Source organism: Haemorhous mexicanus, chromosome 5 (assembly GCF_027477595.1).
Source record: "Haemorhous mexicanus isolate bHaeMex1 chromosome 5, bHaeMex1.pri, whole genome shotgun sequence".
NCBI lineage: Eukaryota > Metazoa > Chordata > Aves > Passeriformes > Fringillidae > Haemorhous > Haemorhous mexicanus.
In genome coordinates this window covers 36,826,741-36,898,829 of record NC_082345.1, presented here as the reverse complement: position 1 = coordinate 36,898,829, position 72,089 = coordinate 36,826,741, and the positions used below count along the sequence as shown (strand labels likewise).

The following is a 72,089-nucleotide window of genomic DNA, read 5'->3' as shown; positions in this document are numbered from 1 at the left end:
CCCGGGCCCGTCGTCGTCCCCACTCACCCCCGCGACCTCCTGCCCCGGTCTTTGAGCTAGGAGAGGCTCAGTGCATCTCACCTTCTCCTCTCGCACCGAGGACTTGAACGCAGGGCTTGTCTACGGCAAAACTGATGGGGCTGTTGTACTAATGGGGCAGCAACTGGCTGTGGCAGGAGCCCGCTCCCTCTGGGGCTGGAGGGAGCTGTAGTTTCTTCCAAGGAAAGGTAACTCCCCTTGACTTCCTTGAGCCTGAGGGAGAAGGGAATGGGGTCCTTCAGAGAGGAGAGAGTTAAGCGACCGAAAGGGTTTGGGTGTGGGGGGGGTAACAGCATATGATGCCTTTCACTCAGTGATGTAAAAAAACACAGCCTCTCTGAGGATGGTGAAACGGAGCTGCTCACAGTCAGAGCGTTACGGTTTGTAATAGATTGTACCCCCGGGAAGGGACGACCACCAGGGATCAGCGCATTCTGCCCCTGGCACACACACAGGGCTCGCCGGACAGCCTGCACAAGTAAACAGGACAGTTCAACTCTACTCGCGCGCAGTCTCCCCGCCCACTTTATCCCTTGACTTATTCTTTGTTTCTGTTTTTTGGAAGGTCACAGTCGCGTTTCGGGAAGGTCTCCCCTTCCTGGCCATCTGGGGCACGGGTACACCGGTCTGAAGTGGAAGCTCTGGGTAGAGCCTGGCCCGAGAGCTGGCACTCCAGTGGGCCGTGCCTTCCTAACCACCCTCTCTGCGCCGCCGAGGCCAGCCGCGTTTTTAAACCAGTCATGTACTACCTCTAACTACTCTCTAACGAGATACTCCCTCGCAAGGACTAATTGCGGCGGGACAGTGTGGTGGGCACAGTGATGCAACAGTTTCCCCATGTTTTTTCCTCCTCTCAAATTAAACCCCATTGCCTCGGGGAGCCCTCGGACTCTTCAGAAAGCGGCGCGTCGGGGAGCGCGGGGCCCTGCGTGTCACCTCTGCGACCCGGCACGGGAGAGGAGACGGTGCAGCTCGCTTCTATGGCGAAGGCACTTGTCCAGAAAGAGAGTATTTCACACCGGGCTAGGAGCTCGTCGACTTCGTTCCTCATTTGTTTCAAACCCCGCTGAGTACTCGGGAAGGGCTGCACACAGTTCACACGGCGGTCCGAGCCCCGCGGGACCCGCTGCCCGCATCAGGGCAGGAGCCGTGCTGAGCCACCCCTCAAAGGCACAGTGTAGCGCCCACATCGGGACAGCCGACTGTCAGGTTTACCCGCAGCCGGGCAATCACCCCAAGAAGCCGCCCGGCAGGACCCCCACGGCAGCGTCTCTTCCAGCAGCAGGGTAACTTGAGCGATTGTTTGGAGTAAGTTTGCCTAAAGGAGAGTTTTTTCATTAAATAAAGAAAATACCTCCCGAAGAGACTCCCCGTGACCCCCGCGGCTGCAGCTGACATGCCGGGCTTCCCAGTGAAGGTCGTCAGTGTGTTTGCAATTAAAATGTTTGTGTTAGATATTAATAACGATAATCTTTACTTAAGTCCCCAGCCAAAGCAAACAGGGCCCTGGAATCACAAAATCAAAGGGCAATAACTGGGTAAAGACAAGAGGTTTGGGATTTAATGAAGTCCTTTTCCGGAGGGACCACGCACAAAGTCATCGAAGTTATTACGCAAATACAAGTGCCCCTACCGCTCCCTCCTCCCCTCTCCGGGCTGGAAATCCCATGCTTAACACAGTCCTCCTCGCCTCTACCTGCTGCCCTCCCCTGGGAAGCAAGCACCTGCTCGCTCCCTCAGGAGCGGAGGGATGCGGGGCTCCGCCGGCCCGCGGTGCGGGGTGCCCGGCCCGGCGTAGCACAGCTCCGCAGCCCGCCCGAGGTGCCTGCGGGGCCGGGAACGATGGGAAGAAGGCGGGGGAAGGGGGGAATGGGGTGTCTGTCGGCAGTGCTGCCGCGTAGACAGCTTTTCTCTGAAGAGATGCAACCGAAGGTTTAAAGCCTTGTTTTTAGTTTGAGATTTTTGGTTTTGTATTTTTGTTGGGTTTTTTCCCCCTTTTGTTTTGTTGGGGTTTTTTTTGGTTGGGTGGTTTTAGCTTTTATATTGTGCATTTTTATTTTCCTCGGTGAAACCGCCCGCAGTCCAGGGAGGGAAGTGGACAGCCAGCAGCAGGCTTAGTTCATCCTCTGAGGTCGGAGTCAAGGCAGTCAAGAGGAGACACAGCAACTATTTCGACGGGAAAATTCCTGCGTGGACCACTGCTGCTTTGTGGACCCCGCACGACTTTTCCACGGTTTCCGTCTTTCTGTGGAGAACGAGCTAGGGATGGGTGAAGGGGGCAGGGAGGGAGGAGGCTGAGTAATTGAACCATGTGCTCGCTGGGACGCCCCTCCGATAGCAGGAACTAGCAACTTTTCCCAGTCTTGAGGCTACTAAAAACCCCCTCGTGTCCCTTTGATCTCTCCTGGGAGTCCCGGGGAGCCATCAGAGGCCAATGCCTTCTTCAGCTGTCCTCTATACAACTCCCTCTGGCAGGTACAAATGTGTTTACTTAGGTGCGCACGGTTCCCAGCGCTGGGGGGAACCAAACGTTTCTCACACGGCTGGAAGGGCCCGGCCCCAGCAGCCCGACTGGGAAACAATTTTGTTGTCGGGGCATCACGGAGGAGCACTCGCTGCAGCAGGCAGCGCCCGCGGACGGCGGGAGCCGAGCGGAGCGGGGCGGAGCTGCTCGGGAAGATGAAGTTAGGCGCTCTCGCCGCCCTGCACGGGCCCGCGGCGGCGCTCCGGGAATGCCTGCCGGGCACAGCGCAAAGGCGCTCCGGAAGGCCGGGGCTGGGGGTGCGCTCGGGGGGACCGCAAACACCTCTCACCCCCTCAGTCCGGTGACTTATGGTTTCGGTCGGATTTTCTTCTCTTAAATAGAAAGGCGTGGGACTTGGGAAAAGATGGCACGCTCTGCAGAAAGTGCCCACATTGGATGGAATCCCTCCAGGAATAGGTGCGGCACGGCGATTCCTGAGGAGTGGGGAGGGCTGGGGTGAGGAAAACCATTTAAAGGGATCCTGACACGTTCACCACTTTCTCTCTAGCAGTCCACAGGAGCAGAGAGTGTCTGACGCTAAGGCTGTTCCCGCTTTCCAGACTTGAGCCTCCTGAAATGCAGCACTATCCTCCCCCTCCCCCCCACGCCGCCCTTCGCCGCAGCCTCATTAGCCGGCCTTGTAGTGCGCGTTTTCTCCCCCCTTTCTTTAGTTCCACTCGCCTACTGCATTTTTGCAAATTTGTTTTGAGATCGCTTTACCAGAGGAGCCGGGGGCTCCTTAAGGGATACTAATTACTGATTTTTTTTTTCTTCCTGAGTGACAAGCCCTTCCATGGTTTATTCAATTTCCCCAAAAATATTCAAGGAAACAGGAATGATTTTTTTTGTTTTCCAGCTCTTCAAATACTTTTGGGGAAAAGCACGTTTCTTAACGGTCCCAGTTCCTCTGAGTTAAGAGTCAAATCTGCGAGCTAAAGCCGTGCATGCCAGGAGAGCGGGATTGAGGGGCTTGGCATTGTGCACCGGGAGATCTACAGTGCGTGCTTGGAGAGAACCCAAGCATGCACCAACCCAGAAAGGTGATCGGAACTGCAACCGGCACTTTAAAGATCAAGTTTATTTGTGCACGAAGCATAAATATGTAAACAGGTCTATTTTAGCCAGCGCAAACGCAGTATATGAAATTGTGTGTGTGTGTTTGTGTATGTCTGTTTGTGTGCACGCCACAGCCCAGTGAAGAGTTCAAGTTACTGCTGAGCAGAGCCCCTCCTGACTGATGCTGTCTTAGGAAAACAGTAGGGAACTGTCCTGTTTCAGATGTGGGCCAACAAAACAGCAACCTGCACCTCAGAGCGGCAGAAGCCTGAAATTCTGAGCTTTCCCCTTCTGTAACTTTACTCCTTAATCAACTCCTTGCTTTTCATATAGTATTCATTTCAAAGGGGCTCCCCGTGTTTATGGCCCCAAATAAACCAAAGCAGTGCAGATGTAGCCTTCCTCAGCTTTTAGATAATTTTGCAGCCTTTCATAGGAAGAAATGTGTGTGCATGGTTGCTTTTTAGGAAAAAAATCAGTCTAAGAGTGGAAGTCCGCCTTTGGTGGCTCGGGGATGGTGGTAGTGGGGAAAAAAGGATGGGTTCCTTCCAGCCCCAGCACAGGCCGAGCTGCTTGCCTTTCTCCGCCTTGCCTGTGCGGATCGGAGAGCTTCCCGGCGGTGTGCGCTGCCACAGGGCATGTCTCTCAGGAGATACTTCCCTACCGGCCTTGCTCACTTGATCAGCGTTTCCCGGAGACAAGCGGCTCTCCGTGCCACTACATCACCCCTTCCTGAAGAGAGGCTAACTGAAGGCGCCTTTTTCCTGGGCACAAAACCCGCCTCCGTAGCGTTTGAACCGCTGCTGGGTCATTTGCTCTGCGTTTGAGTTAGCCTAGGTCGCATAATTTTATTCCCAGGTAGGGAAGGTTTCCATTGCCTTCTCATAATATTTTCCTCAGCTACAAAAGCCACCTGGATGAAAGCAAAGGATTCCTGCGCGTTAGCAAATGCCTGTTAAATGGCTTCATTACCACTCTAATGACCCTTGCACCGCTCCGCTCGGCTACTGCTGCGGCTGGGGCTCTGCAAGGCTTTTGTCCCCTTGTGTAAAGTTACTTAGGGATTGCGGGGTTAGAAATTTTACACTTCCAGGAGGGGTTTGTTGCACTGGCAGCTGGGACGCATCTGTAACGGTACAAGTTTGCCTGAAAGCAGAAAATTAGCAAGCCCAAGGCACTGCTTGACTGTTGCGTCCCTAGCAGCTCCAGGTCACAAGAGAAGGAGAAAGAATGGGAAGGGGATTTGTCTTGGAGCAAACACATACACTTTTATTTTGTGAGTACCTTTCCTTGTGATCCGATCCGGCAGCACTAAAGTCTGGTTTCCCTCCTCCTCGCCTGTCCTGACCACAAGTAGCTGTGCATTGCTGCCCCCCAAATTGTAAATTTGAGCGGTTGGTGGCACAACTTTAATTACTGGACAAAGTGCTCCTCGAGATAAATAAACACATCTTAGGTCTAAGAAGAAGGTTATAATTTTTCAGGTTATACCTGGATCACGGGCTGTGGGAAATGTAGATATGCAAGTAGACACTATAGGTGACCCTCCCGAGGAAACGTGTGATGGGAAACGGGAGATGTGAACACCGAGACGAGGAAGGGCTCTGTAGGAACCACTGACAAGTGGTTCGTGCGCGTCCACTGCCCCTGTTTCTCTTTCCATACCGAACTGCAAATTCACAGACGTGGCTGGAAATTCGGAGATGTCGCAACCAGTGCTTGGGAGGTCGTTCATTAGAAAAGTGCCCATCTCTCGGCGCTCCAAAGGAGCGGTGCGGAGCAAATTGTCTCCTGGGAACTGGAGGGGGCTTGCCCAGACAGCTCCCGGCAGGGGCTGTGGTGGGATATGCTAATAAAGACTGGCCTCTGCGGACCAGCCTCCCTTTCCATGTATATATAAGGGCCCCCCGCATCAGTCGAAGGACACTTGGTCTCGGGTCCCTAATTACGGAGGAAATTGCCCCAGCGCGCTGCGGAGCGCCTCGCCGACAGCCGGTGGCCGCCGTCCCGTACTGACGCCTCCGCAGCAGGGATGGAGGTGATGGACAGCTGCAAGTTCTCCCCGTCCGAGCTCTTCTATGACAGCTCCTGCCTCTCCTCCCCGGAGGGCGAGTTCCCCGAGGATTTTGAGCCCAGGGATCTGCCTCCTTTCAGCGCCCACGAGCCCCCCGAGCCCGCCTGCTCCGAGGAAGAGGAGCATGTCCGAGCCCCCACTGGCCACCACCAAGCTGGTCACTGCCTCATGTGGGCTTGCAAAGCCTGTAAAAGAAAATCCACCACAATGGACCGGCGGAAGGCAGCCACCATGAGGGAGAGGAGGAGGCTGAAGAAAGTGAACCAGGCTTTTGAGACCCTGAAGAGATGCACCACTGCCAACCCCAACCAAAGACTCCCCAAAGTAGAGATCCTGAGAAACGCCATCAAATACATCGAGAGCCTCCAGGAGCTCTTGAGGGAACAAGTTGAAAACTACTATCACCTGCCGGGACAGAGTTGCTCCGAACCGACCAGCCCCACTTCCAGCTGCTCCGATGGGATGGTAAGACAGAGGCAGGAGCCATAGGTTGTGGGGACCCCAGGATGGCCCGCGGGCAGGTCTCTCTCGGCCCAACGCCGTGGGACCAGTCCCATGGGTGTGGGACGGGCCGAAGGCATCGGGACATCAGGAAAAGGCGGGCGGTTTGCCCCAGAACAGGGCCCTTCCCAGGTTTTCCGCGGAGCACGCACGTGGGCTCTCCGGGGATGGTGGGGGCGCGGTAGCGCTGCCCGAGGGCACCCTGCAGGGCCCCGCTGCCGGCGTCCCCTCTGCTGTCCCCTTAGCGCGGCCTTAGAGGGGAAAGGCTGGGGGCTGGGGGAGGTGGGGAAGGCGCTGCCCGGGGCCAGCAGCCTGGCTGGGGGCGGCTGCTTCGCTCCCTCCCCGCCGGCCTTTATGGCCCTTTCCCTTCTCGGGGAGCGTCCCGCTGGCCCCTGGGCGGGGGCGGCACGGCCGGCACTCGCCCCTCGCTGTCTTGCAGGCCGACTGTGGCAGCCCCGTTTGGTCGGCGAGAGGCAGCAGCTTCGACGCCGTCTACTGCGCCGAGATGGCCCACGGTAAGCGCGACTCGACCCGGCGCGGCCTGGGGCTAGAGGCGGGGCCCGGGCACCCCCCGCGGCCCGAGGCGCTGGGGGAAGGCAGCGCGGCACCCGCGGTAACGCGCTGCCCTGTCCCCGTCCCTCCCCTCGGCGCAGGGTACGCCGCCGATCAGAGCAGCGCCCTGTCCAGCCTGGACTGCCTCTCCAGCATCGTGGACCGTCTCTCCCCGGCGGAGGAACCAGGGCTGTCCCTCCGCGACGCCGACTCCCTCTCGCCCAGCGCCAGCATCGACTCGGGGCCGGAGACCCCCGGGACGCCGCTGCCCCGACGGACCTACCAGGCGCTATGAGGGGCCGGAGGGCCGGCACCCCGAGCCTGCCGCCGGGGCCGCCTCCCGCGCCCGGCCGCCTCCTGCAAACGCTTCTCGGGCGAGAAGGGCAGCCTTGGAGCCCCTTGGGCCGCCGCTTCCCTCTGGGGCTGCAGGCAAAGCGCCGCGCCGGCCCCCGGCCTGGCATTTCCCGCACCCCGGCAGGGCGGGCAGGCCCCGGGGCTCGGGACACACGCTGCCCTGGAATCCCCGCTGCAAATAAAACGTGCTGTGAGAGAGCTGTCTAGCCGGCTGGTTCTTTAAGTGCATTCCCTGGCATGGGGAAGGGCAGCGAGACTCGGCTGCGGGGCGCCCGCCAGCATCCCTGTTGAGCCCCCACCCAACCTCGGTCGCCCCTGGGCTCCTGCCTGCGGGACACCCTCCCTCCCTGCTCCCATCTCGGCCGTCCCCAGCCGGGACGTGGAGTGTCTTGCCGGGCTGGGGCCTGGGAGCTTGTCTCTCCTTCCACCAGTGCATACTATTCTGAGACCACTCATGGAGCGACAAAAACGTGGACGTTTAAATTCTCACACTGTATGTCTTGTTACGGGCAGAGTTTCCTTTATTTTCTGCAAAAGTAAAAATATTCCACAGTCATATTTTTCTATCCTCTCCTCCCTGCCTTCCCTTCCTATCCACCCCTGCAAAGCTCAAGTTTCTTTCACAGGGTATGAAGATGGACTGTGTATTCAGAATTTGACCCTAAAATTGCGGGATGACTGCTCTTAAAACAGCTGTGTGATTAGCTCTGATGCTGTGCTGGGGAATTTTACTTGTTGCTCTGGCAGAGACAAATTTAGTCTTACTAACTTAGTAAAGTTAGTAAGAACAAACCACATTTATCTCTTTCATAAGCCGTGAGGTATATTCCACAATATTCAGAAAGCAATATAGATTTATTTGCTCCTAATTACTTTGATGTTTTGGTCCAGGGTGCAAATTCATTACTCTGCATTGCTCTAGAAATAACCAGGTCACATTTTCACATGTTTTCAGATTTAACAAGTATTTCTTTCCAGGCACTAAATTAGGTCTATCTACCATGAAAAATTTCCATTGTTTTGCACTCTTCTAGATATAATTCAAAACTTTCTTAGCCAGCCCTCCCCACCTCTCCCCAAAAAAAAAAGAAAAAAAAAAGTGAGATGGAGAGATGGGCTCTTTCAGTTCATCCAGAAATGTTTCATATGATAAATACTCTGAGTGGGAAGGGATATATACACCTCACTATTGTGGGATAAGGATGTATTTGCCATTTGTGTTTGTGTTGCTAGCACTCGGCAGCCAAGGGGCCTGGCAGTGGTATTTCACCTCTGATAAATCTTTCACTTGAACCCAGCCCAGCTGAGTCATGTCACCAAAAGTTATCATCTGACTGGCCTTTGGCAGCATCTCTGAACCAACGATAAAAGAAGCCTTTGCTTAGGGATGGCTCTGTCCCTGTAGCACACTGAGGGTCTCTGTCCCCCCACAAGGGGCCACAGAGAAAGTGAGGTGATGCCTGCCTTCCTGAGCCTGCAGCAGGGCAGCAGCAGGTGTTTGTCAGACACAGGGCAAAGCCAGCCCACCCTTTGTGCAAAGCCTCCCTCAAAATTACTTTCTGCCCTTGCCCATAGCCTTTAGGTAAGTGTTCTTGCAGAATATTTCAGGAGGAGCCTTGACCAGAACAGGCTTTCTGTGTATACAGATACATCTGAACTCACCATGGAGTAAAAGTGGTTTTAAACCCCTGAGTTGCAGTCGTGCAGAGGTACAAACAAGGTATTTTCACACTCCTGTCACTGCAGATGCTTCAGCAGTATGCAAATGCCTTAACACAGACATAGTCTTGGTTCTGGGGGATCACTTCCCAAGCCTTCTGTTCACAGGAATTCTTATGCAAGACTGTGAACATCGCTGGTTTTATTTCCTGGCTTCTCACACTCTTCTGCAGTGTTGCAGTGTTCGCTCCTCTCAATCAAACTACCATCCCAAGGATACTTCTTATGCCCAGGATTTAATAGAGTGCAGATGATTTGAAATGGTATTTTAAAGTGAGCTAAGCTAGAGAACTTTCAGCATTTCATTCTGCACAGTGCTGACCTTGGCAAGTGATCTCAGATGAAGTATGCAGAGTAACACTAGCAAATCACATGCTGGTAATGTACACCTCTCTTTGGCTGGCAGACATTTTAGGAGTCGCAAAAAGGTCAATACTTCTGAGAAGTAGATTTTCAGAGTGTGAGGAGAAGCATTCCGTCTGCGGGATGTTTGTCCGTAGACTCCTAAAGTCCTATTACAGTAGTTTACAACCTGTAGGTTTTGCTATATACATCTGGGAAACAAAAATTTCCACGACACCTATGAAAAAATCTCCCATGTGGCGAAAAGTGAAAAAATCCTTGTAAGGAATGGAAGTGAATGCCATGAAACTGCCTTTAGCCTGTGGATTGGGAAGAACAATAAGGTTGTTGGGAGATACACTGTCCTGGTCAGATTCTATACATTTCATAATAATTTTAATAAGTGGAACTGAAAAGAAGGATTTGTATTCTATATTGTGGGAACTCAGCACATCACTCCTGATGTCCAGAGCTACCGAGAGAACCCTTGGGGGGGGGCTCGGAAGTCTTGGAATGTTGCCAGAAGCACTTGGTGGCTTGATTTTGATCCATCTAGAGATGTGCCACCTGTGTATGAGGAAATGAAACCTATGAGAATCACTCAGGTGTGAATGGTGAAGGGAAGACACAATTATAGGGTGAAGCACAGATTTTGGGGTTTTGGTACAGGGGGGTTATGGAGACAAGATGGAGGAATCAGGGCGTGTCACAAGGTTCTTCTTTCTTCCTCTTGTCATCCATCTTCTGTGGTGATATTGGCACTTGTGGATTGGTCTGTGGTGGAGGCGCACTTGGTAATAAGGGTGATAGGTATTGGGAATGAAAGGTAAATATGATGTACGAAGTTTTTACTATAGAAAGACGCGACCGCCTCGTGGACGGTCAGAGTGCCTTTGGCTGCCTTGCTGGTCGGATCCAGGTCGGGCAGAGAAGGAACTTGGTAGATAAGAAATAATAAACAATTCTGAAGAACCAAAAAGCTGGAGTCCAGACTCGTCCTTTGATGCCCAGCGTGCAAAGAACCATCCTGAGCATGTGTGGGAGTAGAGACGGACAGCCGAACCCCATACTATATGAAACATGTTCATTTAAGGAAGGCTGTGCCCGGAAATAAATAAGAAGGTAATGGTCTAGAAAATCTGAGCTCCACCTATCCCAACTCCTACTGTGTGTCTGATTGCTTAAGGCTCTGGGGCAGCGTGTAGTGGCCTCACAGGCAGGTGCAGGGGTGCTTCATGGTGTCAGAATAATGAATATAACACAGAAGGTGTCTTACTGCAAGTTTTCTGACTACCACTCACTGCAAGGAAGGGCATAATTCTGTACACTTTTTAGAAACAATAATGTTGTATTTTACCTCTGAAAACCATGATTTTTTGTCTTAAATTATGATTAAGGGAGGCAGCTGAGCTTTGGTTTTTTTTGTGTGTGAAGTCTCTTGTATCTTTTGTTAATAAACCAAACAGAGATCTTTAGTGAAATAAATATTTTAAATTCAGATTAAAAGGGACATTTGTACATTGCAAAACTAACATATAAACCTGGAAGAGATCTCTTAAATATAACATCAAGACAAAAATCCTGCTTTCTTAATGTTCAAATTTCTTGAGCTGCTTGTGTGGAATACCACTCCCTTTGCCTGTAGGAAAAGATCAAGCTCTTCCTTTTCCTGTGGTAAGGCTCAAAAGTGATACGTTTTTAGTAATTAGTTCTTGGAGGATGGAGGGATCTTCATTTGTAGTGCTTGTCTAAATATGCCTAGGAACACCTCAAATTCACAGCTACATTTCAGTGGAAATTCAGCATCTCTTCTTTCCAGTTCACCCTGCTTATCGGAGCAGTCAGACTTCACCACAGCAGGCAGCTCACCTCTCCCCACCCTAAAGCTCCTCCCTCACTCCCTTCTTCCCTTCCTTTCCTCCTTCTTCTCCACGTTCTCCTCTGCAGAACTCTTGGCTCGCTCATCACTTCTCCCTGCTCCTCTCAGCTGGACCTTGGCGTGCTGGAGGACTCACAGCTGGCCGGCTGACTTCTGACCTTTGTCAGGTTCTGCATGGGGTATCAGCCTTACAGCTGGCCACAACTGCCCTGCTGGCAACTAAAGGCCTAATGAGCTTGGCTGGCTGGAGACTGGGCTGGAATCCTGCTGGCTGATTTGACCCTGTGTGCGGGATTGAGTGGTTCACCCCCAAATGGGGAGGGAGTGAGCAGCGCATCTGTCTATGTGCTGCTGCCCCATGGCATTAGAGCCAGGCTTCTCCTACAGCCAGTTGGATTACTGGGATGACTAGAAAAACAGACAGCAGAGGTGTTTTTTCTCATGTTTTTTTAATGGAGTTTGCTGTTGAGTATTAGGTTTCATTAGTGGCTATTCCCTCACTGCATCTTATGGTGTTCACTCCACAGAATCCAAGATACACCCATCCACCAGACCAGGGCTGGGCTGAGGGAGTTATTCCCCTTCCCAACACAGTGGGATATATTGTCCCTTTATCTAGCAGATACCCCACTTTCCTGTCTCCAGGAGGTTAAGCATCTTGGATACTTATAGATATCATGAAAAACAAAAAACATTGTACTGCCACTTTCTCAAAAGTCTCCTGCTTTCCACTCCCCTGACCAGCTGAAAGGCATCATTGATCCACAGAGTCTGTTTACTTCTTGAGCATTACTAACATTTATGAGCTGCCTGGCAATCTGCTGAAAAATGTTGCTGGCTATGATGCCAAAGGCATTGCTCATCTGTGCTTGAAAAAAGTGATACCATGATATATGAGGGTCAGCAGGCCCAGAGAGAGTTCAGAAAGGTGTTTCAGTATCTGCATTAAATCAGGTGAATTTGGGTCTGACACTCTCTGAGAGGCCCTCAGGCCTGGAGTAGCAGCAGAGGAAAAAATGTGCATTTTTCCCTCATTACTTCTCTCATCTTCTGTGAATAAATGCTTTTGAACTGATACTATTTTCTCTTTTAAAAATCCATATAACATGACTTGAAAAAGTAACTTTAAAAGCATTAAAACACCTTCCAGCTGGCTGCAGTAGAGTCAGTCAGTCATCTGGAGGTGGCTGCCTCTGCTCTGTCCTCACTGTCATGGTTCTGTCTCCTTTGGATAGTATCAAGCTGGTATTGGGAGCAGACACCACACTCCCTTCTCCTCTGGGTCCATGCCTACCAAGACTGTCATTCTGAGCCTAGGACTCCTACATTTCATTAATATTGTGTCTTGAGCAGCTCGGAGTCCTTCTGGCCTTTTTTTCTCAGGTTTCTGTGAATTCCCAGAGGGGAATAGTTTGGCTGTAAAACTTCTTCAAATTTATGAGCACCATCCTCTTGGGTGCCTGCAGTAGTGAAGACTTACACAGCCCCTAAATAGTAAGATTTGAGTTCATAATCCCTGCACGATTTAATGGGGACTTTTCTGGGCCTCATCCTGAGTTTAAGCATTCACTCTCCTCTTCCTTGCAAACTCTGTGCAACTGTTTACCTGCTCAGGTAGTGTGTGACCTCCGGTGAGGAGTTTGTTCCTGGTGTGCAACTGGCCAAGGAAGACACATGCCATGAAGGTGCTTCATGTGGTGGGAAAGCAGACACCCCACTAATCTGAAGCTCTTTGATTGCTGGAACTTTGGGTGAATTAACACCCAGTCTGGGAGAAAGTGCCTGTCTCATATTGGGAATTCCCTTTGGAAGATACACCTGGTGACAGAAAAAAGAGGATTCCTGCTGAAGCCAGGAAGGCCAGCACAGAAAGGGAGAGCAGTGGTTACACAGCTGTATATGCAGCTACTCAATATGGAGTAAAGGGATGGTGACTCTGGGCAACTAGGAAAAAGTTCAATAACTCCAAAATCCCTTATGCTGAGCATGAAGTAGAGGAGAAACCAAGTGAACAAGGGCTGAGGCAGCTGTATCCTACCAGTGCCTGAACCACAAATTTCTCACAGGGTTTCATAAATTTCTCACATGTTTATTTCCTGGGTGAAATACAAAAATGACTGAACTTTGAAACATGAAACTTGCCATTTCTAAACTTCGTAATAAATGGCACAGTGAAACCCTTTAGAAAAGTACTTATGAAATTGGACTTCTCAGGCAGAAGTGGTGTGCTCTAAGGAGTATCCTGACCATGTCTGCCTCCCACAACCCACATCCCCATCGCTTTCTTTTCTGTGTAAGATAAGGACTATAAGAAAAAAAGAAATATGTATTTTGCTGTATAGTCTTGCTTTCATACATTCTTTCAACAATACCATGATTACTTACATTCCTTTTTATAAAGAGAATAGTCCTAGTTTTTTACTGCTTTTTTTTATTGTTAATTTTTTTTCCATCTGTATAGAGTTTTATTGTTGATAAGCAATGTGATTTTTTACATGAGTAAGTCTGAGTCCCATTTGGGTTGATTATGTACAGAAGCATCTCTTTATCTTCATGTAAACTCTCTTTTAATCAGAAATAAGGTATTATAAAGTACAGCTAGACAACTAGGTTTATTCTTCCTGCAAGCCCACTGAAGCCCCTGGAGTTTCACCAGGAACAGATTTGGGCCAGAAGGCCTAGAGTATAGTTACAATATATTCATTTTCTCATGCTTCAAAAATGGACTGTTTATGTGCCAAGCTGTAAAGTGATATTCATGATGACTGAAGCCTGAACAACATTAAAATATCCAAATCCTCTGCTCCAAATCCTCTGGTATCTGAAACTGTTCCTTGGCTTTCAAAAGGAGGGGTTTATTGCTGCTGAGGGTAAACAAGGGCAGGGGCACAGCTTTGGTGCTCACGCTGAAATAAGGACTAGCCTAGCTGATATTGAAGCTTAGCTGTAGTGAGCCTATGTCTCAGAAGCTACCCCAGCCCCCACGTCTGCCCAGGGCCCTCTGCACCAGCCCAGCCTTCCAGCTCCTGTGGCAGAAGGTTTCTGTTGATCCTTTCAGCTCAGAACCCTTGTGAGACTTGCTGCCCCATTCCAAGAGGAGCCCCCTTTTCAGAGGAATTTTTCTTTAAATGAAAAGTACTGTGGAAAATTGCTTTTTATTGCGATTATAATGGATACAGTGGTTCACATAACTTGCAGTGTGCTTGAGAGCCAGAGCCCACACTCTGTTCACACACTGGCCTATCAAGTACAATCATGTTTTCTGTTTAACTTGGCCATGATATCTAGAAGTAGGAGGTTCAAATTGTGCTCACAATAACTGCAGTGTTGTTTTGATGGTCTTGAATGCCAATCAGGTCTTACTAAATAGTTAAGATAAGGTAGGTACCTCCTTACTTAGCACAGTAGTTATTGATAGGTAACTTTATTGATTGTAAGTGCAAGGAGCTCTTGAAGAACTCTTCCTCTAGAGCCTAATTATTTTAAAAAACCTTTGTCCATCTGTTTAGCTAGAAAGAAATCCAGAGAGAAAATGTTGCTGAACACATGATAAAACCCTCCACTTTTTAAAAACAAATTTCAGATCTGTTAAATCGGTATGTCTAAAATGTTAGAGTAAGATGCAACAAAGTTTATTTTCACATCCTTTTGAACCAGTAGATATACCTGTGCACAGATATACTTTATAAATGCAGGTTTTAGCAAGTTCAAAGCCTAACAAGGGAGTCCATTTGGAGGAAGGAAGAAAACCAATATGGCAGTATTACCAGATTCTTTACTTAAAATGACATAGGAGTATTTTTGGGGGGATTGGTCATGTGATGCTTGACTGAGTCTTCAGCCCCCATATCATTTTTATTATATGTAATCCTGGTGCGTTATATGTAGATATCTGTAGTGTCTCAGGCAAAGCCTTTGCCCATAGCTTTACCATCATACTGCTACAGGTGATTTTTTCAGAAAGCTCAGGGCCTTTAGAGATTTTAGAGGCCCCTGGAAAGCAGCAGTTCTGCAAGGGGGAGATTCTACATCTTTTAGCAACCTGAATAGCTCTGTTTGATTCTAATCTCAAAGGTCACTTGGTTAAAAGCTGTGAGCAACACCTACAACTGTTCTTCCTCTAATTACAGGAAGAAATGTGCCTGGCAAATATTTGGAGGTTTATGAATGCTTTTATGTTCCTATTTCCTGTTTCCAATTGAAAAGGAGAAAAGCAGTGTATAATCCAGTTGAAAATGTGGGTTATCTGAGAATTGCCTGTGCTGTAAGAATTAGAGCATTGTCCCAGTGTTAAACAATCCTCAAAATTTTCTGATGATGTGCATCCTCAGGCAGGATTTGGCAGGTCAGAGCTGACATTGGTGCTGTTTGGCATGGCAGAGACGCAGACCTCGGCTCTAACTTAGAACTGGAAGCAGGGAGAAGAGCTTCTGGATTAATTTTGATGCTGCAATTCTCCCACTGCAAGTAAATGAAATGAAGCACCTGGTAAGAGAAGAGGAAAAAAACCTGAATGCATACTGAAAGCATATGCTGCGCATCTGAGCCAAATGTGACTTAAATAGCCGTAGCCTGAAAATTGGAATTTATAAGCATAACCGCAATCCAGCAGAAAGTATAACACACAAATACTTATAAAATTAAAAATAATTCAGCAGCACCCAAAGATAAGAACACTGTAATAGATATTCTTTTGGTCTTAATAGAAGTGCCTACCTTCAAGTGACACCCTCCACTTCTGCAAGCTTTCACTCCCTCTGGCTTCTCCAGAGAGGGCTGCTGCAGCTGAGGCCCTTTTGGGTGCAAGAATTCAAAGCTGAAGAATCCTTTTTCCAGTGGGATTATTCTTTTTATAAAGCTCTGTGTGTGTGCTGGAAAAGCAATTTATTTTGTCACTAATGTGGGATAAAGCATCATTATGCTTCTCAGCTGTCACTGGGGGGAGTATTTGAAAGTGGTAAATCTATTTTGGGCCCAGTAGTAGCTCTAATCATTCCAGACTGAATAAAAAAAGTAGGAAGTACAGGACACAGTCTGAACTGTGCTTCTCCACCCCCATCCACCCCCCCCCACCAAAAAAAAAAATTCTGAAACTTAAGGGACAGATTTTCTATAGAATGTAGAATTTCTAAAAAATTCCATTTCTCTAAAAATTACATTCTTCTTCTGTACTTCTGTTGAAGTACAGAATTTTAAATATATGACTAAAAAAAATCAAATTTACTATTTAAAATATTGAAACATACAGGAGTTAGGCACTTTAAAAAATCCTATGGCAGATGAGGGCTCAAATTCTCCACGGGGATTAGGTTTAAATATAGCTGAGAATCAGAGAGTCCGGGTCCTCAAGCTGGGTTAGGGATGCCCAGTGCCAAAGGCCTTGTCCTTGTAAAGCTGTACAGAACACTGGGCATACAGAAAATTCTCAATATATGGGGAGAGGCACCTGGGCCTCAGTGTCATCTCTGGGAATACATAGTGTGAAGCAGGGCTCTGCCTAAATAGCAAGAATTTGATGAAAAACATGTTTTACTTAAGTATCTTAATCTGGATTGGAATATAATGTCTTTCCCCAGTCAAGATCAATCTGTCCATCTTTCTTTCTGCCTGCCTTTTCACCCTGTGCCCAAGCCTGGTGTTTCATGGTCTGAGCAGAGATAAGTACTTCATTTACAAAGTAAAAGGGGATGTGCAATTGTTCACCTTTTATTAACTGGGTTGTCACTTACAGCACTCACTGATGATGTGGGAAGATGAGTTTGCCTAGGTTTTCTGCCTGTGTTGAAGGGACTGTTTGATTAGGAGAGAAGAGGGTGTTTCAGGGCCTTGTGTCTCCTGTGCATGTTTGAATTACCTTACTGCATGGACTAAACTAGATGGTCCTTCCTTCAGTTTGCATGATGACTTTGGCTTCTCAGACATTAAATTTGCCCCTAAATGAGATTTCTACTTCCTTTACCCCCAGGTTTTGGGATAGATGAATTGTGTGGCATATCATCCTCTCTTTCTAAAGAGCTCTGTGATCTTTTTGGTTATGTGTCTGGAAGCACATTTACTACATGGCTAAACTGTTGGTGCTTCCCATCCTGCAAGGACAGCACACTGAGTCCTGTGACAAGACCTCTCATGTGTGCTCAGACATGATGGAAGCAGTCTGCTTATCCTCATTTTCATGTGTGTCCCTTGAAACATGTATTTTGGTCACAAAGGAGGCATACTTCTCGTTCAGCACTAATAGGCAGGGTCAGGACCTACAGCCCATGCCTCTTCTTCAGACTGAGTGGATATCCTGGAGCAAGAGCCTTGTAACCACTGGGCTGCTGAGGAACTTGGATCTTTGTGGGCTGTGAACTGGAGACCCTGTGACAGGAAATTCCATTAACTCTGCTGTGGTCTGGTGGAGTGTAAGCAGTAGGAACAGTGAGATCCTAATCCACAACAACTGTTTGCTGAATGACTTGGGTATTTATTGGGTATTTCTTCACCAGAAATTCTTTGCTGAATTTCTTGGGTATTTTACTCCTCTTTGCCTTCTAGAGGAGGTCTCCTTGCCAAAGCTCATCCTCTTAGGACAAGCTGGAGCTCTAGGACAATTACAACACGGTTTCTGATAGACATCAAGTATATATACTGGAATAGCAATGTATAATAACTTATTCTCTGCCTTTGTCAAATATTGGAGGTAGTTTCTTTTCTGTGGTCGCCGCACTTCGAATAGTTATGATTGCATATTAGGGTTTGCAGGTTTGCATATTACTTCAAGCAACTGAGAGCATTGAATGAAAAACAAAGGGAAATCTGTGCTACCTGCAGGTATTTGTAACCTCTGTTGTTGAATTGAATTCTGACTCTGTGGGGAAGAAGGTTAATGAAATGGATGGCAGTAGCCTCAGGCACACATCTGGAGCATGTTGCTGTGTTATGTCTCTCATATTTCGGAGAAAATCCAGCTTCAAAGTGCAGTGTTGCACTATCTTAAGGACTGCTGAGTGTCCTGGGATCTTGCAGCAGATCATAGAATGTGGGCATCTTTTTTCTAATGCTCAAGTTGTTCCTGGCTTGAATACCCTCAGAATGAATGTGTGTGTGGACAGTGACTCATGAATAATGCTAAGGGTACAGCAATGTCCAGGCAGAAATTTTTTGCCCTTTTGCTGCAGCACAGCAAAAGCTGGTATAATCTAGCATGATTCCTTACATGCTTGCACTGTTCTGTGACCAGCATTTGTCACTTGGTTGCCTTTTTTTTTTAACCTCTATTCCCTAAAATCCTGTAATTTAGAGTGACTTTAAGTGGTGGCAGTCACCCATGTCAGATTCCTGTGATTTTGCACATTTAAGGATGCTAAAGCAGCAAGGTCCATCTCACAGTAGATAGGATTCATCTAACTACTTATCCTGCTTGAACCTGCTTATCCCTTCCCTGAAAGGAAAAACTGATCAAAAAGTGTACCCTGCCTGAATAAATCCATCTGCTGTTACTAGTGCACAACAAAGAGACAGGCTGCTGTTTATACCTCTCAGAAGTTGTGATGTGGAGTGGCATCAAAATGCACAGAAGTATTTTCCACCTGAGTCCCTGGGGAAGTGTGGATGCTGTCCTTATGCATTTAAACTGAGCCTTTTTTCTGCTGCTTCCCAAGCCTTTCAGTTAAAAATAATGCTGATCCTGCTCTTCTACTCAGCCCCAGCGAGGCCACATCTGGAGCGCTGTGCCCAGTTCTGGGCTGCTCAGCAAAAGAGTCATGGAGCTCCTGGAGCAGCTCAAGCAGAGGGTGGCAAGGATGATTAAGGGACTGGAGCACCTCTCTTATGATGATGGGCTGAGAGAGCCAGGCCTGTTGTTGATTCAGCATCATCTGTGTGCTGTGGACGTGCACAGACATCATTCTGTGTCTCAGTTACTGCCTACCACTTCATACAGGCAGAGTTTGCTTGCCTTCTGTGCACTGATCTCTGGCAGTTACTGACCTGTGGTAAAACTTTTTGTGCTCATCAGCTGAAGTGTTGCAATCTGCTGCATCTAAAATTTAGGCTTATTCTCTAATATATTCTTCTAAGTTCCCTCTGTAGTGAATGAAGGAAAAGAGGCATTTCCCATTATTAATATGAGATGGAAGAGACATAACTACACAATATATTTTCTTCAGTGACAGGTTGGGAATAGGACGCTCCTACAGACAAACCAAGAAACCACAGTACTTTCAGTGGGGAGTGAGTCAGTGCTTCTTTGCTGCTACACTGGCTGAAGGAGAAACGTGTTAAAGCTGAGGTGGGAATTAGGACTGGCAAAGGAGAGGGATGGAGGAGAATGATTAGAAAATTCTTCTTCTGTCTTCACTGGGGGAAAAAAAAAGGTATTATATTGTGTCAGTAACCATTACCTAGATGAGGTGAATCACCTCTAGGAGATAATTGTTCCCTCAGCAGTAGAGAGATGGTAGGTGCAATTAATTGCACTTTCATTGACACTGGTCTCTGAAAATAATGTCAGGTGTTTTGTCTGACTTCTGAGTCACTTCAGCTGCTTCAACAGTGAGTTTCACAGACAAACATGCCAAATCTTCATGTGATTTGGCACTTGGAACTATCCTTTTTTTCCCTCCTATTTTTTTCCCACCTTTGAAGACTCATTCTTTGAGTCTTGGCTTACAGAGCAAACTTGCTGTAAGATTGCATTCATCTCCTCAGCAGACCAGATCACCTGCATAGCTGAGCTGAAAAATTTAATAAAGGCAAGATGACTGCATCTAAAACATGCTTTGGAGGTGCACAAATTGTAATGCAGACAGCTGCTGAGGGTTCATTAGTTCAGCAAAGACTCTGGTTGGAGACTCTTTTGTATTGCAATGAAATCACTTGCACTTCATTGGAGTCAATGATTCATTATTTCTCACATCCTTGCTCCATGCAGATTTAAATAATCATCCTAGAATTAGCCAGGGGTACAGGGAAGAAACCAGCCTCAGCTACACCAGCCTCAGTGGAAGACTTGTTTACAGATGTCAGATTATTATTTAAAGCAATTGGCACACATTTTGACAAAATATATTTTTGCCTTACCTTGCCCTAAAGTCTAAATTTGGCAAACAGGTAGTCACACCAGACAATTCCAGGATGAGCACAGGTTTCCTGTTAGGAAACCTTCCTTGCCTAGTACTGTAACCTTTTTAAGAATCAGGAGGCTTCTAATGGAACTGGAGAACTTGGGCTGCTGTAGTCACCATAGTCAAGAGTATGAAAACTGAACAGGACATCTGGTCCTTAACAAACAGTGAAGGCTGTCAGAGCCAGGGCTTTAGCTCTGCAGCTTGCTGAGGGTAGGACTATATTATCATTTTGACTTCTTTTCTCTGTCCATTTAACTAAACAGTGGTGACAGTTTTCTGAGGGCTCCTGTATTTGTCAAGCTGGTGCTTCTTGGGACATTGCCTTCTCTCAGGCCTTTCAGAGAGGAACCTGCCTGAGAATATAAGATGTGGTATACAAACTGTAGCTCCTAGATGGTTTTCCCTGCTGAAAAAGGAGAACTTTTAGAGGTCTGCATACTTAAGCTAAATATCAAAGCCTTGATTAAAGTGGTGGTGGAGGAAGAGGAAGAAATTACAGGAGTGTCTAGAAGGTGAGAAAAAAAAATGCCTGTAGAGCTGATCCATAGATAGATTCTATTTGGATGTCCCTCTGAGGAGGGTAGGCAGTGGTACCAGGTAGGTGCCAGGCAGTGGTACAGACTGTTACCATCTTTGAGACAATCATGGCTACAATGGAAACCCAATTTCATGCATATCTTTGGCAAGTCCCCTGCTAAAAGCAGAGCAGCTGCTGCGGTGGGAGATTCATGGCTTGCATTGATTTGTTACTGCACCTTACATGGCTCCCTTCAGCAAGGCATGGAGATGTGCCTCATCTGTCTTTTACTTCAATGTAGATGATACACTTGCCTAGCATTGGGGACTTTTTTTTATCAGTACATGTATAATCTTCAGCAGCAGCAACAGCAGGTGAAGTGTGATCAGACCCTGTGTGCAGTCCAATACCATGTTAATATTTACATTAACCCTAGAATTATTACCCAGGTAAGAGTATTGCCTTTATTGCCATAATCCTATTGCTGCTTACCATTCTTAACACAGGGAGTTAACTCTTGTGGTATTATTCTACATATAAATCGAGTGCAGTTCTGAACTGTCCACTCACTGTAAAATGTGTGGCAATATGCTGAACGAATGCTGTGTGCATCTCTGTGTGCAGCCTTTTAAGGCTGGGAGGAAAGAAGCCCGCAGCAGTGGCGGCGGAACGAGCAGCTCTCGGTGCCATGAGCATCGCTTTACACTAGGCGTCTCCCTTGGCATATTTATTCAGCTGCCAGCTGCGCCTGCCATGCCCTCTGAGCGGAGTCAGCCGCAGCTGGGGACACCGACAGATCCGTACAACGGGGCTCTAAACCTGCTACAAGTATATAGAGTGGAGATAAATATTGCTCAAAAGACCCAGTCAGCACTTATTCTTTAGTCTGAGTTAATTGATGCTTAAAGCTCCTTCACATGACCAAGTCTCTGTTTTCCTTCATGGGTATTAAGACCCAACAGTGAATAGTTTAATTTCTTTCTGTCAACCCTACAGAGAAGAAAAGGACAACATGCACAAACCGAGGCTTGAAAGGTGGTGCTGCTGTAAGTTTTGCACTTGAAGCATGGTGTTAGTAGTGAAATTAATATTTTGTTACATGTTTGATCTCTGTGAGTTTAAGAAAGGCTCTTGCTTACTCACTGCTTACTGGTAGAAACTTACTTTGAAATAGAGTTTCAAAACAAAACATTGGTTCCTGGATGTCTTTTTATAATACACTTTCAGACTGGATGGCTGAAGGCACTGACTCAGTGTTAGGATGCTGCCAGGAGTTGGTTCCACATTTTTACCTGTGAAATTCCAGACAGACACGGGTCTACATGCCAGATGTGATGGATTTTCTTCACCTATAAACCTCACTTGTGTGTGCACAGTGACTCTGACCTACTGCACATGTGTGGATTCATGGTGTAATGTCTCAAGCAGGTCTAGATGTCCACTGGTTCCAGACAAGGAGCTGTTTTTTAAACTAGAGGACGGTGTGTGGTTGTTCCACAGTCACTGTTATGGCATAGAGTGCTTTGTCAGCAGGGAACAAATGAAAGTGAAAATTGTCACCTGCTGAAAAAGGGGTGACTCAGGAAAAAGGTGACTTTCTTGGCATATTTATATTTTTTCCAAGGTTTATCTACCATTTTTTTGGTGTAAGGCAAGTAAGACAGCTGACTATGGCAGCCATGAGAGGGCAGCTAATGGATGTGGAGTGTAAGTCAAGAGCAGAGCACTCCAGAAGGTAGACAAGGCAAAGCCTAAATGTCATGCCTGGCTGAAGAGATTGTATGTGATCAAAAAATGTGAGAAGTGAGGAGTGGCTCAGCCAACAGAAAACTCACACGGAAAGAAGGGTAAGGGAATACTGCAGTGGGGGAGTTGGAGTAGCTTTGTGGTGACCTTTGGGCTCTTGTCAAAAGGAATTTGTGAAGCCAAAAGTTGAGTGATAAGAGAGAGATCAGTGAGGTAATTCTGAGTTGCTCTCATCTGAGTTGGGGCCACTCTTGCCCACCAAACTGTTCATGGCTACCTTAACATACCCAGAATTCTTCCCATGCTGCTTTTTTTAAGCATTTTGTCTTGTTATTTCCAAAACCTGCTATAAGAGACATGGTTTATCCTCTCAACAGAAAAAAATACCTTGGTTCAGATGAAAATAATATTCTGTATTTCTGGAGAAGTTTTCATGGATATGGGAAAAAATGTAAGTATCTTCCCTCTTCTGTAGTGCACTGGCTACTCTTACTTCAGAGGTTGTACTTTTGTGTTTCTTCAATTTCAACAGAAATGGTATGGATGAGTCTCCTGGGATCCAGTTTTTAATTGGGCCAGTTTACAAGATAATCCCAGGCTTCCAACTGGTCGTAAGTTTAATTTATGTTGGTCTGTTTTGTGATGTCAAAATTAAAATGAAAATGTTGGACATGATATACAACTTCAGGCTTAATATAGTTTTCCTTGAAATGAACATGAATTTGTCTATGTGTCTAACATACCCACTCTGAGAAAACGTGCTTAGAGTTCTCTCAACTTGAGAATTGCTGCTGGGGAGAAACTGTAATAGGACTAATGAACAAAGTCTCTGTGGGACTGGGATATGTTTGGGTATCACCTTTTTGCAGCACAATGAAGCTTCTCGTGTCTCAGAGAGAAGAAGGAAGAGAAGAGATACTCCTCTACCCTATCAGCTCTTTATGACTTTGACAAAAGGAATTGCAATTGCTAAATCATATGCTTTTCTTGTGGTCAATGAGTTGACAAGAATATGTGAAAACAAGAAAGTAAACAAAAAGCTCAGAGGTTAAACTCCTATGTGATTTTTTTTCCTCTTGGATCTTGGCTGTTCCTTTTAGACATCTGATTTTGTAATCTTTGTACTTAATCCCAGATAGCTGCGGGTTTTAGATTGCAGAACTGGGCAAGTTTTGCTATGACTTTTGTTATCCCAAATACCTACACTGGAAGTTTAATGGCTGTCATTTTTGTGCACCTCTGTTTGTAACCAGAAATCAAAAGCAATAGTTCATCTTTTTGGTTGCAGGTGTTGTAAAATGCACGCACACTAGCCCAGTGCTGGGGTGGCAGTACAGACTTCTGGTATTAGCATTCACGGGCTGAAGCTTGTTGCAATCTGCTCCTGTATGCACCACAACCAAAGCATTTTGCTAAAAATACCTGTGCTGAGCTCTTAAATCTCTTAGAATGGTTCAGAACATACATCTGTAGACAGGAACCTCCTTACTAACCAGAACATGTGCAAGTCCTCTTGGTTGTCTAAGCTATGCATGTAGAGGTTTAAGATTAAGGGGACTTTTTATTTATTTCAAAGCTCTGTATGAGTGTAGCCGCAACACCCCCTCAAAAGCCATTATTTATTCCAAGCTAGGAGTTTAAGTTGTTTAGTAGTGGCTCTATGTATGATCTTTTTAACAGAATGTCTTACTATATTTTAAGATGCATGTCAGAGACAGGTGAAATGAATCACATTTAATGGATACCTCTAACTCGACTTTGGAAACAGTCAGTGTAAGCTCTCAGTGTAGAGACAATGAATTCATCAAATATGTATCTAAATCTTTCTGCTCATTCAGACTGCATTCACTTCATGGACAAGCAGGGGTTAACATGGGTCTGTTTGCAAGAATGTTTAAGCACATCCCTAATTCAACCTGACCCTCTCATGGCTAAGCACAATGAGCTGTATGTCTCATCAGATGTGTACTGCAGCAGGCAGTGCATTCTTGCAAACTGGCCCAGAGTACTCTCAGTTTAGAAATCTGTTTTGTTTTATTGGATGCTGGATATGGAAAGGGTCTCACTAATACCTATGGAGGGACAGTACTGATTCTAGCTAATAATCCACTGCTTACACATGGAATGGTCCTTGTACTTCCAGACGCTTTTCTGCATGATGCTGAAATTCAAGCTGGTGAGCTTTTTGCTTTATCAAAGACTATGGAATTCTTCAATACCTTATAAAGTGCCAGTCAGATCAAATGTCACAAACAGAAAAACTATGGCTAGCACAGCAGAGCCATCACCTTCACTAAGAAAACACCACCAACCTGAAATCTCTATTATTATTAGATCCTGCATCTGGATCTTTGGTGTAAGTGAACATGATGCAAGAGTGTGTTAACACTCCTTTGGCTACTGTAATAAAGAGACAAAAAAGGCATCTTGGATCTCCAATCTCAGTTTGCTGCCACTGCAGAGAAACATGAGGGAGCCCCAAAGGTAAATACAGGCAATAAAACTCACTAAGTTGACTGAAAGAATATCAGTTTAGTGTTGTGTAACAGCAAATGCCAGGAGACCAATCAGTTAAAATACAATGCACAAATACTTGCAGATCTGCATGTGGAAAGAGTTGTGTTCCCTGCACTTCTGGATACTAATTCAGCCTGTAGTACCATGTTAAATCAGGACTAAATACATTTAAATCACAAATGAAAATACTGGCTACAACCAAAACCATATCACAGGCTTAGGGACAATGGTTATTTTGTGATTAGGTAGGTGTATGTTTTGTTGATCAGAAAGGGGCATGAAAAGCAACAGAAAGTTATTTCTTCCTGTTTCCACTTCAAAGTCATTGATAGTTCTTACTGTTAAATGTTGGTGAAGACTAGAATGTTAATTTTAAAGTGTATAAATAATTTATTGAATAATAATATATGAAAATGAATTTTATATACTTCTCTATATGAATGACAGTCCATCATTGAAATTTATTAATCAGCACACTCCACTCAAATTTTTTGAGGAAGAGGAGGGAAGGAGGTTGAGAGGCGGTTTGGAAAAATGCAGTACAGTGGGCTGACTAAATCTTAATACTTGGTCTCTGAAAATACAGCTATCAGTGTAATTCAAATCATACTGATGAGATACATGACAGTTATATGCAGTCATAATAAAAACTGGAATACTTTCAATATTAATAGCAAAGCCTGTTTGAGAACAGTTTTAAAATAGGTACATACAATTTTATTAAGTATAAAAAGACACCGTGCAGAGCACAATACAATATATTTCATCTTCAGTTCTGGTAGTTCTCAAGCTCCACTATCTTAATTGATATTGTCACCAATGATCGCTGAATATAATTACCTCTCTGTATAAAATGAAGCTTCTCTAGATGAATTCATGCTGTTTGGTTTTAAACATACAGTAATTTCCTTTCAGTGGCTACTTACACTGATCAAACACTGTCAAGACTGTTGGCTAGCCTGCATTTGCTTTCTAACATATGCTATGATACTGCCATTTTACCCTGTTTTGCTTTGTCTCTCTCTGTTTGAGAATAGACCCTCCAATATATTAATTGTTTCTGACTTTGTTCCAAGTTCACAGCCAGAACACTGTTTCTGGCCATTTGTACATTCCATTCCTCACATTACTGAACTTTCACTGACATCATCAAGAGTTTCCAACATGCAATGACTGTATGGTTTTCCCCCAATCTCCCCCAAGTCTTTTCTAATGAAGCATAGAAGGCATGTAAAAATGATCATTTTTTTAGGATTTGAGGGTCCATTTTCTTATTTTCTTGAAAGCAGATGACATTTATAGCCTTCCAGCTTTGACTATCTTCTTTGGAAAAGCAGACATGTAAACTTAAGAACTTACAGATTTTGCTTGCACATTCCAATTCAGTTTAATTAAAAAAAAAAAAAAGTCAGAACTGTAATTTCAAATTGATTTAAATGATAATGTGTGAGTCTTAAAAGAAACAACTTACACTTCCTCCTCTCTAAAATATATTAACATTAGACTGAAAAATAAATTAAACAGTACAGAAGTGCAGAGATTATGCTATCACAGTAATATCTGCCAAACAAAGCTTGGTCTTTTGCTAACATTAGCTTACTACATTTGCAATACATGCTAAGCAAAGACCCTACTTCTCTAACAGGTACATTCAGACAATATATATTTTATTGAATAAATATATAATATATCCAGTTATAGATTTCTGAATAGTAACTATAATAGATACAAGCAATACCTACGTTTAAAAATACAGTTCTAGGCTTCCCTAACTTTACTACTAATAAAATTAAAGTTGACCTAAAACTTTCTCACTCTGTTGATGCATAATAAAATATATGGAAACACCAAGAGTAAAAAGCCAATTGCTTCTACAAATGGAATACTTTATAAATATAGTAAATTGCTATTTCCAGAGGGAAATCTGAAAATTATAAACAGGAAGTTAGATTTAAAACAGCTCTACCAGATATAGTACAAAGTGGCTATGAAGCGTGATGTTCAAGTTTGATGTCTGTGGCAAAATTTTGAACTGATGTTTTTCATTTCTGGAGATAACTGTAGAGAAAGATCCTGCTTTCAAAAGCAGTCAATCTTAACCTCCTTAAACAAAACTTTCAGTGTCTAGAGAAAGCCAACTAGAAATTTGTCAGAGTAAGGAGTGCAAGATGAGATCAAACAGAATTATTTGGAAGCCCTGGACTTCGCTGTTTCATAGGGTTTATCAATCATGCTCTTCTCATTAGGAACAGAGTCACAGAAGTAAAAGGTATCTGTGACCACTGTGTCCTGAAAAGCCTTACCATGATGGTGCCCTCCCTACAACTCACTTTAGTCTGGTACTGTACATTCTCCAGATGAATTCTGTTTCATGTTCCTGTAGTTGTTTTCTTTTGCTGGAATCTTGGAGTACAGCTCTGGTTGACTGATTACTGAACTCTTGATTGAGGCTTCTTCTTTCTCGAGAACAACCTAGAAATAAAGAAACACACTGCTCAGAGCAAGCAGAAAGAATTGAGGAACTAAGCTGGTGGCTGTCTCTGCTTGCCATTTTTCCCTTTCAATTTAAAATCAGCAAAAATTCCTTACTTGCTTATGTAATGATTTAGGCAACTGAAAAAAATTAAAAACTTCACGTGTATGTCTGTCTCCTGCAATGGCCTTGGTTTACTTAGAAACCCCAAACCTTCTTCATGAAATACTACTGTTTATACCTCTTGTCTGAGTTGAGGCCCTGAGCTGGGATTCAAACCCTTCTCAGGGCCCTTGTTTGCCCCAACAAATCTGGAATACTTGTGGGTCACAGGACAGGGTGTTTACAAGGTGGTGTTTTCCCCTGAATACCAACAGAGGTCAGTGTCAACACTGACAAGGATGAAACCATCACTAGGAGCTTCAGATTTTGACCATTTGGGGACTTTCTGAGTCACTTATTGACTCTTTTAGTACATGTATACTGTTTTGGGAACAAAGATGAGGGTTGGGATTTAAGTCATTGGGACATGCTTCCTACTTGATTTTATTTAGGCAAATGGAGCATATCTATAAATGTATTCCTAGCACAAACTCTCACTGATTTCAGAAAAACTGCACAGACAGAGAATCTCTGAATCTCACACACCACTGGGAGACTTGCAAGCCTCTTGGAAGTTATTGTGATATTGAATGTCAGTTAAGAGTGAATGAAATACTTTTGGATACCAAACTGTATCCAAAAGCAAGCACTTAGAGGTGCCCTGCAGAGTAACCAGAATGAAGTATGAGTTCTCTGTGTCAAGGAAGAGGCTTGGGAGACTTTTCTTCACCTACCACCAGCAAATCTTGAGGTTTCACTGTAGAGTGGTAACAGATTAGTCGAAAATTCTTTAAACTGTCTAAACCTGGTGGCATATTCTTATTTGTCATAAATGCTCTGGTTGTTAATATAAAACATTGCCAGGACTTCTTTCACTTACAGATAAGCCAGAAGTGCAAAATGGCTTTTGATCTCAAGGTTATTAGTTGCAAACTGGCTTCAGAATTTTGTAGTGCCTTTAACCTGTTTTCAAAATGCATCTTTACTGGGAAAAACCATGTGGAAATGTACCAAAGAATGAGCTCTGCTCATCCTAATTGCAGTATGTGCTGGCTGGGCCCCCAAGGATACCTCCAGGCTCCTGACTGCCCCCCTTGGGGCTCCCACCATCCTGTCCACAGCAAAGTGCCTCATGTCAGCCACTAGAGCTGCCATTTCCTGCCCCAGCAATGCCCAGCAGGGCCAGTCTCCATCTCCCCATAGCCCTGCCCAGCCAGGGGGTGCCACTAAACTGGGCCCACTGTGGGCTCATGTCCCAGCCTGTGTCTATCCCCAGACAGGTGCCCAGGCCTGGGGCTGCCTTGCTCCTGTCTGAGATGGGCTCTGGCAGCAGACGCTGCCCTGACAGACCCCGGGAAGTGGCTGGCCCAGGGCGGGTGCTGCCAGTGGACTTTAGGGAAGAACAATGAATCCTCTCACCTACGACATATGGTTTTGCTGTGTAGTTTGCTGCTGCTGCTGCTGCTGAATGAGCAGTTGCTGCTGTTGCCGGCGCCGGGCTGTTCTCAGCTTTTCGAAGCGAGCCTCCATCTCCTCCAGCACCTTGGGCGTGTAGCGCACCACCAGCTTCACGCTGTCCTTGGCCGCCTTCAGCAGCTCCACCGCCTTCTCGTGGTGCTCTCCTTCCACACTCTGGGAGAAGAGATTTAATAGTGAAAATGGTGCTTGGATCCACAGCTGTGTCTTTTTCATATGGAAAGCATGGCAGAGTTTTATGTAGTTTCCACACCTTACATTTTTTAAGGGACCACTAAAAAGAAAGCATTAATTAAGACTTATGCACTGCTGGGCATGTGTTCATTTTCAAGCCCTGATTTCTATGCTGTTGTTGCTTGGAACAGTAAATTTCCAAAACAGGGAGGTGACTCAGCTGTTAAATAGAGTATTCAGTTTCTACCATTAAGTGGACTGACTGGAGTCATAAGCCTTTTAGGCTTGTGCATTGTTACACACCTTAAGAAAAAGGGAAAATTTTTCGAATGGTGCATGATTGTCCACATGTTGTAGGACATAATCCAAAACCAAAAGTAACTCTGCACAGAAAAAAACCCAACTGCCTGAACATCTGTGACCTTCACATGGGTTTCAGATAATCTAAAAATAAATAATTTTCTTCCCATTTAAAATAAACCAAAGTTTTACTACCTGCTGTGTTTTAAAACTCTTATGTATTTTGGAAATATAAGTCTTGAGAGAAAGTATACAAAATTTGGCATTGTTTTATATTTTCTTTTTTTGCTTGTAAATCATGGTCAGAATGGCATGGCATGGACATTCAGAGGAAATGAGAGGATGTTCAGTGGTGTCATTTTGGTTTTGCTGTGCAACAGCATGAACTTTGAACAGGCTATGAATAAACACTGTAACCTCCCAAGCTACATGCAGTAGAGTAGTAGCTACATTTTGTTTACTTTCAAAATGCTGGATGGTTCTTATTAACACCAATAAGAAATTGTGATTGTTTTGTAGGGGAATAATAAGATGGGGTGTTTTAATACTTCATTCAACAGCCTATCAAACTGAATTGAATTCATGCTTGTTTGTTTTCTTTCCTGGTTGTCCCCAGCCTTGTTCTTCCTGTTTAGACAGTAACTTTTAATTAGAAATGAAGGGTTTGATTTTGTGCTATCCAGGTCAATGGAAAACTCCCATTGATCTGAATAGTAACGATGCAGAATTAAGCCTAATGCTCTGAGCCATAAGCAAAGAGGGGACAAAAACAACGGCAAACACAGCGCTGCTAAATACAAATCCTGCTCCCTGAACACACCTCACTCAGATCTTGACAACCACAGTTTTCAGCTTTTATTAATATGATAGTTAAACTTGCCCTTAATGTCTTTATTGCTGCTTGCACTCCAGTTTTCAAGGTATTACAAAAACTGCTTAATTTACCTGCTTAACAACAGCTGCAGAAGTGAAATAGAGCAGGAAAAGGAAAGGGCAAAGGGAGTTGTTTTGCTGTTGGAATGCTTCTGCCTCTGCAAAACTCTAAGGCTGGGCTGGCAAAGGACTCCTGCTGGTATCAGTCATTCCTCTGCAAGGTACTTTGATGACTGGATTATGTTGGTGGGGGACACTGTAAGGATCTGACACACTCATGTTACTTTAAAACTGCCCACCTAATTGGTAAAATTATTTTTGAAAGTATATATTTACTTAACATATAATTTTTTATTACATATACTTATATACACTTATTCCTTTTTTCCATTATTGCACTGGCAGATTACATCAAAGAGAAGGATTAAAAAACATTAAAGAGACAAGAACAGCTGAAAGAACTGCAGATATTTTGGGGGCAAATACCAACCATTACTCTATCCTGGTTCACAGACTTGCCATAAATCTAAAAGAAAAAAATTCACTTTCCTGAAGACAAAAAAGAAACATCTGCTAGCCCACAAGTTGGGAGACTAAGAAGAATATTCCTTTTAGGTATCCCTACAGAAACACTTGGCTGACAAATTAGTCATTATAAATCTATTTTGCATCCTTTCTGTATCTGACTCACACAAGGTATCTGACAAATGCAGAATCTTTGCCAGATATCAACAGGCACCAGCAAGTGTTTTTGTTGAGCCATCTGTAGGGCTTACTGCTTTCAATTTCCTTTATTTTTAGGGGGTGTGGGACAAAAGTATGTAACAAAATCCCCAGCATAATGAGAAAACACTGTTTTTTAACATGCAGTGAAACAGCTCAAGGAACACTCTTCCCAGTCATGCTGGGATAACAAATCTGGATTCTGAACACACAGCTCTAATTTTATGTTCCTAATTATGAAGTTGGCTAACCATCAGTGATTGAGCACAAACAAGTTACAGATATTTCATTTCATGTCCCACCACTGAAATGTCTGTTCTATTGTACATACTGTACATTATTTGCTTTTCTCCAGCTAAATCAAGAGAACCACAGAGTGAATAAGTCCCAGTGAACAATGCTAAATTTAGAATTTTTTTTTTCTCCTGTCTCAAGCTTGTTTGCAACAAATAATCACCTCTATAATTTTTGTCTTTTTACAGATTACATTGTGTGGGATTACTTAGGCCAAGACTGGTTTATGAACAGTTGCTCACTACTGTGAAGGTGGTGAGGTCCTAGAACAGGTTGCCAGAGAACTTGAAGATGTCCCATCCCTGGAAGTTCAAAGTCAGGTTGGACGGGGTTCTGAGCAGCCTGCTCTACTGGAAGGTGTTCCCACCCCTGGTAGGGGGCTTGGAATGAGAGCTTTGTTAAGGTCCCTTTCAACCCAAACCATGCTATGATTCTGTGATTGTTTCAAGTATGCAACTTGAATTCAGACTTTGAATTCTGTTGTTTACATTCCAAATACAAAAATACTTCTTTTGCCTTTCTAAAGCAACTTTCTCTTTTGTCCACAAGCAATTGGGAATTTTGTACTGTGTTTTTTTCTGCATTACCTAAACAGATATTCTGGAGCACATGCATCAAATTTTTGACTGGAGAATCATAAAACAGAGGTGACAAGAGGGTCAAATTCAATATATCTTGACATCTGAATGTTCACCAATTTCCTTTTTGGTCTTTGTCTAGACACTGTAGACAGTAAAAGGATTTTTGAAGAACCATCTATCAATTAGTAAATTGAAACTATTTTCACCTTTTTAATCACTTGTTGAAAGAAACAACAAAAAAATTCTCTGATCAGCTTTAAATCAGTGTGAAGTTCAGGGAACCAACTTCCTTAAGTATTCCGTTTAGTTATTTTTCTTGGAGACTAAACAATCTTTTCAGTGAGTTTTTCTTTCCTTTCTTATTGCAATTTGATACAAGCAAGTTTTCAAAACTAGTATTTCTCTTTTGAGACCATGATAATTGATAGAAGTGGTAAAAAGTCTGTCTGAAGTATTACCCTAATATTTTGTTACAACAGAAAGGGAATAGCTAGTGTTGAGAGAAATAGATGAAAACACAGAAGCATTTTTATTGCTTTTTGCCTTGCAACAAGGAAGAAATTTAAGTTTTAAAGTCTTAGATTTCTGACCGGACTCAGAAACTGCTACTCTGTGCCTTTGATGCATTTAAATACAAGGTCAGATGGAGCTTTGCATGGAAAAAGACTACATGTTCACAAAGGGAAGGGGAAGGTTATGTGAATGTTTATCCTAATCGTTTCAGTACTTTACACTCCTTTGTAAAAGAGCACACAAAGCAAAATGAAAGGCAGAATTTGACCTGTATCATGGTGTCAGAGCCTTATGTGTCCTGTAGTCCAACAGCCCTTTTTTTTTATCTCCATGTTGACATTCACAGTGAAATTACTACAAAATACTCCACCTTGATTTAAATGAAAAATGACCATGGAAAAAATGTATCTTTTTACCAAGCATACATGCTCCCTGTATGGGAACATTTGTACTGCTGATTTCTCTGACAAAGATATCACAGCTGGATGAATATCACTAAAAGAAATCTAGAATGCACCTTCCATTGCAAATCAGCACCAAATGTGCTTACCAAATTTCTTTCAATTTTATGTGTTCAAAGCCTTTGAAAGTCTCAAGACTATAGAAGTGCCACTGTGTTATCACTGTGCTTGGAAAGGGCTGAGTGCATTGAAGGCTACAAAATGAAAGAACGACACTGTTATTAAGCTTTTATTGCAAGAGGAATTTACAGAATTATCAATTATCATTAAGGACATAGGTTCCTTGTAAATTAGGCAGGTGGTGTGGATTTGAAATGAAGCTCTTCAAGCACTCTCCATTACAACAGAAATTATAATGGCACGAAATTGTTGGTGGAGCTCTGCCTCACTGCACCACAAGCGCACACTGCAGGTCTCTCACAGAATTAATTATTTTTGTTTCGTGTGGCTGCATTTTAAATCATGATGTTAGAACAGCTGTGAAAAATGAAAATCCAGATGAAGCTCTATCAAATTTCCACATACCACTCCATTAACTGAAAGCAGCTGGTCCCCTCGCTTGAGCCCACCATGCCTTTCAGCCACTCCTCCAGGAATGATGCGAGAAATATAAATAGGTGAATTTTGTTCCTTTCCTCCCATGACATTAAAGCCCAGGCCTTCCTCAGTCTTTGGCAGCTCCACCACTCGTGGGTGTGAATGGCCTTCACTTGCAGCAAACGCAGCAACTGTTGCCTGGAAAAAAAATTATTGATTTGGCTATTTAAGGGTAACAGTGATAGACACTTCGTTGTTCATTTGCAGGAAGAATTCCTTCCTGTGGAAACATTTCAGGATCTTACTCTGACATTTTCTGATTATCTGAAAATATTTTAAAAACTAAGTTCTATGGCAATGTTTTTGAAATAAAGGAATAAATGGAGGAACAAAGAGTTAGGTGATTTGTCAGAGATAATAGAGAAAGTTACCAGCAGAGCAGAAGCAGGCACCAGGAAGCCTTATACTGTGGTGGCGCACCCTTATGATCATTAGTGCATTTCTTCTTTGCCTTTTCACAGGGAGAAAATTTATTCCTGTGGGATAATTTAATGGAATCTAATGTGTTCCTAGCTGAAATTAAGTGGATAAACTAATTTTTTGACTCTGCTTTGCTTTCAGAGTTATGGAATTATTTATTTTAAATCCTCAAATTATATCCTTAAATTAAAAGTTTAATTTATAATCTTTGTGAAGTCTTGCAAACTAGTAACCTCTGGAACAGGAATAGGAGGTTTTATTATATAATTCAATCAAAACTTTTATGGAAAAATTAAATCTTAAGACAACAACAGATGCAGAAATCAATCAGAAAAATCTAGATTGTTTAACTTATTCCAGGGGAAAAAAAAGAGAAGTAACATACTGTAAAGCTTGCATCCAGGAAAATTATACATTTCTACTTGATTTTTCACTACAAGCATTTTCTTACTTATTGGTCTTAATAAATCATTAAATAAACATTAAGAGAATATTTTATAGTTTTTAAAATGCATTTGTAGGTCAAACTGCTTGAACAATTTTGCATCACACTAATATTTTCGAGCATCCTATAATGCTTATGCTTAATCGAAGCTAGTGGATGATGTGATATAATGGATCATTCCCAATTACATGTTTTTGCACATGCAGAACTTGTCATCATGCATACATATTATGTTAGACATGAATGCACTAGGAGAATGAAATGCAGACAGCCCAGAAATAACCAGGAAATATTGCGCTATTGAAACATTGCTCTGTAACCTGCTGTTCTATATGAGTAAGAAATGAGAATGGGAAACACTAATTGGACTTCTCCCCATTTACTAAATAACATAGCATTAATTTCTATGTTTATCTGCAGTGTAAACAGATCAGGATTTTATATACACATTTCTCCATATAGAACGAAAGACCTTACAAATTTACATTGACCATTAACTTTCAGTTAGAAGGTTAAAATAAGAAAAACGGCCTACAGAAAAGAAAGTCCTATTTAATATGGAAAATACCCTGCAATTTAGAGTATATTGGGTTATTTGCTACTATTATAGAGCTTGCTTCCCTAAAATACTCTTAAATCATTTTGTAACACACTCCCAACCTTCCTCTTCTGATACAGCTTTAAATTAGAATCTCTGAACATAATTACTTAATGGTAAGAGAACTTAATTCCACTAGGACTTCAGGGAGTTTATGTTCACAGGAATGGGACCATAAAGAAGTATCTCTAGAAAAGATTTATGGGTTTTTCAATTTATTTTGCATAGAATCTGCTATACCACATAAAAGACAGCGTTTTGTGCAAAATGATAATGGAAAAAAGAAAGCCATGGTGGACCCCCTTGTTTGAAAGCATCTATTTTTGTGCATGTTATGAAATACAGAGCATATTTCATACTGGCACACAGAATGGGCTCTTTATGGTTGTGTGAACTCCCTTATCATTTCAGCAGCAGCAGTAACATAGCTGTCATTGTCTTAGGATATAAGAAAGGCAGGTCCACATGGACAAAGAGTCTGTATTTTATTAAAACAGGCAATCTATGAGAAAAAAAGCCCCAGGCTTACATTTAGCTGTGGAGTCAATAAAATGCTGATCAGGCCATTTCTGTCACTGTTTATCCTTACCACTTGCTCAGTACCTACAGTTCCCATTAGTTAAAAGGGGAATTTTGATTGTTTAGCTTCTACCTCCCAAATAACTGTGTCCTCTCTGGATGAGATGTATGGGAAAACAGTCCATTAAAATATTGGCTGTTGCAGGCAGACTGCTATAGAAGAACCAGTAGATTTGCTTTTGCAAAGCAACTTTTCAAAAAGCATCATATTCCATAAAATCATTCTCTTTTCTTAAGCTACAGAAGCAGCATAAAGGTTGAAATTTTCCATTATGATTGTTACCTGGGAAGTAGCACTGGTTCTAGACTCTGGGCTGCCACTGATGTCTAAATTTTCTTACAGTGTACACACGAATACCTGAAACACACACGCGCACAGTCAATTACTAGATCACTTTGGTAACACGTATTTCAACAGCTGCACGTATCCTACCTTTGCAGTGGCCCTGGCTCGGAATTCGGGGCAGCCATTAACAGTTATGGTTTCATGCATGTATTGATACACCTAAAATGTTCATGAAAATAAAATGAAATTAATTATAGGAGCAAAACAAGGACTTTATTTTAACCCAGACAGGAGAGCCCCTTTCCCTCAAAGAACTAACTTCCATTAATGCTTTATTCACACAATCGCATACTCAAGTGTCTGCTAAACCTGAGCAGGCTTAGGTTAACAGAGGATATCAATCTGTGTTTCTCACAATAATTTCCAAACTTAACTTTACATCTTCCAACACAACTCCCTTCCATTCTCTAGCAAGTAGTTTCCTAAAACCAGCTAAGTTCTAGGTTTTCAAAAATTCTTGTTTCCAGGCAACTGACTTGAATGCAAATTATGTGAATTGACCTGAGTAGTGTCTCAGCCTCCAACAATGACTTCTTTGGTCTCTGAACGTTCTTATGAACTAAAAGAGTTAGGAAACTGATGTTAAAAAAATATGTAAGCTGCTCAGCATGCAGAAGAAGAAAAATGCTGCTCAGCTGAAGAATGAAAGTAAAAATAGCTCTGGAGAAAGGTGACAGTGCTACCTTCCATCAACCATAACTAGGAATGTGAAAAGGGTTGACAGTCTGGTAGGTCAGGTCAGACACGGTCAATGAGTAAGATTATCCTTTAAAAAGAAATTGTACATACACATAAATTACATAAAATCACAATGCCAATATATATAACTTTCTGTATTTTTTTTTTCTGGTATATACTTTCAGCCCGACTTTCCCTGGTCTTAACTCTCCATTTCAAACATCTCCAGTAAAGAGAAAGGAAAAGGCTTTGTCTTACATTGCCTTTGTTCTCTAGATGTGTCACACTCTCAGAGAAAAAATAACAACCAAAGCCTTGATACTAGCCAGTTATTTTGAAAGCAAACTTAAAAAATAAAAATATTTATATATAACATACAGAGAGGGTTTTGGAAGACAAAGGTGAATGCAAACAAACCAAACCTTTCCTTTAACTTTCTTATAAAACCAATAAACTTTAAATAAAAGTTGCTATATGCAAGTTGCTACTGATTTACTGTGGGCATTTTCTCGACCTAATTCATCAGAAATTTTGTCATTTTATATGTTCTGTGTCTCAGGCTGCACTTCACATCAGAGAGAACCTTTGCAGGTAAAGTATGTTAGCTTTTACAGCAATCTCCTTAGGTTCCTTGAGGAGTGCAGATTCAGATGTACTTTCAAAAATAAATTTATCTTTCTCTCATTTGCTGATGCTTTAACAGAAGTGTCAAAACTTTACTCTTTGGTAATGTAAATGTTACTTTGGTGAACTACTTAACTGACCTACAAACAATGGCTTTTCCCATTGATAGACAAATGTTCCCCATTCCCTGTCCTTATGAGTTGTTATGCAGTACCATAAGGATGCATCTCTCCCCACCAAGCCTGTTAATATGAAACTTAACACACTGACAAGCATATGCTGCAAACAACTAAACAGAGTAAGATTTGTGTCTCATTTCTGATTTCAGTGGACAGACATACTGTTAGTCAAGCACTCTTAAGCAGCAAAATGTTTGGGGATGACTTATCCCCAAACCTTTTTTCTTGGGGTATCATACATAAAGAAAAGGCAAGAAAGGAGGTAACAAATGTGATACGTTTCAGAGATCTAAAATATGACAAACACTTCCACAATACAGCAAAAGATTCTTTGTCTTGACTACTGTCAGTGCATATGTCATTCTAGAACTGAATTCAAAAAAGCCTGGGCCAATGAAGAAAACTGAGACAAGGGGATCATGCTGAAAATCTTCCTGCTTTCTCCATTTGAAATGAAATCTTGCTTCTGTTGAGAATATAGACACTGAGCACAGCAGAAACCAGGATTTTGCCCTTACTCGTAAACATTTGGGAAAAGAAAGCTCATTTATAGTCTCTAAAGGATTTCTGGTTACTTCTGTTTTAGTACTGCATGGGTTGAGCCTACATACTCAGCATTATACTACACTGATGAGTTCAGTGTTTATTGTGTTATGCTGTAGGACTTATTATTACATAAGAAGAATTACTACATTATATAAGAAGAATAATTGTGTGTAATTGCAGTAATGAGTCATTAAACACTTTTTTCTTCAAAACCTTAAGTGTACTGAACCACTAATAATGCTGTATTTTCTTCAGGTTCCACTTCATCTTAGAATGTGACAGCAGATCCTACATACTGTTTTGCTTGCACAGCTTTAAATGCTATGGCTTGCTAAAATGTCTAAAGACATATATTTGAATATTGAACTATTATGACATTAAATTGCTTCAAAAACAGGTCACAGTATTTCATATGAAGGAACAGTTACTAAAAAGTTCTTTAAAATATTCATGACTAAGCTCGATAATCACAAAGGAGAGCTGATAATGATACATTCATTTCACTGTTGGTTAGGTTTGAAGTCATATAACTTCCTGTTGACTGCATCCTACCAGTATCTAGCTGGTAGACTTTTTAATATCCAGTATCCTGGTAACTAATTTGTATACTGGTGAAAGAACAGACTCACAAGTGTGTGATTAACTTAGTAAAATAAAAAATAATCCAGCAGCTCAAAAACTTCTGGAAAAATATGATCAACAGTGTCATATAATCCTTTGGTAATCTGTAAATTCTCAATGCTAACAGATTTAAAATGCTGTTCTGCAAGGAGTTATTAGTGATCAGGGTATCTATACCACAGTTCTTACAGAAAAAGAGTCCTGCAGTCAGATCTCACTGTCTATAAGCAACAGATGCAACCAGTCTTGAATATTTGCTTGAGGCATTTGTAAATCTAATTATCCTATTTGACTGTTAAATTATCCTGAATGTAATTTGAGTTTAAGAATGATAAAACATTTACACCCACATAACTTTCTTATTACTGAGTCAGTTTGACAACCAAACACAGATTAATCGTACCTGCTCCACCAAGCCCCTTAAACTCCTTGTAGGGTTCACATCTAATCAGGGCTCATTCTTGCAGGGCACCGAAGTCCATAAACAAACGTTGTTTGTTCTCCTGTAGCCACACTAAGCCCTTTATCTATGCTGCTCTCAGCACCACCTTAGCCATGACTTTAGCACAACAAATCCATTCTGCTCCCTCTTCTATGTACACAGAAGACATAAACTGAAAATCTCTTTGTTCTCAGACTGAGTAAGTTGGTATTTAAATCCTCCTGGTATGAAATATAGCTTCTTGTTGAATCCACTGTACGTGACAAGTAATTGAAATGGATTTAAAAAAATCTCTTTCAGCTCCTGCTATTACCTGTACATCTGATTATACATATAAAAATTCTCCTGAATCCAACGATGTCATCCTTAAGCTGCCTGTATAAGCTCTACTGTAGCTTTCTTACACAAAATATCAGTCAGTATAGAAGAAGACAAAGATTTTAATTTAAAGCATTTGAAAATCTCCCCTGTAGGATATTTACTAAAGAAGTATTGTAAAACAGTGATCTTTGTTGTCTCTGATAGATGAATCATTTTGAAAGACATAATTGGATAGTTTGATTGAGCTGAAGAAAGAAAATTAACATATTACAGAATCACAGACTGATTGAGAATAGCAGTGACTCTGGAGGTCATCTCATTCAACTGCCTTGCTCAAGCAGGGCCACCTAGAGCCAGTTGCCCAGTACAGTAACTAGATGGTTATTATATGTTACTAACCTGAAAAAGAGCATATCTATTTTTGTATGTACAGCTGTATATTTTTTGAGTAAGACTATATGGGTGTTTAGTAATATTATTTACTGACAGACTCCATAAAAGCCTGATGGTCTAGTGCCTAGGGAAAAGAGCTTCCACAATTAATTAGTAATAGAAATTAAATTACAGGTGAAATGTCAATGATTCAAGACACAAACCTGGAAGGTAAATGGTAATGTTTCAGATCATTTCTACCCCCCAGTGATTTCTACCAAAACTGTGAGTGTCTGTGTGCTGAATGTTCATTGGGTAAAGGCGTGCTGCAGGCAGGGGTTTGTTCGCACAGATCTCATTTGTGCTGTGGAGCAAGACGTACTCGGCTTTGTTTTCTCTTTCCTGTGGAGCACAGAATACAACACTCCCACCAAGCAATACTCCTGAAAGCATGAATACAGATCTCAGACTTTTTTCAGCTTCTGCAGGTAGTCTCCTCAGACATAACCTGAAGTTATTCTCCCACACTACTCAAAGATTACAAAAAGAGTGCAGGAGGTAAATTACAGCTAGAAAATTTGAACTTGGACGCGAATCCTCCTTGTACTGTGTCAGCTCTCGCAGGCACAGAGAAATGCACATTTTATTACCTCTCCCAGCAGGAGCTGTAGTGAGTCAGATGCAGCAAGTATTATTGTTATGATGATGGGCCTCACCCCCATGCATTCAGCTGGGAGGCAAAGCAGCTGGTTTAAGATTACTGGAGCACAGGAAAGGGAACAGCCTTACAGGTACTTTAGGAGCTAGCTTCTTACCAAAAATCACTCCACACAGACTCATAACAAAGCAGCAGGTTATTTAGGGCTTGGCTGTTTAAGTCAACACAAAGCCGTAGAAGGTCCAGGAAAAACAGTGCACTTAGCAACCTGTTTTATAAAGGTGTCTAGAAGTAGTATTTCTGTTTACAACCTGAATGATGCAGCATCTTTTCTGATGAATTCTCTAAGACAGAATCTAATTAAACAATTTTATTCCATTAACTTCCGTAAGTGGTATTTAGTGATTCATCCCCTGATGAAATGTGTAATTCTAAGTACAACTGTACCTACAATAATGATGCTCAAATTCAGAACAAGCTGATCTGAACACCAGAAGGGCAGAGGTATGAGGCAGAAGTCATTTTACAGCAATGAACAGGTGCTCAGAAACCCCCCATAAACAGAGAGTACACTGCAATTCAGACCTGTGATGTAGCAAGCCCAGATACAGTTTTCTGAAATTTTTAAGTGGGGAAGTAACCTTTTTCAAAAATGTTAGGGATTTCTTAGCATGAGATCATACATGTAAGTAGTAATAGTCAGCTGTGTTTCCACAGTGCCTGCAGTATGATAATAATAAAAAGACATAAAATGATTCCTTCAAGAAGCCACAACCTAAGTAAGTGACTAAAGTAAATCACAGGTAAGTAGGTAAAAGGGTGAAATGAAGAAAAAAACCTGCAAAAAGACCAATAAATGACATTTAAAACACATACTGCCATCATCTGGGTTTAGCTCCTTTGCCGTATTTTTTGTTGCTTCAAGTGCAGGAAAGAATTGTATCTCTATTTTTGGAAGAAGACCTTCAAGGAAGGGAAGACAAGAGCCTGACAGACAGTACAGAAGGGAAAGTTAGCATGAGAATAACCAGAGCAAGGAGGACATAATTGGTTTCACTGAGCGTCTGTAGTCATGTCAATGGAACAGTGTACATGTGTGCATCCTTGCAGAACTGATGCTGAGCTATAAAAGGGAGATTGTTATCTACTTACACCTCAGTACTATGCATCTGCCATCAAGCAGCTGAATCCATGTCTTCCTAATTGCCTTCGTATGTTGGAGTGGATGATAAATATTTTTCCCGTCTAAGACGTCAAGCAAAAAGAAGTATCCTAATCAGTCTTTTACCATAGTGAGAAGGGTAGAAGATGCTTTATTCAGCATAGTTACTGGCCTCTCTTCTCCCCTCTTCTCCAAATCTGGAGCTCACTTCCAGGACTTCAGTCTCCTTCTGCTCAGAGACCCCCATTTCATTTCACTCAATGCATGAACCAGTCCTTGGGGCAGGCCAGAAGAATGCCCAGTCTTGTGACCGGGAGAAGTTACAGAGTGAAGGTGCACTGGAGAGCTGCAGACCTCTCCACAGGGGTGCCTGTGAATCCCTTGTTTCTGAGAGAAAATACCACCTGAAGCACATATTGATTGTGTCTCTCCCACTCTACTTTGTTTTCATAATTTTTGACTCTTTCACATGCTGTTTGGCATTTTTCCTTACGCATAACCTCTTGTCTACATTTTCCACTCTTAATCCAACAAATTTATGTCTGTGGAAAGGAATGCATTGGTTTGTATGCCTGGACAAACTCCCCTTGAGCTGTGCTTCAGCACTCAATTCAGATCAAGCTTGACCACATCAGGGAGCAAGACTTAAATGCTACAAAGGTTAGAAGAGATTGTGGTAACCTCTTGTACAACATAAACCATGGAATCTTACCTGGTAGTATTTTACACCAATTGCCCTTTTTGCTTGAACTACAAACTTTTCAGAACTCAAGAGTTTTCAAAATCTCTGCCCCTTCTCGTACGTTTTCTGAGATTTCAAACAGTATTTGCTTTTCTATAAAATTACTTACAAAACATATCTAATTATCCATCTAAGATGACACCTGAACAGATGATGACATAAAAATAAAAGCAAACGTCAAACAGAACTAAAAGTGTGTATATTAGCAGCAAGGAGGTATGCAGCTGACCCAACCACATTTCCTCTTTCATAATTCTTTCTTAATTCCTCTTTTGTAGTGACTTTTTAAATCTGAAATCTTACTCAAACTCAAAACCAAAGCAGAGGAGCACTTCCATTCAGCCATAAACCTGTGGTAACTCAATGAAAGTGGAAAATATCTAGCGACAGTGTGTTAAGTTTTGTATCTCTTGAATATCAGATGGAACTTCTGGTTTTGTGCCTATGCTCTGCTTCTTAAAAAATCATCTCTTGTGATAATCATGCTTGGGAAAGCACATTTACATCTTTAAGAGCATGTTTTCTCCAGAAATAGATACAGAGCTATAGCCTCTTGCTACGATACCATACTAAACACTGTTCTACACCACAGTCTAGAACAGTAGTTCCATTTGGTAGTTGAAAGCAGGCTGATTTTCTCTCCTATCAATCTAGTTGACTCAAAATTATTAACATTGTGTTAATAACCACTTTTATCTTAGGTAGTTAATTTAAAAAATTGGGGAAGAGACTATTCTGAGTGACTAAAAAGAAAGAGGATTTGCTAACTGTCTAAAGAGCAGTGCTTGTGAGGGACAGACCCCCACAAAACCACCGGCTGTGGGACAAGGCCACGGATGCGATGTGTACACACCACAACTTTTAATTTACAATAAACTTAGATTCTTCCTAAAGAAGATTGTTTGAGCAAATGAATCACAAAAGCCCATTTTGTTATAGGACTATGACAGGTGTTCGAGTAATGCCAACAGAAGCAGAATTAGGCAATCTTACACCCAAGATGACAGTGTATATTCTGTACATAATCCAGTCTGCCCCTGAGTGCAAGCTGATCAAAGTTCTTTAATCAACGTCAGCAGGACAAGTTGATAGGTACCTATGAGTACAGAGAGGCTGAAATGGCTGGAAAATTCCTTTGAGAGGAAGGCATGTGATACATTATTGTTCTTACTGGAAGCACCAACGTGTCTGTATTACGTAAGTTGTTGCTTGCAGCTACTGAATTTCGACAACTGAATTTAAAAAAGCTGCTTTGTGACAACTAGTCTGCATTAATGTGCTATTTATATCAGACAGAATGTGGTCATTCAAGGTTGCTGGCATTCTGAATATTTTTACATGATAAGCTCTCATTAGCCTTTGAGCAGTTACATGTTTGCATTGGAAAAACCACTGGTGTCTATTTTCAAAACAGAACTTTGCATCATTTTCACAACTGTTGCAGCAATCCCTTTCCATGAAGTAACACAGCATGGATACTGACACATGATGTCATAGGGATGCAAATCCATTAAAAAGCACAAACCTGGAAAGGAAATTCAGTCTTGTTTAACAACTTGAGGAGATGAGACAGTTTTTATTTCAGACCATGTGTAAGAAATTTTCTGAATGTTTGCTTTAGCATTTTCATTGAGGATATTTTATATAAATGTTTCCTTCTTTAGGGGATAGGGGTTATGGAGGAAACTAGGTCAGTTCTACCAAAGTGAAAAAACTGATCTGAATACTGATGCATTATTAAGCTGTCCTTAGGCAGTAGGAAAAAAACAGCATGGGCCTGTGACATTGTTAAAAACAAATTAAGGATAATCACTGCAAAGGTATAATATTTTAATTTAGGGTGAAATAAGGCTCAAGTTAAAGTGGAATTTTTCTTTTTTTTCTTTTTTTTTTGTATGTGTGTGGAAAATGGTGCTGTGCACTCTGCTCTGACAGTATCTGTGGTGGTGTCAGAAAGCTGACCCAAGTTTTGGTCCCTGAGCTCTTGCCATATGATGCTGAGTCTGTCCAAGAAACAACCCAACAGGGGTTACAGGCTGGGGCCAGAATTTCTTTCCTCCCTTATGTGTGAGCAGAAGTATGTAGCAGATGTACCCAAAAACTCATGCTGTCACATCCTCTGCACATATTGGGTGAGTCAATTGAAACACCCCTGGTGTTGCTGTTAGGACACACAAGACCCCTGTGTGCCCCCTCTTCCCTCCAATGTCAATTCTGTCTGGAGTCATCACTGACACTCTGAAGTCAGTAGGAAGTTGCTTAATATCCTTTTAAGAATAAAGAAAAATAGACTTTTATTTGCAAGTAAAAACTATTTCTATGAGGAACAAGAAAAATATAATTGGATCATTAGTTTATCTCCTATCTCTTGCACACTGTTCTATATTCTGCTCTAAGTCAATGGGAACTATGATCTGGCATCTTTAGTGTTACAGTGTTACAGAAACTGTATCCTTTGCAAATACTAAACCTTAGTAAAATACAGTCCTAAAAGTCTCTTCTGCTGTTTCTACTGCAATATACTGGGATAAAAAGAAACACCAACATGTGTGATTAGTAAATTCCCATAAAACCACTTGGAACTCACAGCCTATAATATACCGCTCTCTTAGACCTCACTGCCAGTTACTTTTGAGTTCAAAAATACACCAAGCATTAATAAACACTAATACCCTCCACTTCATCAGTATATGCTGTTGAGGCTGACATATTCAACAGCCATATTCCAAACTTTAACAGATTTGTCAAAACCTTGCCAAAATGAGCACCTGGATGAAACATGACATCATCACACAGGCTCATCTCAAATGTTCCTATCAAGCTGAGAAGGCAGGGGGAAGGAAGGAAACTACTGATGCTTCTTGTTTTAAATTTTTGTTTTAGCAACAAAAATTCAGATAAAATAGAGTTTTAAAAGAGTTTTACAATTCCTTTTCTTAAAACAATGGAGACTAAGCAGCATTTCTCAGGAGTCACATCAGTAACATCAGTTAAGTGGCAGCAGAGGGATACTGAGGTTCCATCAAGGCAAAAAAAATGGTACAGTGGCTTCCAACAATCTTTCACTTATATTAATATTACTTGGTAGTTAGCCTTGCTGCTGATTCCTCTCAAGAAGAAGAAGTAAGCTTGAGATGAACTGCAACAGAGGCTATTCTGTTTATTCTGAAGAGCTTTATATAATCCAATAGGATACTGCAATAATAAACTAAAATCATAAAGTGAGCAAACAAAAAAGATGCTGAGATGCACCACACAGGTTCCACTGGAGTCACCTTCCATAGCACATGCAGCTGCAGCTGTGTGCCAAAATGAAAACATCACCTGAGCACCACTCAGTTTTGGTAAATATGATACAGCTACCCAGATAAACTGTAAAAGACGTGTGATTGTTTTGAGTCTTGCAGGACTCCTGAAGCACTAAAGAATTTATTTATCTGTTGTAAAAGGCACAGTTACACAAGCAGAGTGTAAGTATAATTAGATTCATAGCCACTAGCCAACTCTAAAAAGTGATCTTTAATCAAAACCAGTGGGAGAAAGCATCCATTAAAGAGCCATGATGCAGTCTGGTCCCAGATTCTAGAGTATTTTATCTGTGAAATCTACGTATTTAGCTCCAGGCAGATAAAAAAAAACCAGGTGATAACAGCAGCTGTTTTAAATCTCCTGCAGTGAAGTCATGAAAGTGGTAGGAACTTAGTAATTGCACAGAGACTAAATAATGCCTTCTCTCAGATAAAGCCTGGGCAGCTTGGTAAATTCACATAATTGCCATTAATGAACGCCATCTGCTGAGTTACAAGGTAATAATTTCCAAAAGTTCTCATTCATGCCATCCAGGGCTTGCGAGCAACAGAGTAATGCTTCATTGTTTTTCAAAATTGGAGTAATTTCTGATTACATTCACCCTAAAAAATAGCATATATTTTAACACAGTTGGGTAATTAGAAAAAGAAAAAAAGTTCTGTGTGTACTGCTAACTTTTGCTTTTCTGCTGAACTTCCTCAATTCCTAATCCAGCATGGTGGCAACACAAAGAGCAGACAGCTCATCTTAAGAAATTGGATTTTTTTATTATCTAATAAACATACTTTACAAATCCTTCTTTCAACTCATCATTATGAGTACAGTACCTGCAACCAAGAGGCAGAAGGCTAAATTCTGTAAAACATGAATGAATACATTGCTACTGTGCCATACCATCATATTTGAGTCAAGCTAAGTAATGCTCTTTCCTCTCAGTGATGGAAATACTCATTTAATGGAAACTTTTTTTTTTTTTGTGGCTTTTCATCACTGGGACAGTGGAAATGAAAAAGGGATGGAAAGGTACAGTAGAAAATTCTTGCAAATGCTATAGAATTCAGGTAAACTGAACTGGTTTGGCTGACATTATAATCCACTCCAATATCTAAAAAAAAAAAAAGAAAAAATAACAAAACTTTACAATTAACATCCAGGAATAGAAATTTTATTGAAAAGTTGCAAATAAATCAATGCATAAACCTGCAAATTCTGAATTAAATTGGTGAATTTGCACAATTACACATTTGCTACAACATGAGTCCTATGACTAAACTAATGATGCAGTGATTCTGAATAAGCTGTCAGGAACACTAGAACAAGTTATAACAAGGTATCAGATTTGCCTAAGGAGAACTGCTTCCCAGCCAGTCTAATGAGGCATCATGCTAATACAACCATACTCTTTCTGTGACCTGAGGTAGAACACTGAGCTGATAAATCTCTGTCACTTTACTCCTATGTGTTGTCCTCTTGCCCTTTTGTTTACTAATTGCCTTATTAGTAAGTCCGGCGTATCACTTCTGCTCCGTCTGACCAACACTTGGGTTTGCACGGGCAAATGTGACAGCAGGGGATCTTCAGATGTCAGGCTTCCTACTGAGCTTTAATCACAGTTCTGTGCTGTGAATTATAGCTGTAAGTCTTCTCAATACATTTTTTTTCCAAGCTTGCATCTTGTAATTTAAAAACTTCAAACGCTGGGCTTGCCCTGTGGAGATGAGAGACTGACCAGAATTGTATTTCTCCTCCTGTAACAAATATGCAACTTCCAGCAAAAATAAAGCATTAAGATTTGGACTCGGGGGTTTACCTTGGTGCCAACTGGGAGAATTTGGCCTGCTGCACCTCCATTTTCATAAGGACTCATGAGGCAGAAAACAATGACTATCAGCTTTCAGAGACTAGGTCTGGGATGTGGAGTAACAGCATTATATTGCAAACTGAACAAATAAATTTTAGGTTTATTGCAGCACAATGAAAACAGGTATTTAAATGACTCCTACATTAAAATATTAATACTTGAATAAAAGAATAAAAGAGGATTTTTGCTTGAGTCCTGCTAATATCCAGATTGTTATACTCAGTAAAGCCCTGTAAAAATGGAGTACACAACCACACTAGGACATCTGAAGTGAATGAACATCTAAGGGTTCCAGCCAGCCTTCTGCTCTCACATATGGCATCACAGTATAGTGATAAGCACAGTACCATCAGATTCAGTTTTCACCACCCAGTGGCCTTCTTCTGGTCCCTAACATTTGCAAAGCCATGTATCAGGGTTAATAATGGAAGTGTGTGTGGGCAGCCCGAGGAAATGACCAGACCAAAAAAAACCATTGCACATCAGCAGCACTGGGATTCTGCGTGCTCAGATCACGAAGGCATGGAAATGAAACTAGTAATTAAAGGAAATCATTCCAAAATACTGACTAGGCTTGTGAAACTATCCTACCTAATATATAATGAAACTATGATTTTAATACTGTACAACATGAGCAAGTATATCTCTAAAGTAGCTAGGGAGCATCAGGAGCTCATGAAAAATATGTGTCAGTGTTCTGCCATTGCCATTTTTACGCCTCTAAGTCAAGAGGGGTCTCTAAATGTCCAGGATGCTCTGTTTATATTTTATAGCAAGGTTAAACAAGTTTTAAACTACTGACATAGGAACCGTTTTCAAAGACAACATGCTTTCCCAATGACTAATTTCATACAAGATGGACAAGATTAGAGTACTTTGTGTTGATTGCTCCTCCTTCATCAGTGACTGAATCCTACAGAACTGCTTTTCTGTGACAATGTGATATTTTGCTGGGAGTCATAACAATAAATAATAATGGTTACTTTTGAGTGTCTGGTTGCCACACCACTAATCTGATTCATTTTGGCATTGATTCACCACAGGTATTTCCTAGTCAGATCTTATTTCAAACAATATCCACACAGAAAAACTTAAGTTTTAACTTTGAAATGAAAATTGAGTAGCAAAGGCAAGCTGTGAGAAAAACTAAATACACCTGAATATTACATATTTAACACACAGAAATGGAAATCAGGGAATCAACCTGAAAGAAAACTTTGCTCACCAGGAGTTTGAAGCGTTTATTAAACTGTACTGTTATTCTCCTGGTTCTTGACCACCAATTATCAGATGTTAGCAGTAAATGAAATTCACATAGCTGCTAAGGCATGACACATCTTCTTGTTGATGATCCACGGTGTTTTGCTCAGCTTTTTATTCTATCATCTGTGCCCACAGGTCTTTAGGGTTTCTTGCCAGACCAGAAAATTACCTTATCTTACAGTTCTTACAACTTCCTTTTGCTGACTTATAACAATTAAGTAACTTTATCAATTAGGTTGTCTAGTTTTATGTTGCATATGAATGTATCTTCTCAGGAGCTCAATTATGCATTCACTTTCAAGGCACTTCATTTATTCCAGTAACCCCTTGGAAATCAGATGACTATAACACAGCAACAGCTTTAAATAAACAGCAAAAACATTTAGAAGGGTAAAGGACTTAATGGTATAATGGAAAAGATTTGTGCAAGTTTTATCAGATGACAAAGCTATAGAAGCCTAATTAATCTTCATGTAGCTAGGGAACTTTTAAAAGAAGTAATTTTAAAACAAAATTAAATATTTCTCCAGACTGACTTTCAGCGCGATCAGACTTTGGTTAACTTGTTTTCCGGTCTAGGGGTATTCAGGTGAAAAGGAAATACTGAGGCCATTATACACTTCAATTATTTCCATTATTTTCAGAGCTAATCCATATTCCTGCCTAGTGCCAGACAGAATATTTCAGTTGGTGGCACTTATATTTAGCTAAGTGAGAACCATTAATCACCATTTCCTAACATAGCATCCTTGAAAAATGCTAAAGTACTTCTATTTAAATTTCATTCACTCAGTCACTTTAAAAAAAACTATTTCTATGGAATAGTAGTGTAGGGATCTGAAACTTGATTTACTAAATAAATTCCCATAAATACAATTAATTAAAGCCATTAGATAGATTTCTACATATTAGATTGGAAAGTATGGCATCTAGTATCATAGCTCATACTTTTAAAGGCTAATGGGTCATGAAAGTAATCTCCTGCTTCTGTAGTTAAAGAATTCCTACTTGTAGAATGGACGAGACACATTTAGTACAGTGCATATTGCATTTCATCTTTGATCCTTTCACCTACCCTCAGCCCAACGCTGAGTTTCTCTGGGACTTATTTTAACAATCAAACTCACTGGACAGTTAATTTTCCATAATTTCTTGGACTAGAAAATGAAAATTTTTATTTTACAAAGTTCCTCCATTATGGTGCTTCTAGGACTAAAAAAAGTCAGCCTTAATCTCTTTTACTACATTTTCTGACGAAAGAAAATAAGGCTCAGATTTTGCATTATAGAATGAACACAGCACACTGCAGATCTGAATATCTGCATATATATAAAAAGCAGCCTCTTTCAGAATTTGCATACTAACACAAAGCCCATCTCCTCATCCCATTTTGATTACTCCTACCTACAGTTCACACCAGGTCTGCTTCACTCCCACTTTTCTCATTATTTCCAACTGGCTGCTGTGCATTCTCTTGTAATGTCAACAACTTTTCTCCTCTAGTCTTTGTAGGAGCTAATAAAGAAAATTAAAATCTAGTCACCACACTCTCACATCTTGCACAAAGGTAAGAAAAGATAAACAATGGGAGAGAGCATTTGTAGAGAAATTTTTGTCTAGCCTCAGCTATCTCAAACTCAAACACACAGAAAAATCTGTGCTGTTCAATAAATTCTGGTGTACATGAAGGACAGACAATAAGGGCATCCCTGATTAATGACATGACACAGCTCAGATACCCTCCCAGTCCCTTCTTGCAGTGCTTGGAGATGGCTAACAGTGTAATGTGACCAAAATATTCCATGCTTTTATAATCTCTTTTCATATAGAAGCAATTATTTTCTAGGCTTTCCAACAGCTCTTCAATTGGTAGAACAAAAGAGAGTTACAGTCTAAATATCTGCCAAGGACTTAATGTAGCTGAAAAGAGCAGCCACATGTAGAACAACCTTAAGTACTCAAAATGTACATATGTCAATCCTCCCACTCTCCCTAAATGAAAAGATTTATTATTGGGCCTTTTATATGTGAAAATTTTTTTCTAAAAGAAGATTTACACATGTATCAGAGAATGATACAAATTTTTTGGGTGTAGAAATTTTGTTCTCTGCTAGTGATATGTTAGAAAGATAGATTATATATAAACTTAATAAGAAATAATTTTTTTTGTTTGTTTTTGAAGCCGGCTGAACTGTTTATTCATCATCACTCAATTCTTGTGTAACAACTAGCTCCAGTCACATGCAGACAGTCTTTACACCATACTCTGTAAAGTCCTTTTGTGCCACTGAGATGATTTTGTCAAGACCTACTTTCAGTTTATTGAACTGAGAAAGCATTTTCCTACGCCAACTTCCTTTTTCTTAAATTTTGCTTCTGCTAAAACTGTTTTCTTGAGACTAATATGAATTTGTTTAAGATTTCACTGATGATGCTGCAAAGACTCAAAGCTGCCTTTAACAATTGGAGTACCAGGCTCTGCTATCTAAAGAAAACCCTAAACAGCCCCACAAGTTTTCTATGTTCTGTAGTTACTTAAAGAAGCATTTAGTTTGCTTAAATGAAATGACTAGTCAGAATATCAGCTTTTGAGGGTACACAGTGCCATTATTTATTGTCAGGGAACACTATTTATTATTTACTGTGAGGGAACACTGGTCTCTTTAAAAAGTCTTGAAAACTGCAATTTAATTAGGTGGAAGCCTGTCTGTGATTCTCACACTGAAGAATATATTCCATAAAACAAAGAGTGTGTTCCATTTTGCTTATTAAACTAATGTCTGCTCATCTCTTTTTTCCTTTCAGCCACCCAGCAGTCCACTCAATCAATCTGCTCCTGTTGCCTAGTTATCAGGAGCTCAGTTTTTCTACCACTAAGGGAACACGAGATTCCCCATTGATTTCAGCAATGGATGATTAGTTCCAGGCAGTAGACAGACAAACTGAAACAGAAGTTCTTACAGGGTTTCTAAAAACATGTTGCCTTCATTAGGGCATTTACAGCTGCCTCTGTTTGGCAGGCTAAGAGTCTCCTTGGTTTAGCAGGTAAAATATCTGACACAATGTTGTATTAAACAATGTTTTCTTTCTAATAAACTTCCAACAGAAGTGTTTGTTGTTTAACTGCTTTAAAGATACTGCTTGTATGCATGTAGAACCGTGGTGCATCTTCTCTAGGTCCACTTGAAGAAAACAATTACTATTCATTCATCTTCTGTTGGGAAGAGCTTAGATAAGCCCTGACCACAGCTGGTAGTGGAATGATCACAGTTCTCAGCAGTATGACAAGGAATTCTGACATGAGGAACAAAGCCCACTGGGATCCAACCACTGACTTTCAAGGTAAGATTCCTGCCAGCTCAGTTAACTTCAGGCTTGCCCCTTTTGGCTGTCACTGCATTCTGATTTTATCAGCACCTCCCTATCACACACCTGAGCTCAAAGGAGAGGCACTCAAGCTTGCACTGACCCAGACTGGCATGACCCCATATCCCAACACAGTGCTGTACAGGCTACCACAGACCCTTCAGGCAATGAGAGCAGAATACTTAAGTCCTAATTAATCACCCTTTGTCCTCAGCAAGGCTGACTGCCTCAGCTCTGATGTCTTGCTGACGCAACTGTTCTGTGTCAGCTTCTCAGGAACTCTTATGCTCTGCACAGTAGCAGGCAGCTACAGACACATCTCACATCCATCATCCTTTATACAACATAGCACTGAAAGGCAAATATGCTTCTCTGTACTGAGGAATGTTAGTCTGAGAAATAACTACAAATCTTAAATTCATACCTCTCTGATAGCTGTACAAAACTCACTCTGCAACACCTTCTTTAGAGACTGTAGCTTGTGTACTGGTACTTCTCCAGATTCCTGCAGTTTCTCCAGTAACTCAATTGCTCTTGCAACATCTGAGAAGGGAAAACAAAAGGGATACGGTCAGTATAAACATTGCCTAATAAATGACTAAAAAGGGCACACTGTCATTTTAAATTTAAAATCAGCTTTACCTACACATAGTATTAGTCTTGTGTCATACCAGACTTTGCTAGGCAACAACACTGCTGTTGAGATATCCAAATCCCAAAGTACGGACAAGCCACGCAGGTACACATACAACAGACAGAGAGAGGTTCAGTCTTAGCAGCAAACAATCTTTGGAACAAAGGTACAAGTTCAAAGTGCTAATCTGTATTAGAACTAAAATATTTTTTACTTTCTGCATAAGAGAAAATGGCACAGCAAAAACATAGGGTTTGCTTTCAGAAAACCTGAAAAAAAGTTGTGTCTTTATGTAAGCACCCTCAGGATGATAATGCCCAAGAAAAAAAATTTGATCTTTTCTTCTTCTAAATCTAAATATCAACTAATAAAAGTTTTCTGGAGGCAGGTAAAGCCTGCTCTGGAAGAATGGGAAGTCTACTAGAGAAGAGTAAATGTAGCGTTCTTGTCTAGGTCTCCAAAGACCTGATCTACTACAGAAAACTCGTATGACCCTAAGAAAACATGGAGAAATACGTGAAACAGTGTTTTTGGTGGCCTGACTTCTCCTTAAGCACCTTGGTATTGTCAAGGGAAAGATCAAAGTGTCTCCGAAGAGCACTTTAGAGGGCTTAAGCCATATTGAATGGTGAGTGGGATTCTGGTCTGGCTGAACAGTTCCAGTACCTTCACTCAATTTTTTCTCTTTGACACTAGCTCCTAATTTACACAGCTATTACCAAAATACCTCAGAAAAAGCCCAAACCAACCCATAAGATGCCCAACAATCTTTTATGGCTGGGGGCAAAGAGCCATAAGAAATAGTGGCTGGTCTTATGGAGAGCAGCCTAGTCAAGCAAGGAACACACTGTCTTACATCAGGAGTGAATTGAGCTAAACACATCCTGGTCAGTCTTCAGGATGGCAGAGCTTATGTGGAGGGGTTTTCTCCTCTGCCACTTCATGGTTGCCTTCCAGCTTTGCCTTTAAGTTTGGCAGTAGAGTTGAACCTGGTAATGCTGCCATCTCGACTATGTGGCCATTTTCACATTTTCTTGTGTCTTTTGCAGAGCCACCAGAGCCACTACTGGCTAGTTACACCACTCTGCTGAACACAGGTCTGTATCCCAGTGAATACACAGTATTTAATCATAAAATAGTATTTGAGGCATTTAACGATAAAATGGTATTTGAGGCATTTTAATTCTGTGTTTTAAGTGCAGGAAAAAAACCCAACCCACTTCTCCCTTCAACCACACAACTCCAGAATTACTGCACTGTCTAGAAGCAACCTTATATAATTCTCCTTCCTGATGACAAAGATCGTACTGTTCATGACTGGGAGATTATGCTAATTGAAACAGTTCTTACAATCCTTGGCTTGTAACTGAGCTATACTGACCAGATGTCTGATGCAACGAAGATATGAGAAATCTTCTGGAAACAGAAAAAATATATGACAGTGGATGAGATGCAATAGGAAAGAAAATCATAATACATTTGTGTTCATAAGAAAAACATTATTATCCGCTGCATCAATTTCTCTTTTCCACTGGAAAAGAGTAGATGACATCTCAAAAAATTTACAATTTAATTAAAAGAGGCAGGCAACTAGTCAGCATGCTATCTGCTGCCTTAGTAGATAAACACCTAAACAATTCTCAAGCTTTTTTAGAGGCCTCTGTCAAAAGACAGCTCAAATCATGAGAGGAAGCATGGCAGAAAGCAGAGTGTTTAGTTCAGGAGGATGACCACTTAGTGGGCTGTAGATTGCATGGCAGAGCAGTCTTGGAGCTCATAAACTTTCAGATGAAACTAACCTGACCCTGCATTCAACAACTGCACCTGAACTTTTGCTCCAAGCAGTGCTTCAGCTGCCACTGGGCACCCAGTCCTTGTTACCAGATCACAGCTGGATCAAGCAAGATACCTCTAAAACACTTCCTGAAGTAATGACCAGAAAACTAAAAGGAGATCTGGAACAATAAGGCCATGGAAATCAAGAAAAAAAAAATAGATTCTAGAGAGAAGAATATGACTGATAAGAGCTAATACATCAAAGAAGATGGTTTTAGGATTTAAGTAGCAGTAAATACATTTGTAACAAGAACCATTTCAAGAGAGTGCAAAAAATGACAAAACATTAAGTATTATGGAATCACAGAATCATTTAGGTTGGAAACCTAATATGAAAACCTAACAAAATTTTTGATGTTCTCAGTAATAACAATGTTGTTACAATGATTTTTTAACAAAGCTATTGAATGATTTGCCTTGGATTTTTTCTTTACCTGCCACACAAGACTTGTAGCTAGTTAAGTACTAAATCCACACTCCCCAGTTATTACTACTAGTTGGTGTAAACTGATATATCAGACAACACAAAGTAATTGTATGATTTATTCTGAAGAAGCTTCAACAGCATACCATAATAGATCAGATAAAGCCTCTGTAATTCATGTTATACACGATAGCTACTGACATAATCTAAATCAGACTGGGATCTTATCCACTCCAGTTCAGGTAAGTTTTGGACTGTCTTTGCCTCTCAGCAGGTATAGCTGTAAAAGATAATGCCAGAGATGACAGATTGGTTGCTACACTGCAGTTGTTTTGAAGTGTCGTCACCACACCTGAAAGTTCTGGGAAACAGCCCACATTTCTATAGTCCTGAAATAAACTACATTAAATGAGAAATTTGCAAAGATTGGAAGGAAACATAAAAAGCTTTAGGTACATTAATCAATCTAAAAGAGTTAAGTACAGGTCTAAACATTTCCCTAGTGCATAGGTCAGACTCTAGAGGATAATTAATCACTTTTAAAGTGATGAGTGTTACAGTACAAATGATAAATTCATCTTCTGGTTGAATAGTCTAGCATGGGTGTTTACTATGCAGCCTCATAGGCAAAACTGGGCACTAAGTTGTCATTTGCCAGTACTACATTACTTAACTTTCTCACTCAGAAGTGATTGGAGATAGATAAAGCAGAATATCCCCAAAGCATTCTGATTTTTTGCACCTCTAAATTCATCCAGCATGCTAAAATACAAGAATGCTGATGCCCAAGTTCTTGTTTTGATTTATTATTCACCTATCCATTAGCAATAAGCAGTCTTCTTTCTCTTGTCACCAACAGGCCCATAGTTTGCTCAATTTGGCAATGACTGGTGGGATATTGCTCACAGAAGAGAGAACAGTCTATAAATTACAGGAAGAAAATGAGGCATATATTCAGGGCCAAAGCTGTTGGTTATCAGCTGATGCTTTGTCGAGAGCAAAAAATAACCCTTTGCACAAAACAGATGACTTTGAGCCAGCTAAAAATATAAAAATGTGAGTGTATAAAATATGAGTATATAAAACCCCATGAAATAGACTGTATTTCCTTCCATTAATAACTTTGAAAGGGAAACTTTAGGACAGGTTAAAAAGTGAAATTTAGCAGTGCACAAGAGCTTAAGTGATGCACAGGCTTCTTCCTGATGGTTCTCTCAAGGTGAGCTCCAGCTAAAACTGAAGTGCTTGCTCAAAGAAGTGATATGACTGGCAATGAGTAACACTTTAAGCTACATTAAATAAAGCATATAGCAGGGAATCTGCCCCTGTTGAAGTCAATTAGAGAGCACCTTCATATGTTTGACAAATACTGACAGCATAATTTTCTTGTCTCAATCCATCTTTGCTTATAAATCTAACTAGTTTTGCTTGTAAATACTATCACCAGTGATTTGTTCTTAAATACCATTTTCTTACATCGTTGTGAAATGGGCAAATGGATGAAAAGAGTGTGTGTGAACTTACTTAGATATATGTTTAAAAAATTATTGGAATTATGTAAAACTAGTTAAATTATATTTAAATGAAATATCCTTACTTTTTATCTCTGCGTGTTTCCTTTGTCCTCTCTTGAGCAAAGATACTTATTTTTGAAAAGGATTGTTTTGCATACTCTCACACATTTTCCAAAATATGAACTCCATTGTATTAACATACAACTCGTGCTGATGTGGTTATTGTCATTTCCCCCACTCATATCTCACAAATTGGTAGGAATTGACTGATGATGCAGGTAGAATTATTCCTTTGTATTCTATGATATATACATCTTAAAAGGAATATGCACTTCCCCCCCACCCCTTACTAAATCCAACTCTCAGCACACTTCTAATTTTTTGTTTTCTCATACATGCGCACAATTCCTCTCTCTCCCATTCTGCTTAACATTCATTCCATTTTTTTTCTTCTCATCATCATGCTTGCCTACAGCCTTTCAGGAAATAATACTCTTTCAGTGTGGTGGGTCACGTTATCAGTGGAACACAGAGAAGGCAGGGGGCTGTGGGTGGATGGAATGTATTTTATCAAGTGCACTCATCAGAAGAAAAGCATGACTCTCAGAAAAAAAAATCTTCATTTCAAGTGTTCTTTCTGTATTTTCATTTGAATGATGAAAGTTCCACTTGCACTGCAAGCAGGACACAAGCAGAAGATGACTACACAAACCCTTTGAGAAACCACTAGAACCAGGAAGCAGCAAGATACCATACTGCAATACAAGTGGAACACTGTATAGATCATGTATACATATATACACAGCTGAGTGCAGTTGAAAAAAAGAGGTCATCTGGCTTAGTTATCTCTCTGTTCTGTTATATATGGTTTTCACTTGCTGGCTTTTGTTCACTTGCACTCTAGACTGATGGCTTTTATTTGGTAGACATTTAAAAAGCAAATGCTTTTTCTAATACAGCTTTTACAACTTGAAAGCAAATTAAGAATCCACAGAAAGAATCCTGGCTGGTCTGAACTTGGTGCTCTTTCACATAACCACTAAAATTGAGTAGACCAGGCTTTAGCATTCTCTGAAAGTTGTCGAGGCTGAGGTTTTACTCTGGTAGATTTTGTGCAGGATTTATATTTGTTTCCGTTTACTTAGGTTGAAAATGATTGAGAAAAATATAGCAAATTATTTTAGCATGCTAAATGTGTCCCATTTAATACCTGAATGACTCTTGGAAAAGAAAGTATGTGCATGTCTTATACTGCAAAATGATCTACCAAGATAAGTGTCTATCTAACCTTCCTTTTTTGTGCTTGTCTATGAGATAATTGGTCTGCAATCTTTAAAATAAATATATTACCCTCTGACTCAAGAGAATATTAGGCAGTTAAATAGTAGCTCCAATGCCATGCATTATCAGTTTGGGTCAAAACAGTAATCATACAGAAACACAGCATTTCTTTACTGTGGTAAGTACTCTAGAATTAAGTTGTTGGGCTGTTCCCAAAGCCAAAATATGGTGACATCTTTTACTATTAAGGTATTAGAGAACAGGTTTCTCATGTTCTTGAGGTCTTTCTATGCCTCATTCCTTTTTATTCTGGGGACTATCACTGCATTAGTATTTACTAGGAAAAGTAAATGTGCTGCATAAACACCAGCCTTTGACTCCTTGTCGAGGTAAAACATCACTGCAAACTGACAGCAAGGATACTCAGTAAGTCTGTAAAATATTCACTAGCTTCACCATGGCATTACAGAATAATAATCCTGGAAATTTGCAAGCTCTGTTCTGTTGTGCCTGAAGACCTTTAATCAGGCTGAAGGTGAAGAATTTGCATGACATAAAAGGTCCTTATAATCGTCAGTAGTTTTTCATTCCTCTAATACTTGCATTCAGTTTCTGTTATTCCTTGAGTTCATGAGAATACATTCCAGAATTCCTAATGTTATTCTGTCAACTTTTTATCATAATTACACAGGCCTACACAGGATGCTTTATTATATTTAGCAATCCTCTGCAAACACTATCAAATGACAGCAGGTAATCAATGGTTGGGAAATCAAAATTCAGTGGTGATTAGCGAAGTTCATTCATAATTCATAGCCAACAGCCCTAGTACATTGTATCAAAGTATTTATGTGACTGCATGGTTAAAGCACCAGCTTTGGAAAAAATTCAGTGTCTATCTCTGGAAAATATTCTGTATTATAAGAGTTCTGCTGTCAGCCACTGGTTTATAGAACACAGCAAATCTTACACTTATGATACCAGACTGTCCAATATGCTTCCATTCACCTCTTTGGTGCCTCACTATCAGCACAGTGCTCTCCTAAATTCAGAGGTCCTTCCATTAACTTAAAATATTTATTTAGTCTAAACTGGATAGTTCAGAAATGTTGAGGGAAGGAGCAGCCTTTTTTCTCATTTAAATTGATATGTTTGTCTTGCCCTAAATTTCATGCTAATCAGTAAGCATAAAGATGTACTCCACCATGGTAAATTACCCTTGATGTACAGGGAGCCATGAGCTAAACTGTTAGAAAACAGCAATAATATTTAACACTTCATAGTATGCATCTGTGAGGTCTATTCAAATTAATAAGAATAAGCAAGATCAAACAAGAATACTACTACCAGCGCCTTCACACTCTGGTTTGGATGATATGGGTAGCAGTTACAGTTTTAATGCATTGTCACTTTACAGTCCTGCAGCTAAACATTACTATGAATACATAAATAAAAATAACAAAGAACAACCATACAGAGCTCTCATGACTCATCTTCTGCTGAGGGTTTCAGTGCTGCGCTTTTGACGTAGACATGGACAGCTCAGCGACTCATCCTCAACTGTTGTTACAGTCAATGAGGAAGAACAGACACTTTGAGGCTACAATTCATCTGACCTACTTTACATGAAATGAATCATAATCTGGAGTGCCTTGTCCCTTTGTTGACTACAAAGGAAGACTAGATGATTACCTCAGATGTAAATGCCTGCATCCTACATAACAGACATCAGTATGATGAAACCCACTCTTACTGTCCAGATATATAGAGAGACTCATGCAAAATTATCTCCCTGTGGTCCAGGAGACATCATACCTCAGAAGAGTTACATTTGACAAGAGAAGTGTCATTACAAGGCAGGCCAATATGGTTTTGATTTAAAGCTTTTTAAAATGCCTTAACTGATTATTTTATTAGTTTTTTTTCCCTTCTTAATGTATGAGAAAAAAATCAGGAAGTCATGAGCTATAATTGAGTATAGGTCCATCAGTCTGACTTTGCCTGATGCGAGATGACTGCCCTCAAAAACATTAATGGTATGTCCCCATGAGTTTCTGCATACATTCCCCCAATACCTGAGGCATTGGTGCCTCACTGTCATCATGTCACCATGCTATCAATATCATCATTTTCTCTGGCTACTCATCAGACCTTGTTTTACTCTGTGTGTTTGAGCTGTGCTCAGATTCTGTTTGGCTCTAGCTTCTCAGGCATACCACAGGCATCCAGGCTCTGCTTCAGTCCCTTTCTCAGACACAGAACTTCTGATGCAACTGTTGCACAACCCAGGGCAGTGTTATATACCATGAGGTTTTCCAGCAGCTTTGGCAGCAACATCTGAATAAGACAGACTGGTCTGAGGCATCTGAGATGTTTTGCAAAACAGCTAATAGAAAGGACACAGTTTAGTTGCAGGGAAAGCAGTGCCATCTGTGATCACAGACAGCAAACTGTCTTGAGATCCTCCCAATCCAGCATCCTCAACACCATAAAAGCCATTCAGTGATATCTTCTGATACTTCAGTCACTTTGGGTAGTTTGGGCAAACACTGAAATGCTGACATTTCAGGCAAACTGCTCCTGAATACTCTGCTTAGGTCATTCAAATACAACATTCAAAAGGTCCCTTAAATGAAAAAATATGCTCTATGTGTTCTCTGAACCTTAAAATGTCTACAATGTCTTAAGTAATCTTACCCTGCTTCTTACTCTACTAATTTTGACTAGTGACTTCTGTTCATGTCCTCAGCTAGGGACTTTCATAGCCTTAACCAAGCATGAAGGCCAACTGTGAGAACTGTATTTGCTTTACTTTGATCAATCTTCATAGCATATTCATTACTGTACCTAGAACGAGTCAAATTTTTTCCTTGAGCCTTCACATGACTAATGTAAGTCACAGGAGCATCTTTGCCAGTAATTTCAGATTTGATTTGTTTGTGCATGTGTGAGATTGACCTGCAGAGTACCTAGAACTATTAAGAGTTCAACAGTTACTTAGAGAAAATGTCATGGTACTGTCACATTTTCAGAACTGATTTTTAAAGAAATAATAATGAATCATAGAACAGTAAAGCAAAAATTAACAGATAATTCAGGGTCATTTCAATAAGATGAGTTTCACTGGCTTAATTCAAGGCCTGAAGAGCAATAATGCAATTAGAATTTTCAAAGATGAGCACTTAAAATGAACCTTAAAGCCTAATAATTTTTAAACACTGATATAATTTTTCTTCTTCCAAATTATTAGCTTCATTGCAATTTCTAAAGCAATCAGGATGAGGAGGTGCATAAATATGAGTTTGAAAATGTTCACCAGAAGATTTTGCCATCTGTGAGAAAGATGAAATTACAGCTACAACAACCCTTCACATTTGACAACACCCACTGCATTGTATAGAAGACACTGAACACAGTATCAGTGTGAAAACAAGATACCGAATTATCCTTTAAGAGAAAAGATAAAGGCATAAAGCTGAAAATGCAAAGAACAGAAGAGCATTGAAAACTATGGTATTTTCTAAGGCAGTACTTATAACAAAATCTCGTGATTTTTCCCCCTAAAATAGCTGTAGAGAAGAGGGAAAGGAAGGTAAGAGTACTTTTCTTAAAAGGTAAAATTTCTTCCCTTTGTATGTAGTTTTGACTTCATAAAGTTTCATCATACTTGCTCTTTGTGATCATAACTACGATTTATAGTTAGTCACTCACTAATGAACAGAACAGTTGAGACATGATTTTGATCCTTTCTTTTTGACTAGGTACAGTTGGCTACAAATGCATTACAAAAAGACAACAGTTTTTCTTAAAGTTTATTCTGTATTCAAGTAAGAATATATTATTTATATAAGGAATATACAAGCATTTATTATTTAACACTTGTTTCTTGCAGGAAGCAGGGTATTCTGTAGTTTCTGACTTTGTTGTTATTTAAATTCTCAATCCTTCTGAAAGCATTTATTTTAAAAATAGAGATGACAGGTGTTTAAAGCAGTTATTTACCTACACAGGACATGGTAAATTATGTTCTGTTTGACTTCTTGAAACTGTGAAATAACAAATTAAAAAAAAAAAAAAAAAAAAAAACCTTTGAAGGAAAGCTATAACTTGCTGAGAAAGTATGGTGAATACACCTAGCCTTAGTTCATTAAGTCCCTACAAGCTGAACTATGTGAAAGCAAGGAAACTGCATGCTGCCTTCTGTAGCAATAAACATCAGGTAAAGTGATGCCTTGAAAACTTCACCAGCCTCTCTTCTTTTGATCACATCACTTGATCTTGTAGGATCAGTTCTGCATCGGCAGAGACCGCTCACAATGCTGGCATGAAGCTTCTTTAAACACTGAACAAAAGCACTCTGGACACTTGGCTGGAACAGCAAATGTAAACACTTTAGAGGTTCTGATCCCAGATTAGAAGAACGTAAAGGGTTGATACATTAATATAACCTCAGGACTTGAACATAATATTCACTTTTATGTTTTAAACCTCAAGCATATAGAGAAAAAACATTCAAATCAGTGAAGGAATTGAAAAACTGACTAAGCTAGAAGCAGAAAACAGAAATTATTACAATGAATAAGCTAGCCTGAACAAAGAAAAACAGAAAGAAAAAAGAACACACTTTCCTCTTAGCTAAAATCCATTCTCTTGGTCCCCTGCCTAAGCAAAATCAAGTATTTATACAAACTATGTGAGCATCACGAAACAAAACTATTGGCATATGGGCAACCTCATGCCTTTCCCACACTGCTGCTTCCAGTGTGTCTTTTCAGTCTGCATCACAGAGATTTCTGTTGGCAGGGAAGAAGACAGGAAGAGGGGGAAGAAAAGGACCCAACAGGTGTCTCACAAAGGGAGGTAGGGTTAACCTAGGGATGCTAATTCTCCTTCACAACAGGCACTGTGTTTGAGCCAAAGCAGTAACTCTCACTTCTTCCCTGCTCCTATGTCATTACCAGAGTCTCCCGCTGCCTCTCCTCAGTTCTTCTCTCTCCAGCTAATCTTAGCCTTAAATCTCTTCATGTGATTACCAGAAAGATGAGAAAAATGGCTGTGGGCTACTGGCAAGTGTACATAGTGACAATACAAATTGTCACTTGAAGTCTAGAATCAGAATCTTATCTTCTATTTTTCTACATGGGATGAGAGTCTAATGAGACAACAGTGAAAATACGTAATTTGTGCAAAACAATGGATGCAAGACAATAATTACATACATGTTTAACACTTTATTTGTAGGTTTAGGTAATGAGAAGACAGTTAATATTGTCTTAAATTTTAGTGGATTTAATGATACTTCTTTTTGCAGATTGAATCTCTCTGGTACTTGGTTACATCCTAGTCATTTCTCAGGAAAGGAAAAAAAAAAGCCCTGTTCTTTCTAAGTGTGTAGGTGAACACTGATAACAGCAAGAAGAAAGTGATATAAATAAAATCCTTTGTTAATAAATCCCTGTAAAACGAGGCAGTACAGATTCACTGCTGGCAGATTTCAACAACTGATCACTGTTAGCTTTCAACTTTGAAACAAATATGATCTTCCAAGAAAGCTGAGACTGTTGAATCGCTGCAGCAATTTACGAACAAAACCTTGAAACAGAAAACCCATGTGAAACAGAGAGCTCACTGTCACCTTTGCAGTTCTGTTGCTTGGTGTCCTACATGTTGAATGATCCCAAGAATTGAAACAGGAGTACTAGAACTCCTCTCAGGTTGCAGCTTGATTTTCCAAGGTAGCTACCTAAGATATGAGGGGCACATGTAATTCTACAGTAGGATGCAAAAGGTGGTATCTAGGAACTCCATAGCTATTACTATCGCTTTACAAGACTGTCAGGCTACAGAGGAGATCAGACACACAACCACCTATTTTTCCAATGACTGCTTCATAGATTTGAAAGCCACCATGCCCTCTCAAGTTTCCCTGGTCTGTCTCTGTGTAACAAAGAACAGCTATATTATCTTTTTGCTACTGTGCTGATTCAGTAAGGACTGTTTCACAAAAACACAGCTGCCAAGTCTATTGAAAAGTGAAGAGATGATGATATATCCATTTCTGAGGGCTAGGATTGCTGCTGATGGCCATAGTTATCCACGTAATCTGTTTCAAGTACATTCTTCCCCAATGCTTAACTGATTGTAGAGGAATTGATTCCTTAAGGGCTAGGAGGTTTACTTTTTCAGAAGACATGCTTGAGATAGAAAATTAAAGAGTTAGTGGGTGTGAAGGATTAGTGATCAAACATGGGCTTTTGTCAAAAAGAACTAGTAAAATGTAACTTTGGTTCAGGAGAAATAAATTAACAGCCTATTTTCAGCAAAACTCTTTCTTCTACAATTACTCCTGTTTGAACAGAAACAAATTCAATGCTTTGATGCTCTGTGTATTCATGGATACTTCAATGTTCCATCCTTCAAGTAATAAAGAACACTCATCCTCTGATCTCCTCTTGAGATATGGCATTCTAAAAAAGATCTTTTAACCTCTTTTTTCTAATCAAGATTTTTTAATCTCCTTTTTCTTATAATTATTAGTAAAGTAGCAGTAGGGTAACAACACATTATGAGAAGCTGTGTGCATTTCCTGGTAGCTTAGCTAAGTTGCATTTGAGAAATCTGAGGTTTATTTAACCACTCCCTTTTGGACCTTGGTAAAATAAGTTCTCAAATCTATACATACATCTCCCTCTTTATTTAACACCTCTATGATCCAAGCTTGTGGTTTATACACTCAGGAAAACATTTTTATTATATGAAAATGCGTGTATATGTAAAAATTATCAATCAAATGTTCTCATCTGAATAGAGAATTAACTGTTGAAAGTTTCTCATTCAGAGGCTGACTCTTCAGCGAATGTCACAAAAGAAGATTAAGCTGACTGAGATTAACTTTGAAAATGCCTGGATTTACACATACATATATAATTAATATTTTTATTATTTATTTTTGGTTTTATGTAATTCATAGCACATTAGTAAATATTACTTTTAAAAATGTCAAAAATGCACCGTGTAAAATAAATATTTTGTTTGTCTGCCTTCCATGTGATGGAAGGCAGACTCACAAATTTAGAATTATGTGCTCCAGAACATTATCTGACTTAGCTTGGTCTCCTCTTAAATCCTTCCTTCTCATTATTTGCACTTTTAACAAGTGACCAGAATTAATAATTTTACTTAATTCCTATTTCAAATTCTATTGCATTACCTTCAAGAACAGCATTTTGTATCCAAACAACACAGGTCAGACAAAAACTTGTACTTATATATTTTGCACTTGCATGAGGGTCATCGATGTTAAGGAGAAATGGGGATATACATGTCCTGAAACAGTAAACTCAAAGGACAAATAATCCTCTGCAAAAAGCTGATGACTTCACTTGTTACATTTTTCAAAAGCCTTCTTTCTGGTAAAATCATCAGAGAAGTCCAACTCAAGCAATAGGATGGAATTAAGAAAATTGTTTATTTACAATTACATCAAAAGATTAATACATTTTTCTGAAGTTACAAAAATGTCTCAGACCTCGGTGTGAAACTGAATCAATATGTATAACCTAGCACAAGGATGTAATCTAGAAACTATATTGTCTTTTTCAAAATTATCTGTAACTAGAGAGTATACATTTACAACATAGAAAATAGTATGCCTCATGCCTTCTAATCACTAATACTCTTGCAGCCTGTTGCAAATGGTGAATCCTGAAACTGTGCAGGTTCTTGTCATAGCAGGTTCTCTTAGAAGGGTCAAAAGCAGGATACATGCGAGTCCACCCTACCATTTTTCTCTATGGAGGATAAATTCAGATGGAATAAAATGATTCATTCACTGCTACCATGTCTAAAAGAACATTTTCATCTGGGGAGAGCAGGAAGAATTCAAGGTCCCTGCAGTGCCATCGGTTTTGAAGATGCCTCACAAACCTGTCCTGACAGCACATCCATCTTCTGCAGATTATGCCTTCTTATCAGTTACATGCTTCTGAAGGAAAAATGACTGAGAATTTAGGGTTTCCCCCCCTTTACACTTCAAAAAGGTGACTTAATTTTAAAAGCTGCCATGAGTTCTGCAGCAGATGTTTCCATCTGACTTCATACAGACGCAGCTCCCAATTTCCATGTCACCATGCATCACTCTGGGCTGAAGGACAAGGCCCTGCCTACAAGGGGAAGTCCAACCTAAAAGATGTGTGTCTGTGGATGCCCAGCTGCCTCAGGCACATCCCATCTTGCAAAGAGCTCCCATGTGCCCCAGCACCTCTTCAGGGGAGGACTCTACAGAGACATTTAAACTGGACTTGTGTATTAAATTTTAAACCCATGTATTTTTGCACCACTTGTGAGCATCAGAGGTGACATGTATTTCTTTCCATGACATGAGAGGGTATTTGCTTCCACTCCAGCTCTAGAGCTCCAGGTGGCACAGCTGAACTACACACCCAAAAAACCAATGCTTCAACTGTACAGATTCCCATAAAGTGTCCCAGTCAACACCCACAAACCACTATCTCAATCCACTTACCTTAATCCATCCTTTCAGAAAAATGCATTTAAAAAAAAAAATCAAATCAATGATAACGTTGATGTAAAAAAACCTAAGCATTTTAGCCCGAAACTAGAATTGTCACTTTTTTTTTTCTGTCCCTACAAACAACAGACTGTTTTTTTTTCTTGGAAGAATGATTTTGGTTATTTATATGTCCTCAGTTGGCACATCAAGAGGAGAAATGTTAGACTTGAAGTGTGTGGCACTTGCAGAAGGATTTTTCAATTTTAGCATGCAATGCTGAAGAGCAAGAGAAGACATCCTCATGACAGACAGGCAACCAGGCGGGGAACAGCACATCACTTAGCACTGCTCCACAGGGCTTCACCCTGTGCAAAAGAGAACTGGCTTTATACTGCTCCCCTGTCAAGGACTGTATTTCACACTTGATGAATCTGATTTTCTCTTCCTGAGGAGTATGCTTTATCTCTTTTCCAAGATAATATACATTATAATAATATATGCACAGCCTGATGCAACTTATGTTCGATACAATTTCTGTTGTATATGGGCACAGATGGGGAAGAAATCCCCAATTATGTAGGCTATGAGGATGTAGTGAGAAGAAAAATGACAAGAAGAGATGAAGAGAAAGAAAGGAGGAGTACCCTAGCAAGCACCTATGTACATTAATGGTCAGGTGCCATCTACTACCACATCTGAATTTGTCTAACAGCTGATGACAATTCCAAGCCCATTCATATTCTTATTTCTTGTTGCTGAACATGGTGCTTTATAATGGATTTTCAGGAAGTTTTGGGACACCCAATTCACTGGAAAAGTATTTGCTTGAGTTTGTAAAAAAAAAAACCAGAACTCAGTTATGCATTACAGCCAAAAAGCAAGAAATCTTTCCATTTCCAAGGATGCATTTGAAATCAAGAGAAATTTGCTAATCAATAACCAATAGCTATGACCTTGCTATGAAACTTCACAGGGATTTAAGTACCAGCAGTGTATATTCAGTCTATTCAAATTTCTTCTTTTACCCTCAGTCACATTAAGAAATGAAACCATCAGTGACATGAATAGTAACTATATAAAGAAAAACATGGTAGGATATAGATTATTAACAAAAGGCAGTTGAAAGTCCCCCTTCATATGAAAAGATATTTCCTTGTTCTTGATCAGGAGGCGGTCTTTGTATAGGCTAGTTGTGTATTTTCAAAAACAAGAATGTGCACTTTTAAAGCTGCCATTGTCATGATGCTATTTAGGGGAACTGGGACTGAGATTTTGCAGCAGTTTGAGAAAATACATGGTCAGTTTTCTTTTGAAGTAGATTTTAATCTTGTAAGGAAGAACACAAGCAAAATTTGAATTAAGGTTTATGAAGTTCTGATAGAGAGGAACATCCATAATGCATAGCTAGAAAGATGCCTCCTTCCATTTTCAGGCCTCCTTATGAGCACTTCTTAAATGTGTGCCAAGGGAAGCACAGAAATCTATTCCTTTCTAACGTATTTCCAAGAGGGTAATGGTACTTCTAGAAAATGCTTTCATCAGGCTGGGCTGAAATAGTCTAAGTGATCCCACCCACAACAAGCTTGCTTTAATTTCTCATTGCTTAGAGCGTGTACCTGCAGCATGTAAGAACTCACAGGAGGTCTTCCTATAACCATGAGGAGGCTAAAATGGCTGAGTTAGATGACATTGCACTTGGAGACAAGCAGAACATTATTACTGGATCTGTATGCAGCATTTGAGACAATGTTAGGCTGGTGAGGTGCTGAGAGTCACTGGACAGCAGAAGAACCCAGGATTAGAGCAGGAAATTGAGTTGCTGAACAGTGAAAATGGATAAAGATTAAGGACAACACACAGAGCAATGGAGTTAACTGCACCAGGACTTTGAGAAGAGCAAGACAACAGAAGACAGCATGCAAGGGAGACCTGGAGCTCTGGATAACAAAGGGAAAGGCAGCTATTGTCGGCCATAGGGTAGGGTGAAGCAATGGCTCTCTGCAAGGCAAACAACACTGAGAGGAGAGGTTTTTAAAAATCCATAACCTTGAACATAAAATAAAAATCCCAAGTTTGCTTTCTTTTACTTGTCATTTTATTGAAGACATTGGTGTAACTTTATCTCAACCTGAAACAAGGTATAGCTCCCTATACCTTGAAGGTTTAAGCTTTGAATTTGCCTGGAAAATTCCACCAGTTAGCTCTCATGGACACTGGAGATTACTGATGGGGTGCTACTGATTCAGGGTGTGAGACATTTCCAATAAAGGTAGGAAGGGAGCACTTTCTCCAAGAGATGACTCACTTGGCTGTTGGAAGACACCCAGAAGGCTCCCAAATGCTGGGGCCACCTTCCCCTAAGTGGTACCACTCCTCACTACATTGCCTTAGGGTTCCTTCCTGAAGCGGTTGCTGATTTCTTCCCCTCCTCCCAACAGAGCACCATGCAAAGGTCAGGCAGAAGCCTTAGAGATTAAATTGTAAGTGATTAAAATTTCCATTATTTCGTGAACTTGTTCTACATATTAAAGAGCCCTAATGGAACTTGCACACATTTGTGCAGGTAGAAAGGCACATGATGACAGGAATTAAGGAAATTAATTCCTGTGCTTTGGCTTGAAGTAATCTTCAGAATATAATTGGCTTTCAATCATTCACACACACCATGCCCTTCACCTTTAAATGGTAATTCATTTTACCATACAGGTTTCGAATGCCATTTACGTCAGGCTTTAAGAAAGCTCCCATCTATGTACTAGAATACAGTCAATATCTTTTGTCCAGGAGGAGACACATCAGAATGTAATTCAGATTTCTAACGTATATATCCTTATGATGTTTTACCAGCGTCAGTGACCCATAGCAAGGGGGAATGCAGAACACCTCCTGGACAGAGATCAAGCAGCAATTCCCTCAGAAGCACAAGACTAACAATACCACCTCTCCTGAAACACTCCCTATTTTCTTGCTGTGCTGAGTTCCCTGTGGGACATGGTGAAATGGATATGAGGGTACAAGACTTTTATGGGCTATGCCTAGATCACAGCAGAGAAGTGCAAGGCATAGTGACAGTAAACATGGATCATCTGCTGCAATCAAAGTAACAGGAATCTAGAAAATCTCACTATGCAGAAGTTCCCCTCTCCCATGACTGTGAAAGAAAGACTATAGAGGAAATATTTGGAAGCACTGGTGTTGCCTAGTTGCCTCTGGAGTTGCTTCAGCCCATCCTCTACAGTTGATGCAGCAGCATGTTACAAGCGATGAAGTGTAACCCTCTGACGAAATGGCCTTCTGCAGGCCAGGCGCACTATTTAAATCTATTTCCTCTTGTCTGTGTTTTTGTTTTGCACATCACATCCTATCATCCTGTGATGTTTTATCTCACTCACACTAATACCAGCCATGGCTGACAACCAGGAGGACGGCAACACTGGCACGCCTGCCAAATGGTTAGGCATATTCTGGACATAGACAACAGATTTTTATATTTAAATTAGGACTAATTTGCCTTTTTGTGTATTGTGGAATTTTAAAGCATAGTTTTGCAAAAAGGGATGTATAATTCTGAAATAGTAATATTTCCTTTGAAAAGTCAGGTTTACTAATGGATTGCCATCTGTTCACCCCTTTGCCAGAAAGTAGATTTGTCCTGCTTACTGAAAACAGTATTAGGGTGAAACTGTAGATTACACAGTGGATTTCTGAGCAGTTTAATTTAAAGTGCAGACTAACACTTTGCTATTTCAGTAAAAAATAACTTTAGCTTCTCCCTTTCTACTAATGCTGGAATCTAAGCCCAGCAAACTGTACTTTGTGGGCTGTTTTGTTCTCAATCAGGTTCTAGAAAAGGTGCCTACCTCTCCTTTCCAATTCTGAAACTGAGTTTGCACAGGATTCATTTGCATAGGATTCAGGGTAAAAAAAAAAAACAACTCCATCTTCAACAGTCCATCTTAATCCTTTGGAAAAAAACCCCTAACATTTAAAACAGCAAGGCACTGGCCTCAATTATTCTTTCAAGAGTACAAGATTTATAGGGACTGGGAGCCTCTTGGAGCCTCTGGATGCAAGTGAGGAAGGAGGACAACTCGGCAATTCAGAATGCCGTACTGGGAGCGGTAGGAGCAAAGTTGCTCTCCCTTGTAACCCACAGAAATCGAATGAGGTTTCTGGTGAACCGTGTTACGGGAACAACCGCACTGCAAGGGAATGAGGTTCCATTTTTACAGCCTGAAGGCAAAACTTTAATTGTAAACTTCAAGATTTCAGCACCCTCTTACGCTACCTGTAAAAGGTTACTACAGACTCAGCCTCAGGGCTACCCAACCACCACGTTCTCCCTATCCGGACCGAGCAGCTGTCTACAGGAATACGCAGAACTGATCTTCTGCATGCGGACGGACAAGTTGCAGTCACGGATCCCTTCCCCGCGCAAACCCCCAAAAAGCCGCATTTTGCCGGCAAACGACGCTCTCGTCGAGAGGTTCGGACTCCCGACCCGCAGCCGGAGCGGCGCTGCCCCGCCACCGAGCATCCCCCGCCGAGCCACCTGCGGGGGTGCCGACGCGGAGCCTCGGCGCGGAGCCACAGCGGGGAGCGCCCACGGGGGAGCCCCGCAGGGCGGGGACGGCGGAGCGGCACCGAGGAGCGCCTCCGGACCGGAGCGCTGACCGCGGAGCCGCGTCCTGCGCTTGCGGCACCGCCGCGCTGCCGGCGGCGGGATACCTGCCCCATCCCGGCCCCTGCCCGCACAAAGTTTTATCTCCTCCGTTTCAGACCTTCTCCTGCAGCCCACCTGAGACCCGCAGGGAGGCGCGTACCCGCTGCCCGCCGCCACCGCCGGCCCCGGGCACTGCGGGGAGCGCTGCCGCGCAGGAGCTGCGGGGGCAGAGCCGGCGCTTGCCGCGGTGGCCCCCGGGCAGGGCGGACGCGGAGGCGCGGCCCGGGAGCGGCGGCAGCCGCGCTTACCTCTGTCCAGCGTGAGCGGCTGGACCGCTGTCAGTGTCGCCATGTCTGCGGCGGGGCTGGAGCCCGAGTGACGCGCGGCTCCGGCACCGGCGTGGAGTGCGGGGAAGGGCGGGGAGGAGGCTGGCAGGGAGAGGGGGCGGAGGAGGAGGGTGGCTCCGTGGGAGGAGGAGGCGAGCGGGGCGGAGAAGGTGCCCAAGGGTGGGCGGCTCATCGCACACGGGCCGCCGCGATGCTGCGGGCGCAGAGCGGCCCGGCGCGGGCCGGCGCGGGCTGCCGGCATCGCTGCGCTGCCGGATCTGGGCCTGGCGAGCGGCCCCCGCCTCACCGCGCTCGCCTCGGGCAAAGACCGGCGACCGCGGAGATCGCAGCAGCCCGGGCCGTGCGCGGGGAGCGGTTCGCTGCTGGTCCCGCCGCCCCGGGAATGCCGCAGCTGCCGGCGGAGGAAGAGAGAGGGGCGAGGGCGGGAGCTCCGCAGCGCCGCGGGGCGGGGAGGACCGGCGGGGCCGGATCCAGCGGCCCGGCCTCGCCTGGGCCGGGGGCGGTGGGCCGGGCCGGGCCCGGCTGCGGCACGGGGAGCGGTGTGCCAGGGGGAAGCCTTGCTCCCAGGGCTGCCTGCGGGGAAGGAAGATCCGCGCGCGGAGCCGGGAGAGGCTGTTCCTGCCATTGTGCCGGGCCTTAGGGGATATAGCATATAGCCACCGTTTTGGATGGACCAAGGCGACGGCCTCATCAGTCCAGCCATCCCTCTTTTCTACGTGCTATGTGCGGCCGGCCATCCTTCAGACACCCAGCACATACACCAGCTCTCCGCCACGAGGGGTTGGTCACAGACATGTGGCGGCCTCCTCTTGTAGGTCAGCTGCAGCTCGTGTGAACATGAAGGCCTCT

At 41.6% G+C, this 72,089-nt stretch overlaps 2 protein-coding genes across 2 annotated transcripts; one reads left to right on the top strand and one right to left on the bottom strand.

Moving 5' to 3' along the window:
• The first annotated feature begins 4,899 nt into the window (after positions 1-4,899).
• Positions 4,900-7,296, top strand: MYF5 (myogenic factor 5). The gene is made up of 3 exons (XM_059847881.1): positions 4,900-6,158; positions 6,634-6,709; positions 6,848-7,296. Exons 1-3 carry the CDS (start codon positions 5,652-5,654, stop codon positions 7,039-7,041), a joined length of 777 nt encoding a protein of 258 aa, XP_059703864.1. The 5' UTR covers positions 4,900-5,651; the 3' UTR covers positions 7,042-7,296.
• An 18,004-nt stretch (positions 7,297-25,300) lies between these two features.
• On the bottom strand, positions 25,301-71,481 carry LIN7A (lin-7 homolog A, crumbs cell polarity complex component). The gene is made up of 6 exons (XM_059846856.1): positions 71,202-71,481; positions 52,454-52,572; positions 35,973-36,044; positions 33,426-33,635; positions 28,925-29,137; positions 25,301-27,402 (listed from the first exon to the last, which is right to left on the bottom strand). The coding sequence occupies exons 1-5, from the start codon at positions 71,479-71,481 to the stop codon at positions 28,925-28,927; spliced, it is 894 nt and encodes a 297-aa protein (XP_059702839.1). The 3' UTR covers positions 25,301-27,402.
• Between the last annotated feature and the right edge of the window lie 608 nt (positions 71,482-72,089).

Coding starts and splice junctions, on each gene's coding strand:
- MYF5 (XM_059847881.1), top strand. CDS start 5,652: ATGGAGGTGATGGACAGCTGCAAGTTCTCCCCGTCCGAGCTCTTCTAT. Junction 6,159..6,633: donor CCAGCTGCTCCGATGGGATG/GTAAGACAGAGG, acceptor GCTGTCTTGCAG/GCCGACTGTGGCAGCCCCGT. Junction 6,710..6,847: donor CTGCGCCGAGATGGCCCACG/GTAAGCGCGACT, acceptor CCCTCGGCGCAG/GGTACGCCGCCGATCAGAGC.
- LIN7A (XM_059846856.1), bottom strand. CDS start 71,481: ATGCCGGCAGCCCGCGCCGGCCCGCGCCGGGCCGCTCTGCGCCCGCAG. Junction 52,573..71,201: donor GCCGCTCACGCTGGACAGAG/GTAAGCGCGGCT, acceptor TTCCCTTCTCAG/ATGTTGCAAGAGCAATTGAG. Junction 36,045..52,453: donor TTTGTACAGCTATCAGAGAG/GTATGAATTTAA, acceptor TGAACATTTTAG/GTGTATCAATACATGCATGA.